Source organism: Rosa rugosa, chromosome 3 (assembly GCF_958449725.1).
Source record: "Rosa rugosa chromosome 3, drRosRugo1.1, whole genome shotgun sequence".
In the NCBI taxonomy this organism is placed as follows: Eukaryota; Viridiplantae; Streptophyta; class Magnoliopsida; order Rosales; family Rosaceae; genus Rosa; species Rosa rugosa.
In genome coordinates, this window is record NC_084822.1 from 6,656,928 (window position 1) to 6,719,448 (window position 62,521).

General features: G+C 38.2%; 8 protein-coding genes across 13 annotated transcripts in view; 3 read left to right on the top strand and 5 right to left on the bottom strand.

Annotated features, from left to right (window-relative positions):
• Window positions 1-812, bottom strand: part of LOC133736526 (BTB/POZ domain-containing protein NPY2) — a 5,776-nt gene extending 4,964 nt beyond the window's left edge. Inside the window, exon 1 of one of the 4 annotated variants that reach the window (XM_062164048.1) lies at window positions 501-812. The gene's annotated coding sequence lies outside the window, so the exon portion shown is untranslated. Of the gene's footprint in view, window positions 270-315; window positions 473-500 lie in introns of those variants that run through there. The other 3 variants (XM_062164047.1, XM_062164050.1, XM_062164049.1) reach the window with 3 other exon arrangements.
• A 13,933-nt stretch (window positions 813-14,745) lies between these two features.
• LOC133739791 (zinc finger protein ZAT10-like) lies at window positions 14,746-15,738 on the bottom strand. Its single transcript, XM_062167597.1, has one exon. It carries the CDS (start codon window positions 15,637-15,639, stop codon window positions 14,890-14,892), a length of 750 nt encoding a protein of 249 aa, XP_062023581.1. The 5' UTR covers window positions 15,640-15,738; the 3' UTR covers window positions 14,746-14,889.
• A 9,770-nt stretch (window positions 15,739-25,508) lies between these two features.
• Window positions 25,509-26,645, top strand: LOC133737105 (uncharacterized). Its single transcript, XM_062164727.1, has 4 exons — window positions 25,509-25,723; window positions 25,785-25,971; window positions 26,108-26,335; window positions 26,406-26,645. Exons 1-4 carry the CDS (start codon window positions 25,509-25,511, stop codon window positions 26,643-26,645), a joined length of 870 nt encoding a protein of 289 aa, XP_062020711.1.
• A 1,061-nt stretch (window positions 26,646-27,706) lies between these two features.
• LOC133740469 (uncharacterized) lies at window positions 27,707-29,246 on the bottom strand. The gene is made up of 2 exons (XM_062168425.1): window positions 29,215-29,246; window positions 27,707-28,910 (listed from the first exon to the last, which is right to left on the bottom strand). Exon 2 carries the CDS (start codon window positions 28,822-28,824, stop codon window positions 27,871-27,873), a length of 954 nt encoding a protein of 317 aa, XP_062024409.1. The 5' UTR covers window positions 28,825-28,910; window positions 29,215-29,246; the 3' UTR covers window positions 27,707-27,870.
• Window positions 29,247-31,978: 2,732 nt separating this feature from the next.
• Window positions 31,979-34,854, top strand: LOC133737014 (ATP-dependent Clp protease proteolytic subunit-related protein 1, chloroplastic). Its single transcript, XM_062164645.1, has 9 exons — window positions 31,979-32,289; window positions 32,578-32,693; window positions 32,839-33,042; window positions 33,163-33,267; window positions 33,402-33,464; window positions 33,770-33,881; window positions 34,069-34,130; window positions 34,208-34,390; window positions 34,476-34,854. Exons 1-9 carry the CDS (start codon window positions 32,127-32,129, stop codon window positions 34,557-34,559), a joined length of 1,092 nt encoding a protein of 363 aa, XP_062020629.1. The 5' UTR covers window positions 31,979-32,126; the 3' UTR covers window positions 34,560-34,854.
• Window positions 34,855-35,002: 148 nt separating this feature from the next.
• On the bottom strand, window positions 35,003-38,643 carry LOC133737015 (mitotic checkpoint protein BUB3.2). The gene is made up of 9 exons (XM_062164646.1): window positions 38,282-38,643; window positions 38,071-38,201; window positions 37,899-37,981; window positions 37,342-37,608; window positions 37,038-37,113; window positions 36,382-36,462; window positions 35,702-35,780; window positions 35,505-35,605; window positions 35,003-35,409 (listed from the first exon to the last, which is right to left on the bottom strand). Exons 1-9 carry the CDS (start codon window positions 38,399-38,401, stop codon window positions 35,322-35,324), a joined length of 1,026 nt encoding a protein of 341 aa, XP_062020630.1. The 5' UTR covers window positions 38,402-38,643; the 3' UTR covers window positions 35,003-35,321.
• Window positions 38,644-50,224: 11,581 nt separating this feature from the next.
• LOC133739308 (uncharacterized) lies at window positions 50,225-56,727 on the top strand. Of its 3 annotated transcripts, none has more exons than XR_009860531.1 (10): window positions 50,225-50,438; window positions 50,671-50,751; window positions 51,280-51,400; window positions 51,526-51,620; window positions 52,251-52,322; window positions 53,446-53,682; window positions 53,857-53,965; window positions 54,915-55,101; window positions 55,244-55,421; window positions 56,341-56,727. XR_009860531.1 is itself a non-coding variant. In XM_062167057.1 (9 exons), the coding sequence occupies exons 1-9, from the start codon at window positions 50,415-50,417 to the stop codon at window positions 55,329-55,331; spliced, it is 1,014 nt and encodes a 337-aa protein (XP_062023041.1). In that variant the 5' UTR covers window positions 50,226-50,414; the 3' UTR covers window positions 55,332-55,731. The 3 variants fall into 3 exon arrangements, 1 of the variants encoding a protein (XP_062023041.1); XR_009860532.1 differs by lacking the exon at window positions 56,341-56,727 and adding an exon at window positions 55,582-55,731; XM_062167057.1 differs by lacking the exon at window positions 56,341-56,727 and having other exon boundaries at window positions 50,226-50,438; window positions 55,244-55,731.
• A 624-nt stretch (window positions 56,728-57,351) lies between these two features.
• LOC133737106 (F-box protein At5g65850-like) lies at window positions 57,352-58,632 on the bottom strand. Its single transcript, XM_062164728.1, has one exon. It carries the CDS (start codon window positions 58,630-58,632, stop codon window positions 57,352-57,354), a length of 1,281 nt encoding a protein of 426 aa, XP_062020712.1.
• Between the last annotated feature and the right edge of the window lie 3,889 nt (window positions 58,633-62,521).

Here is a 62,521-nt window from a genome sequence, read left to right on the forward strand (position 1 = left end):
GCAAAGATCATATTGTGCTATTCACCCCAAGAGAATCACACATATTGTGCTGCAAAAGTGAAAAAAATTCTAAAACCCAAATAATGCCCTTCATATATAGACAAACCCCAAAAGCCACTCTCCGTGTAAACCCCACAAAACCCAAAGACCACCATTCATCAAATCTACAGAGCTATGCAACTATATCACACACTTGCAACTTGAAATAAAAGAAACCCAGTTCCAGACTGAGAGCAATCAGCCAAAACCAAAACCCAAATAGTATAACTGAGCAAAGAGACCAATAAAGACACAAACTTGCCAAGCACAACTCACCAAAGTTTGAAGCTTTAAGCTTGGAACAATCAGAAAAGGAACAGAGCAAAACAGTATCAAAAACCAAAAGAGCGAGGCTTTATACACGCATTGACTCCTTGAGAACCAAACCCACCACCACCACAAGACAAAAGGAAACCCAAAACCCAAAAACACCCATCAGAAAAAAATGAGCTGTAGCTTACCCAGTTCAGAACTGAAAAGGACCAAATTGCTACGAAATGTATGTTTCAGTCATTGACAGAAGTAGTAGTACGCACAGTAGTTACTACTTTTCCTTTTGGTTTTTCATTTCTGATTTTCTTTCCTTTTCCTTTTTTGCTTGCTTGCCTACTTTAATGTGGGAGGTGAGAGAAGAAAGTAGAATGTAGAAGAGAGGGTTTTATTCAGATTTTGGGGGAGCAAGCATTAAGAGACACTGCTTGACCACTCACCACCATGACCACCTTGCACAGTAAAGCACGCCAAAACTGACACACTGCTTTCTTTGCTGGGATGATGCCCCCATAACGCGGAGTCCTCTTTATTAAATCATCCACACCCTCCTGGTTTTAACCCACAAAGCCCATGACCCGGATGCTCTTTTCATGGAAAAGAATACCATAAGGAAATGAAATTTAAATTTATATTAGCATATATGCTGTTTTGTATCCTTTTTTTGGATAAGATGCTGTTTTGTATCCTTTGATAATTGTATGTTACATCCTTTTTCAGTATACTGATTTTGCAACTTTCTGAAATTGGGAGTATTTATAACCTCACCATCTAAGGTAATGAAAATAACATTTTACCTAAAGCATTAAGTGAGATTCACAAATGAACAATTTCAAAAGAAAACATCCTGTGTCCTTCTAAGTTTGATTAAGTTCTAAATTTCATTAAAAAATTTAAATTTAAATCAACAAAAAAAAAATGTCTAAAGTAAAAAGTGAAAAACTTCATATCCCACAATCTCATTAAGATTTACTTTTTGTTTAAGGTGAAATTGAAACTTTTTAACGACCGAAATGAACATTAAAAAACTCTACTTCAAATAGTGTAATTTCGAGACGTTCTCTTGATGTTTATTGTGATATGGGATGAGGCTCAATATGCTCTCTTGTCTTCTACAGTTTCATTAATCAAGATTTGAGGCTAGCTACACCAGTCTTTTTTAAGAAAACAAGCCCTTTCATCTATATCATAACATGTGATTTAGAAGTGTTGGTCACTAGGACATGACGAATGAGATTAAAGTTTACAATTGTCTATTTAATCTCAGTAGTTGATATTTAAGTAAGTTTGAGCGACCATGAATATCATGTGACCAAAAATATTTTTAACAAATTATTAGTGTTTTTGTACCATTTTATGATTGTTGAGATAAAAGATTGGATCAGTTAAGAAAAAAAATACAATTATAAAAATCAAAGCATATCAGCGTGATTTAATTATTAAAAAGATCGGAAGGAGCGAGATTACACCAAGTGTCTTTTGAGTATGCAAGGTTACACTTTACTCATAAGCACAAGGAGATGAAAGAGATATCTGAGGCTAAAGAATTACCTTCTTAGTTCATCAGTTTTCACTCATGTGATATGAAATAGATGATTGACTACTCTCGTCTCTCGCTTTTTATACATGAGTGATGATCACATCACTATATCACTATAGGAGGTAGGTGTGGACATTGAATTGTTGCAAAGAATTAGATATTGCCTTATAGTTTTCTGGATACTCTAGAGATATCATGTCATAATTAATTACATAATCTTTGTACAGAACAAAAGATTTGTGTTTCTAAAGTATAAGTATCACTAAATAATTATTCATTTCACCCACCATAAGAATACTCATTTTTAATGATAGGCGATTAGACGTTACATTTTTATTTAAAAAGATGATAAGATTTGAACTTGACATATTTAACATTTTGATTGGTTGGTTCAAGCCTCAATTTGTATTACACCAAAATTATTACTTTAGTTACTTGTAAGTTCATCATTTGAACTCCCTAGATTCAACATTTGAACATAAAAGCCAATATGCAAGAATTATTTCTACAGAGAAATGTTGTATTTTCTTAGAATTGAAAGAAGAACTAAATCTGATATATATTTTTTTGAAGAATAAATATATGTGATAATTGAAGCCTTGAAGGCATATCGAACTTCCATCTTTTGAGGACTTGTTCTGTTCATCCTAGCCACTTGTATTTAGTAGTTCCTTTCCTCTACCTTGAATACTGTGTTTCAATTTGTATAATTGTCCCCGCAGGTGCTCCCAAAGTTTATAAACTATTTAAATGGTTCCATGTGAGCTAAGCCTAAAGGAATCATCTCACTGCTGCTACGTTTCGAGCCAAATGGCATGTTCATTGAAACTAGGAGAATGAGCATAAACAACTAGATCTGTAATAACAAAGAAAAGACTAGTTGAAGCACAAGGTCAAACTCTTGCAATAAGAGACCCACTAAGTCTAGGAAAAGGGGTAATTAAATAATACAGGATGATGTAAGGAAAAGAACACACACATAATATATATGTATATTTAATTTGTTTAAGAGGAGATATGATGTTCTCAAACTTTAAGTATTTTTGAAAGACATCTACTCATCTAATAGATAGATTTTGAGACTCTGAGAATAAGTGAATTAGATATTCAATGTTTTCAGATTGTATTAGACATGATTTTCATGTAACTTTTATTCTCAAAATTTTGATTGTGTGTTCTTCCGATATATATATCTTAAAATAAAAAGATTGAGTCTCTAGTTGAATTCTGGAATTCATCTTCAACATAAATGAATACTCTTTTTTTTTTTTTTTAGGTATCATATCAAAGTCATGCATTTCAATTTATACCTCATTTTTCAACAATAATTAATTAATCATCTGATATCATAATAGTTAAACTAAATTTTTGGAAAAGAGAGATGTCAATATCCTATGTCAATGCTTACTTAATGGAAGCCACACTTGACTGGTTGACAACGGTATATTTTCTCCTCCGAAGTCAAAAATATTGTGCCTCTCTGCCTCGTGAAAGCACCAAAACATGAGCATGCATGATAATATTCATTATAATACAAGCTAAGCTTAGGATACATCAAATTCCCATCGACTCAACACTTCCCTATGATAGTGCTAGATTTCTTTAGATTTTAGAAACACCTCCTCACTCTCACGTACTGCACCACATTTTGAGGTCCTCATCTTGCTCTTACTTAATATACCCTCTATTATCTATATAATACACATGGTGCTGACTGTTGTATCTTTAAAATTAATACTACTATTTGATTATGAACAATCTTTCATAAATAATATTATAGATAAACAATAGGACTAAATTCAGTTTGCTCCCGCAAATTTTGGGGCAAACATCAGTTTGTTCCCTTATCTTTTTTTTTTTAATCATGATGGTCCTTACACTTCTATTTTTCATCACGCACGTCCAAAATTCAAATTTGTCTCCAAAAATGACGTCAGATGCTGAGCTGGACCCGACAACATGACCCACTTTTCAGACTTCGAAAGGCATAATGGACATTTGAACCCAATAATCTCAAAAAATAAAATTAATAAATAATAAACCCCATAATTCTTTCAAAAAAAAAAAAAACCCATAATATATGGGGCTTGGCTCAAATCGACATTTTCTGTCCCTTGGATCAAATCCAGTTCCTATATCCCCGCTTGTCTTCTCCCCCGCCGACGACGCCTCTTCTCTTCTCTCCTACACTTGAAAATTGCAGAAATCTTGTTCTCTTATTCCGGAGAAGGACCGTCCAATCTGGGTGGTTGGAGTCGTTGTCGACGGAGATGAAGCGGTGGAGCTAGGTTCCGGCGAGTTAGGCCTAGGCCAGGCCCTGTTCGGTGAGTGGAATTTTGTTGTCCGGAGTGGTGGTGTAGGCGGCCATGGTTGTAAAGAACAAGAAGACGAAGATGAAGAATATGAAGGTCTCCCACCTCCTATGCATCTTTCTAATCTGATCGGGTTCCTCACTTCCTTGAATTTCACTATCAGTGTGCAAATGTGAAATGTGTAGCGGTGGTGCTCTGTTTGTTTTGGTAACCCAAATTTCACAGATCCATCATCGTCTTCCTCTCCGCCAATCTCGTCGACTTAATTCTTCATCCTAAAAAAAACTCAAATTCGAGCAGCTCTAATTGACACCCACCTCAAAAATCTCAAAAACTCCCCCAATCGATTTTCGAAGGTAACCCATTTCTAAAGCTTTCATCTTTCTCTTATGGGTTTCTTTCATTTTGGCTAAAGTTTCAATCTTTGGTTCTGGGTTTTTTTTTTTTTTTTTTTTTTTTTTTTTTTTTTTTTATGCAGGTTAGCTCAGTTATGGAATCTAGGTTCTGGACCTTTGTGGACTTTGCCAGTGGCTGAGTTGACTTTCAAGCGGGTTACTTTTTGGAGGTAGAGGAGAAATATGGTTTTAATGGTGAAGGCAAATTGAATTTTGGGTTTGATGATTTGGGTGGCGTAGGTGAAGTGAAATTTGGTTTTGATGGTTTGGATGGTGGTGGGGATGCCTCTGGAGAGTACAGAGATAGTGGGTTTGGGGAGATTCAGAGATGAGGGAGAGGAGAGAGTGTGTAGTCGACGGAGACTAGTTTTGCTGGTGAAGAGGATTGAGAGTGGGAAGTGAAGTACGAGAGGAGGGTTGGGTTGCACTCATGGCGGGGGTTGGGCGGAGCTGTGAAGGAATCTCAGTTTTTGGGGTTAGAGAGAGGGTTATGGGATTTAGGAGAGGAGGAGAGATGAGAGGAGAGTAGTTTGGACATTTCCTCTAAAATTAGGGGACAAGTCTAAAAAGTGGGTCATGCTGTCGGGTCCAGCTTAGCATCTGACGTCATTTTTGGAGACAAATTTGAATTTTGGATTTGCGTGATGAAAAATAAAAGTGTAAGGACCATCATGATTAAAAAAAAAAAGATTAGGAATCAAATTGATGTTTGCCACAAAATTTGAGGGGGCTAACTGAATTTAGTCCTAAACAATAATCGGTTACTTGTGAAACACTTGATACCTTCTGCTTTATAAGGTTGTGAATATAACTAACGAGGGCTTTGAAGTTGCTCAAAGTTATCGAGTGGTGGGGGCAAAGTTATCGAGTGGTGGGGGTTCATTGAGATACTACTAGATTAGTCAACAGTTTCATTATTGAACCCGTAATCTCAATTTGTAAAACAAAAGCATATCTAATCGAAACAGAGCCTCTAATCACAATATTAATCACTAGTTCATCTCTTATGACGAAACCAATCGCAGCCAATCTAGATTATTTGAAGAAGCCATCAAACTTTCGGGCATATCCGATAAAAAGGTTGTGGATGTAGCTATGGTTTTTGAAGTGTTGCTCAAAGTCTATCGTGTGGTTGGGGTTTCTTCTTCTGCTTGCTCGATGAGAGATCACTAGATTGGCCAACAGCTTATCGCCATCCGAATGGTTAAGAAACAGCTTATCGTCATCCGATTGGTTAAGATAATAATGGTCCTACTTGCCTAATTTTAATATGATACTGTATACTCAGAATCATAATAGTATATATGTACATGTCACGTACGTATCAAATCACAACTTTGTGGTCATAACTCATATGCACTAAATGGTTGTGAAAAAGAAGGTCCCCTCCCTTTTGCCAACTTTGACCTACTATAACATGAATTGGATATACTTGTTTGATATGCTTGTCCCTCATTTTGCATATGCATGCCTTGATTGATATGTATCTCCTCCGATTTGTGTGGACATTGGAGATCCCTACCACTATTGAACAGATCGAATCTTAGCAATAATAACAAGAGGGTGGAGTCCAAAGGCTCTCTCTCAACAATGACGGGTCTCAAACTTTTTGTCCCCTAACAGAAATTATGTGACAATTAAGTACTCACTAGCTCATGAACTATTATTTTCGGTGACACAAGTTCAAATTCTTCGTCTAAGATGCTAACTTGATGTCATGTGGTACACACGTAGTGCCTCTCGTCCATCTTCTTGACTTCTTTCATGTGCCATGCATGTAGTGTCATTTTAATTAGCATCTCTATCAGAATAAATAATGAAGAATATGGCATGACAAAGAAAATAATCGAAGTTAAGATTTATGTACAAGTAGACAATTAATCAACCGCTATCAGTCACTTTTGCATTATTAGACACTCATATAAGTATTGGTGCGACTTACTTGGTAAATAATCTCGCTGTTAATAATTATAAAATTTACTATGAGGAGGATATTAAGCAACGGCTGTTAGTCGCTTTCCAACCTACACAGACATATTTGCTAAAAGATTGCCGTTGGAGAAATCCCAATATCAAAGCCAGTCGTGGGGGACAATGTCTATAGCAACATTAAAGTCGAAAGATTTTGATATTTATGCCTAATGTAGAAGATATATATGTGCTAATTGAAAGATTGCAATCTCAGTTTAATTAGCTATCAACTTGTACTTCTGTCCTTAGACCTAATTAAAATGGATGATCCATGCAACTCACCAGTGTGACATTGTGGTACATTTGCATATTATGTTATCGATAATCCAACAAAATGCACATGACCACCACCAATGCTTGCTCTCCCTCTAATTAGCATATAATATATACCGTATCTAAATTAAGAACAATATCCCAATCATGACAACCATTACAGAATCACATGAACCCGTGAATATCGAAACCCAGCAAATTGGCAATGGCATGCGTCAAAGAACCAGAAGCTTAAGTCATTGCTTATGCAAGTTATGCTCTGCAAATTATGATCAACATGGTCTGGCATGGACCACCCCCATAGTAGCTTAAGCATCTTCTCCATGTTTCCGGTTAGATTTACCAATAAGAAACTGGCATTTAAAAAGTGGGAAAGAGTACAAAAGCACACGTAAATTAATCTTGATTTGGGATGAGTAATTGTATGTTATTTAAGTTTGATTTAATTATATGCAGTAGTACTACTGTAGTCGGTGGAAAGCTAAATTAGGCAGCTAGTAAATAAAGGAAGAGGACGCAACATAGTTGGGAATTAGTTCAAGTTGTTGACAGTGCTTTCCTGCAGTAGAGTGGGGAAGAAAGTTTTAGAGGTTGATTAGTATAATCTGCATCTTTTGAGCTTTGCTTTGAATGTTTTCAATATGTAGCACAACTATTTGGTGCGCAAATCCTGCAAACCGGCCTACTCCTTTATTGAGGTGATATAGACAGAGGTTTTTCATACATTATAGGATGATTTTCTCATAATAGTACTCAAAGTTCAACACTTCAACGCATTAATTAACACATTGATATCTAATATTGACACTAAAAAGCAACCCAACTAAATTAAAGGTTTTTTTTTTTTTTTTTTTTTTTTTTTTTTTGCAATGTAACTAAATTAAAGTTGCATCATGCACTTAAATTTTTTTTTTGATGGTAATCAATTCGCCTGCTCATGCTGTGGCTCAAACTGCTGCATACTTTGTCATCACTCACCTAAATTTGGGCCTAGCCTCTTAGGAAGGCTGCCACCAAGATTTCTCGTCTGGTGCCCGAGCTTTTCCAAAAGACTTCACCTTCCTTCTTGCCCTCTCCTCTTCACTGTCGGAGTCATTTCCTTTTTCCCTGTCTGCATGGCTTGCTTCCCTCTCTTGACTCTTCCCATGTCTTTCCTTCTTCCTCCTTGATTGACAGTTAAAATTACGGGCATTTTCATCCCATGACTAGTATTTTCTCACTACAATAATAATAATAAAAGGATTCCCTTATGTAAAACTCAGTCCATTTAGGAATCTATCAATATTACTGGTTACCCTAGTTTGAGGCCCTAATTAAAAAGAAAAAGAAAAGGTAAAAATTAGAGGGATATATTAAGTTAATAAGGTCTGGCCATGGAGATGCCCAAGGGAAGTTGGCAAAGAGGATCATGATACTTTTAGGAGAATATTCAAACGTCCATGACATGCATTGCCCAACTCAAATAGAAGAATCACAAATAGTACAACTAGAGCAATGATCGATATTGGTTTTGATATTTTCATGCCAATTACTTCTGTGGATTGAGGAATAGTTCTGCATGCGCGCTCAACTCAAAAATATATATATAGAAGAACCAGAAATAGTGCAGCCAGCAATTATAGTGGTTTTGACATTTCCATGCCGGCCAATTAGTTTCTGTGGATTGAGGAAATGATGGTTTGAGATTCAAAGCCTCAAACCATGCAAATCTAACCTAACACTTGGTGTGTAATTTATACTCCATGCCACAAAAGTTTGTGGCCCAAGTGCATGAATATATTCAAGTGCTTCGTACAGATATGGGAAATCATTATTAGGCCCTTTACCACCCCCATAAGACTCTCTCTCTCTCTCTCTCTCTCTCGCAATAGTGATGCTGTGGGTGACAAGGATTTGGCAACAAAGAAATAGACATGATGATAATAATGAAGAGTGACACAGAAAGGTCGGAGAGATATATGCATCAGCCAAAGGCAGGTCACTAAGGCCAGGCAAAGGTACACGTACAGTGAGAACTTCACTATTCTGCTCGCTTTTCTTTTCCTTCTTCTTCTTCTTCTTTGTGATTTCTGCTTTTCTTTTTTCTCATTTTCTTCGCGTCTCTTTCCTCTGAAAGTGGTTCACGTGCCTGTCCCTTGTTAAATTATGAACTAGCCATCATTATGCAGATAGTGAATGTGCAGAAAGAGATTAGCAATCATAGCATTGATATTCTACAACTACGTACTACCTTGATATTTTCTGTATTAACAAGTGCATGCCCAAAATTATGAGGGTCGAATGATCAGTTTATAGATTGTAAAGAACCACTTAAGCTAAGCTCAATAACGAACTCTAGTTACATAACTAGCGGACTCAAAAAGAGAGTCAATGAAGCTATGAAGGTAATCGCCCATCTCAAATTCAACCGAGTTGTTACAAAAAAAAAAAATGCATCAAAGTTGACTTGTAGGATTCATCTCACTCCGATCCTTGGAAGAAATTAATATTCCCAACTTTAATATTGCCAGGCCAAACCCAAAGCACATTGCTTATTGCTAGTTGAATATTTGAGTTAGGTAAGATAGCAATAGTGTGGGTTGGTCTCCAAATTCCCATTTGGGTCCTTTATTTAGATTTGGGCTGCACCTAGATTGAAACATCTACCAAACCCAAAGTAGCCCAAGCCCAACTGATTGCCTCAAGACTTGGGCAACAGTGTTCTGGGATTTCTGTTTTTCCTTTTGTTGATGTGAATGTGACACACTTTTCATTAACCAGAAACCACAAGCAGCAGAACAAAGAAAGTAAAGAAACTGCAGACAATGACTTGAATAAGATCATTGGAATCTAGAGAAAACAAAAATCATGATGTAATAAGATAAAAGGAGTAGTATACGTGCAAGCTGGGAGAGTTCAATGGAAAACAATCTTCCCTAACTGCAGCAGTCATACTTGAACCAAATATAAGTCAATTTTGGATTTAATAGTTCATGTGCCTAATTAATATCTTGGCTGGACCAAGTGCAACGTTTTAAACTTGCTTACTAGCTCACCCAATACTCAACTGCTTTGCCACCTGCAAATATTTTACACCAAATTGCAATGCAACTTTGAACCCAAATAAAATCAACTTTGATGGATTTTCAGTCATTGCCAAGATGCTTCTCATATGGTTAGACCACCAAACATGAATCATCATTAGCAATCTCACATTGTTTAGACTTTAGATCATAAACTAATGAAGATTTAATTATTACAAATAGGGAAAAATGAACTCACTTTTGGTCATTAAAGAAAGATGTTAAAAGGCAGACCTTTTTCACATACATTTTTAAACAACTGCGCAGTCTACATGAACTAATTTTGGATCAAAAGGTGTTTGTGGTAAGTGGTAACCACCATATAGCAGTTGTGAGAGGTTTATGTTTGGTATAGAGGTGTCTATGAATGGAAAGTCAACTACCCTTTTTTATTCTTGTATTTGAGCTTTAAAATATCCTCATCTCCTTTTTATATATCAATCACTGCATCTCCCTCTCACCACAACATTGCACTATTCATTGAGTCCAAGATAACAATTGGGACCTGAAGAAAGATATAGAATGTTGCAGTACTAGTTAAATGGAACTGAAAGTTTCAAGGCAAGAAAAATGAGATCTTGATCCAACCATCCCATACATCCCCTTAACAAACTATTGACTGCTGAAAGATACTCTAGCTTTGTGTTTACTTCAGCATTATTGTTCTTAGTCTAACCATATTAAAGAACACTAAATCCTAGTGGTACCCTTCATTCCTCCTCCCTTCTTCTTCCTTTTTTCTATGGCAAGTGGAACCCTTCATTCTTAACAAACTATTCAAAAAGAATAAAACTCCAATGGATAATCAGAGTTGATGACAAACTCATGAATCACTAAAAATATTAGTGGGCTAGATTTTCATTGCCTAACTATTCCATGCCCTTGTTTGATTTGGTCATCTATTGCCTGATGTCACTAGCCTGCAAAATATGCAGACAGATAAAACCAAGAGAAGCAAAACACTGAAAATACTAGTTATATTTAGCTGATGATGCAGATTTTCCAGTTCAATCTTGTGGGTAGACTGCAGAGGCATCAAAATTGAACATTAAAAAAGAAAAAAAGCATGAAAGTGAAGTTCTAATTAGTAGTTTAAATGGGAAATTGTGGGAGTCTAATTAGACTATTCAAGTTGTGAAAAGGAATCATGTGCGCCAAAACATGATGGCTTCCAGTCTTCTCATTTCTTCCAAGTTTCTATTGACTTTCCTTTCTTGAACGTCCACTCTGCACTCATTAAGCAGTCAACTTATTATTAAATAATTATTAATGAGTTAATCCTGCATACGATTAATACCTTCTAGTATTCTGAAAACGGTAATCTAAAGGAAGAAGAAATGAAGCCAATTCAAAGACTAATCCTAGCCTCCTGGTCTTTTAGTGATTTTCCATTTAATACTTGAACACTACGTGTCAATATTTTTCAAAGATATAGTACTTTTCAACTTATCCTTAAGTGAAGTTATCTAAATAATAAAAAAAGACCAAGCTCTGCCAGGGTTTGTGAGCCGTCGTCCCTAGTGGACGTAGCTCTATACCTTCTCCTCTCCATGGATAAATCTGCAGGTCTTGGCCTGCTTTTCTTCTCTCTGTTTCCTCTTGTTGGGGCTGGTGTTTTGCTGTGCTCGTGGATGGTGTGGACAGGTTTGTTTGCCGGTTCTGATCTGGTGGATGAACTGGTGTCTGTCGGCTGCTGGTGTCGATGTGAGGCTGATCGTGGTGGGGTTGTGATTGGCGGTAGCGGCGTTAGTCGGGGGGCGCCAGATCTGCGGTTCTGGAAGGCTGGGAACGAGGTCCTTCATTTGGATCTCAACTGCCTGGGTGTGCCTTGGTTGAGGCATAGTGGTCGTGGTGCAGAAGGGACTGAGGCTGTTGTGGTGCCGGGTTTGTCTTGCCGGCAATGGATTTGGGTGGTGCACCTCACGTATCGGGTCTGGGACCGGGGCAAGAGTGTCCGGATTTGGGATCCGGGCGGGTCGGGGGCTTGGGCTCTGACCCACTCTTTTCGTTGGGATTTTGTTCAACAGTTGGAATGGCTTGGGGCCCCTACTCGCTACTGGTACTGGATTTGGGACCCAATGCTATGGTATTTGTTCGTGAAAGATCGTCTGCCAACATGGCCATGTTCTGACACCCTTGGCCGGCTTCGATCTTTAGGTGGGAGAGTGCCTTCATTCCGACGCCGAGTTGATTTTTGTCAAGTTGATTTTTGTCAATTTGTGCGTTGGGGTTCGATGGGTAGTCAAACCACCGACTACTCAATTCACTACACGGCTGCAATCCGTAGTGTAAAATTAGCTGGCGTTTCGACGTTGCTACCATTGCGATTTTCATATTTCTTTGTATTTCAGATGCAATTATTGCATCTTTTCCTTTCGTGTTGTTTATTTTCATTGTTGATGCATCTTTGCATCGTATCGTTGTAATCTTTCAATTTCAATAAAGGGCTGACCTCATTTTACTCAAAAAAAAAAAAAAAAAAGTTATCTAAATAATGCATGTACATATTTTCTCATTACATGTCCGGTATTTTACTAACTACGCACACCTCTTTCTTACTAATTTATTATGCAAAGGCAGTTCCCTTTCAAAAAAAAATATGCAAAGGCAGTTAAATGTGAATGACCAAATACAAGAGTCTTGAAGTATCTTCCAAGCAAGTACCTCAACAGAAAATGTTAATCAATTAGCATCTCTCTAAGCTGTAAGTTAGTTAGTTTGGCACCGTAAGTTTGTACCATTAACTAACTTAATTAACATAATTAGTTTGCATGTTGTACGTGTAAGACAGGCGCGCACCTAAGCATTTGTATACACATAACCGCACGCAATGAACACAAAACATCTTCTTGAACTTGTCTTCTTTAATTCATTTGCTTCACAGCATCTCTCTCCTTACTTCATCTTAAAAGTTAAAACATTGCAAAGGAGGCAATCGAGCTCGGCCATGAAAGTCTATTTTGCGTGTATTATATCACACCACATGATAAGTCTAAGCCTATAACCTTGCTACTGAGACAGCTGAAAAGTGATGAGCATATCCTATTTTTAATACTATAACAACTTGTAGACAACGAGAATCGAACTTATAAACTCTCACTCTGAAAAATATGAGACTTATGCCTGTGAAATGATAAACAAATAAGACTAGTGTATGTCTCCACTATCCTTGAGGCTTGGATGTACGGGAAACAGAAAGCGAGCTCTCAAGTCTCAACTCTCTGAATCAAATTCTTTGGGTGGTGATCGACCATGCAGGAGGTCCGTGAATTGACGGCGGCGGCCTAAATGTCTAATGCATGTTGGCGTCAACGCAATAACACCCCGAGCGAAGTTGCAAGGGAGGCAAGAACCCTAACTGTGGTAATAGGGGAAAGCGTGTTCCCCAAACTTCACATTAGTGCAATTATGCAATCCTTGTTTTTTTTATTCTCCTTAATTACTCTACGGTCTGTACCACCATTTCTTATATAACCTATTGTAAATATAAACTATTAGCTTATTATTGTTGAATTGGATGTCTTCACATAGTTGTCATACAACAAAGAGGGCCATAGGTACTCTAGTGACTCCGCAAAACGTTTAATTTTGAGTAATTAAGGGAATGATACTGCCAAATGGAAACCCCGCATTCATCTCATTAAGATGAGAAAGAATCCACAAAATAATATGGGCGTTTGATAAAATAATTTAAATAAATATTTCATAAATTGAGAACAAGTTGAGACACGCATCGATCTACTCATATTCAGTATCGTTAATCTTTTCATCATCCCAAAAACGTGAAATTGTGCATAACTTGATTGTATATCCATAAAAGAGAATTATTGGCGAAAGGAAGAACCAAAAGAACTAAACTTTATCTCTAAGATAAGATTGATATTGATTTAATACCCACTGTCAAAGCTAGCTAGCTTATTCGATCTGCACTCTTACCTGTAAACTTAATCTCAGAGACAGATTAATTAAGGCACAAGGGAAAGGGGACTTTTTCTTGATTGATTAGTGAAGGGAAAGAACATCTCACTTAAATTAAGAACCAAAGTATAATTGTCAAGCTTAGGCCGCGTTTGGAGGAAGCACCTTGAGCCACACGGCACACTTAGGCTATTGAGCATTCACACTTGAACAAAGAGTGGACTACCACTACAAAATCAAAATAATTTATCTCTTAATTAAAAAAAACCATTAATTCAGCTACGCATCTTTTCACTACGTACGCACGCTATGTATATGTACGGACGTCTTCAAATATACGTATGCTCCATATATAACTAAGAAAACCACTCACGCTACTCAAAGAGATCGAGAGCTAGCTAGCTAGCTAAGATAGGTTTTCATTTTTGGATCTACCTCTCGTTTCTGTTTTGCAAAACTTTATCAAAACCATATAAAATCCATGTGATTTTATACTCTTTGACATGATAAAGTATATAAAATTAATACGCAGTGGGTACAAGTAACCAAATTTATTAGATTAAACGACGAAGTGTTCTAAGCCACGCAAAGGCCTATTGAAATATGGCTGTGGTGCAGTGTATTATGATTGCTAACATGTGCATTAAAGGCATGAACCACATGGGAGGCGAGAGGCGGCTTCTCTGTTTCATCGGCAGCTCTATAATGCACCACTCGCTCAAACCCTACACTACCATGGTCTCCCTGCGTACTTCACGCATCAAGCGTAAATCCGTACATCACACCCCTTTGGCCCTTTAGATGTTGATCGATAAACAACTACGAAAGTCAAATTCCGATCAGAATCTAACGAACTAATGCAACTAGACCAAATGATCATGGTCGTCCTTCAAATGACCTTGAGTCAAGTGAATTGGTAATGGGGTGTAGAGCGACAATGAACAAATTTGAACCCATACCCAAAATCGAATCAAAGAACCAACACGATGATTTTCACAAGAACGAAACGAACCAATGAAATTAAATTCTATGTACACCACCCCCAATTGATAGAACACGCTAGCTACTACAAACATTTCTGTAATTCACCACATACATATAGTCCAAATTCACTCAGGCCCCAATGTCAGACGTGGCTTCTTCTCCGGCATCGGACTCTGCACCTCCTCCTGCTCGGCGGAGGCTTGAGTACTCTTCTTCTTGTCGAACCCGGTCCACACTTGTAGCACTTCCGGCTCAGCAGGCAAGTTCAGGTCCAGTACGAACCCACGCTGGCTCTGAGTCTGGCTCTGGCCGTGGCTGGAGGATCCGCCGCCGCCTTCGGAAACCGTCGTGACGGCGCTGTTGGCGGTGCTGCTGCCACCGTCGTAGTGGCAGCGCTTGTGTCCTCCCAAGGCCTGCCCGGTCGGGAAGCACTTGTGGCAGATGGAGCACTCGTGGGTCCTCCCACCACTCGCGGCGGTGACAGCCGGGATTTCAGTCTTGACGGTGGCGGCTACGGCGGCGGAGGTGGCGTCAGACTTACGGTGGCTAGCCTTGTGGCCCCCAAGAGCCTGGTAGGAGCCGAAAGTCTTGCTGCAGACAACACACCTGTAAGAAGCAGCAGGGGGATGCGGCGGCAGTTGGGCGGCTGTAGCGGTAGCGGTAGCGGTGGTGTCGGTGGCGTTGGTGGTGCCGCCACGAGCGAGCAAGAGAAGACAGAAAGCCATGTACTCCTCTTCGGAAAGCGAGTCCTCGAAGCGAGGCCTCTTGGAGCGCTTACGTTTCGCGGCGAGGTGGTGGTTCATGTTGCGGTTAGGCTCGTCTTCGAAGCCGCCGAGAGAGGCGGTGTTTGGGGAGTTGAGAGCCTGCAAGGCCATGACAGATTAAAATAAAGCTTTGAAAAGTTGATTGATGAAATGGAGTTGTTACCCAAATGGGTTGTTGTTGTTGTTGTGAGATGGAATGGGTTGGAGGAGAGAGAGGGGGTAGGGTTATATATAGGGAGAGATAGAGAGAGGAGGAGTGAGGTCGGTCAACTAAGCAAAAGAAAGGAGGTGTGGAGTGGGAGTGGTGGGAGGGATAGAGAGGCGGTGACTGAAAGGGAGGGGGGGTTTTAGTTTAATTTCGAGGACTTTTTCCAGGTCAAAACAATGGTACGCCTGCTCTTTCACAACTCACTCACAGTAATATACTGCTCTGCTTTGCGTGTAAAGCACGCTTCCAGCTTCAGCTACTGGTTTTCTCTGCTATTTTTTACTTTGTACGGAAGCCAAAGTACTGCCCTTACTGTCACGGTTTTGACCGTGCCTTGCCTAAAGTGGACGGTTCAGAGTTCTCCATGTACTTGGAAAGCTCTTACTTGGAAAGCAAGTAATTGCCTGAAATTTTAACCTTTTCTTTGCTTTGCTATTAAGAGTGTTGTTGCTACTTTGGTAAATGTTCGCTACATGGTGGTTTTGATTTGTGGATAGTTTTGTTTTGGATGGTTTTTGATGCTATCTGGGTTTCGGAAAATCCCTGATTCGCTCGTGCTTTTGATAGATTCAAGCAAAGCCATCCGCAAGAAATCGCTTTTATTCGGTCAGTTAAAGCGAGAGATGGATTCTATTTGAACGAGCGGAGGATAGGGAATTCTTTATGGATAAGATTATTTATCATCGGATCCGAAACTTGGTTTACGCTTCTCTTTTGCTAAGAAAGTATGGCTACTATTTTGCCTTCGAAAGATAGTGAGTCAGACGCTTTTACATAATGATTTTTGATTTATGAATATTTTTTGATATTATCCCATATCCGGAAAGTCTCGAATTTGCTCTTATTTTTTAGTGAGCACAAGCAAAGGGAATCGCTTTTGGTCTATTAGTTAAAGCTAAAAATGAATTCTATTTTGATGAGTAGAGGAGATGAGATCCATTACTAATAATAAAAACATTATTTATCATCAAATCTGGGTTACGGTTTTGTTTACAATTATCCAAAAAAAAAAAAAAATTTCTATCGGTTAAAGCTAAAATTGTTATGTCATTTGGATGAGGAATCTCTATTAAATTCATTACAGCTAGCAAAATCCTCATCCGATCAGAAATTGGGGTTCTACTTATATTTACAATCAATTCAAGTAAATTTTTGTTTTTGAAATAAGTAGCTTTAGTTATTTTGATTAAAGAAAAAACTGATTTCCTAAAATCGGGACAATGAGTAATATTAAATCCCTTACAATTGAGAATCTTCTAATCAAATCTTAACATCATAATTATGGTTCCGCCGCTGTTTATAGTAGATTTGGATGAGGGGGTGATATTAGATCAACAATGGATCTTCCTCATCAAAGCTCGAATCATGTTTCCGTTGAGGTTTAGTATTTAGGAGAAATCAAGTGGAAAGAACAATAAACGTTTTTTTGTTCGATCAGGGGTAAGGTCACGTACGTTTTCTTTAGTATGATTTGGATTAATAGAAGATATTGAATCCATTACACATGCATAAAAAAAAAAAAAAAAAAAAAATCTATTACACATAAATACTTTCTCATCTTGAATTGTCCGGCCGGTGTTTACAATAATCTAGCCATTTTCATTTTGTTTTGGAAATACCTAATTAACTTTAGTTTAGTCAATTAAATAGACAAGATAATCACATTCAATTCATTCATGGTTCCACTCCTATTTACCAAAAATCTAACCAAAAATATTATGAAGGAATATCTTTAGCTGTGTCATCAGATCTCAAAACCATGCATGTTTCGTCCATGCTTACAATAAATCCAAGTAGAAAGAAACTCAAAGAAAACACCTTTAATTTTGTCATTTATATTAGAATCTCCTAGTTACGATTCTTGTGAACCATTGTTCCGCCGAGGTTTACAAGAATCCCAAGCAATAAAAACCAATACAAAAATGATAAAACTTAACCAAAGAAAACAATCTCTAGGCTCTTACGTCTTAGTTTATGGGGCGATAACCATGTTAAATAAAATTCTAAACAAACCATGCATTTCTAGTTGGTAACACGTTTGATCCACTACGTCGTGAGGAGTTTACGCTCATTCTTGTGCTCGAGTCCATATTCTCTCTAGACATTGCCACATTAGTCCCCATTGTTAAACCTTCTTGACTTTCCAGGTCGTGATTCGTGAATTTTCTTTATGCTCGTTTTGGTGGTTTATGTTAGGTTGGCCTTCCCTTCTGGAAAGCCAGCGAAATCTTACGAGCAAATCTGCATTATTAGCCACGTGTGTCATATCATTCCCCATGATTAAAGACTAATCAACCTCGTCATTTTCCAGAAAAAACCAACCTCCTTCGTCCCAACACCAAGTTTACCAATTTGCCCCTCCCTCCCAGATTCCACTCGCAAGACTTGGACCGAGACTCTGGATTCAAAGTTCAACAAAGTAAACGCTTCCCACCACGGCGGCGTCGAGGGCATTTTTGGTAAAATCGCCTTCGAGTGAGCTGAGCACAGTCAGTGGACTAAAAAGTTGGGTAAACACCGACGCGCGACTAAGCAAACCGTCAAGCGCACGACACGCAACGCGCTTATCTCCTCGTGAAGAGGACACGTGGCATGCTGTTTAGCGTTAAGTTCACATGCTTAAAGATGCTAATTGACAAGCCATTATGCGATAACTCACATCAAGCCGTCCATTTATTTTGGGGTTTAGGCTGAGAAGACGCCATGTGGAGGCTACTCGTGGTTCCCACTGTGTGGCGCCACGTAGTGCTTACTTCTCGTAGCTGAGCTTCCCACTCTTCAAGTGGTTCATGAGAGATGGAGTGGCCAAATTCTTGAGGGTTTGTGGACGTGAAACACAATGAGACACAATGAGGTACGCTGTTAGGTGAAAGGCTAAAAGATCTTCCCCAAGTTCAAATTCATTACTTCTCTTAGTTTTAAGTACTTGTTTTTTTATTTATTTAATAATTATATATACGAGACAGCGGCGGATTCAAGAATTTTTCTTTTTAAAAGCAAGATGAAAAAGATTATAACACGACGTATTTTCTTTGCTCAAATCCATTTATCTTGATTTTTCTAAAGCAACTCATCGAACATCATGTTTTATTATATTCTCATGCTTATAATTTGCAAATCCGCAAAATGTTTTAATTTACAATTCATATGCATTTAAGTTTTCAATAACTAATTAAACATTATGTTTGGACTTTGGATCATGAATAATCGCCTTTAATGACACCTCTTCAACCATCAACTACTAGTGGGTGAAGAGATCGACGTATTACAGACAGTTTTAAGTAGGTAGGCGTTTAGAGAGATAACTAAACTAGTGGTGTTAATTAAGTCAATAGAATCACCAACAAACACAGAGAAATGGAGGCATAACAGATTCAAAAGGGGCATGGAGGCATACGTAACTTGGTGGTCCAAAGTCGTACGTAGACAGTGTGGCGTCAAACTTTGGCTCACTGAATAACACACTAGCTTACAAGTTTGGACTAGTAGCCGATAGTTTGATACACTTGTTATTATTCTTTGTATGTGATCAAATTAAGTGAAGGAAGGCAAAAGTAAATACGGCTGCTGCTGATGAGGTCATGCCTCACATAATCACTCCCATTGGCGTATCATCCCTTACTATTCTATCTACGAGTTTTTTACTTCTATCAATTTTCAACTAGTTTCAAAATTTGTTGTGGAAATGATCAATTGAGACACTTCATGCAAGAAACTAGAACATATTGACTTTGGTGTGTCCTTGTAGAAAGTGAGATATTACAGATTGGATGAAGGGTGGGAGATAGAGTTGGAGTAGTTTTAGCATCATATACTTTTCTTATAGGTATTATTTTTGCAGTTTTTTCCATTAAGATTTTCCAATGTTTACATTTCAGTCGAACCACTTGTTCAGTTGTATATAGATTATGAACTGCCGACATATTCAATTTTTTGGGCATTATATATTGGTTACTTGCCGAGTTTCATAAGCACAACTATACCCCTAAGAAGTCCACCCGTTGAGGTTGGCTGGTCAAGACTATTCACTGATGCCTTTTTGCCTTTCATTTCCACCTTTTTTCTTGACCAGTCAGATACTGTTCACAAAAAGTCACTCTGAGTCACTTTCTGGGTTAATTTCTTGACCTGCCAACCGACATTTGGTGACTTTTTGTGAACAGTATCTGACTAGTCAAGAAAAATAGTGAAAATGAAAGGCAAAAAGTAGTGAATAATAGTCTTGTAGTCTTGATTAGCCAACTTCAACGGGTGGACTTGCTCTAAGCCTTCACGTTCTAAATAAACCGCGTATGTACAACTAGCTGGTGTAATCCTTCTTCATATATACGTGAAGGTGCTAGTGTCGGTGCCGGAGCTGGTATTGTGGTCCGAGTTCCGATTAGAGCATTCGGAGGCATTGCCGGCGCTAGAAGCCTAGAACGGGTGGCAATGTATGCATGCATGGCTGTTGAGAATTTGCTGCTGCTGTGAAGCCTACATTTCGTTCTATTTTCAGCTTGGGTTTGAAGAGCAGAAGAAGCCTGCTGCTGTGAAGGGAGTTTCGGAGGGGGTAGGACTTTGAAGAGCAAGTGAATTGGGGTTCGATAGGTCTAGCCAGGTTACCCAGATACTTGTACAATTTGCGGTTGAAGCATTGTGGAATTTCACATGTTTCTTCAAAGTTCAAACTACTCAGCCGAGACGGTAACAGCCATGTAGAGCAGTCAAATATAGAGTAGAAGAGAAGATGTAGTTATATTCTTTCGGTACTAGTATTGCATGGTGCATTCAATACAAAGTAAAGGTAGATACGAATTTGGACTCCCCCTATGTTTTGGAAACCTTATTCATATTTGATGCGTACGGTAAAGTACCAATAAATACAGAGCCTCCTGTATCTCTCAAATCTCTTAAACCCTAGATAGGCTTTCTATATAAAAAGCAGCTCGATATCTCGACCAATTTCTTAATAGTAGCTAGCTAGACGTACAACAATGGCAGATCAGATTCAGAAGAAATAGAAGAAAACCAGCCTCATCAAACTCGTCTATTTAGATTTTATCCTCCTCGTAATTGAGAGGCTTGCACTGGAGAGTCTGCTATCCTATGATTCCTATCCCTTGATTTTTACTCAACTATATATCCCCATCAAGGTGGTGCTCACTCTGATGAGATTCTTAGGCTTCTTCTGCGGATCTCGTCTATCTAGATCAATCATCACCCGAGGTAAGTATATATACACTGTTCTACTTCTCTCTTCAATTTTTTATCTCGATATCAACTAATTAATTTTTATTGCGCAGGAGCGGCAAGAATATTACGGTACATTGTTCCTTAATCGATTGGAGACCTTGGTGTGTATATATGTGTTCTGGCCTACAAACTTTTGGTATAAACAGCTGGTGATCGGTGCCTTCGCCATATCCACCGTATGCAGTACCGTCGGTGCTTTCAACCTACACTTAATGTCTTCAAGATATCCAGATTAACCTTGTTATTTTAGATCTTTCTCCAAGTAAAAGGCTAGCTTTAGATCTTTCTCTAAGTGATATCGATTGATCCTCTTTTGTTTAACCTCGTTGTTTTACAATTAATTTTACAATTATGTTTGTAGAGATAGTATGGCGAATTCAAAGATTTTGTCTTCTTAAAAGTAAGATGAAGATTTGTAATTCTTTTTTTCAAAGTGCAATTTCTAGTCGACTTGGCTTTGATTAATTTATATATATATATATATCTTTACAGATCCTATCCAGAGCGAAGCTCCGCTTTGAAAATTAACGTGTGAAGTTCGAGTTTAGGGTCACTTTTCGGTCGCATATCCACATCTCGACCGTTCAGTTTTTAGGTACTAGTGTATAGATCGTCTCTGCAAATTTTCAGCCAAAATGATGATCGTTAAGACATTGATAATTGCCTTAAAGCTAGTACGGTTCAGGTTGACAGATTCAGTCCGTCCATTGGTTTAAGTGAGTTAGATACCTTAACGATCATCAATTTGGCTGAAAATTTGCAAAGATGATCTATACACTAGTACCTAAAAACTGAACGGTCGAGATGTGGATATGCGACCGAAAAGTGACCCAAAACTCAAACTTCACACGTTAATTTCAAAGTGGAGCTCCGCTCTGGATAAAATCTGTATATATATATAGGCTGGTGCTATTCACACACTCTTTTTATCTATTCACATACCCCTTTTTAATTTTCTATTACTTTAATTCAATCTTTTTTTATAAATTACCCTAACTACCCTCTCTTGTAAATCTTTTTTTTCATCATCCCTTGACATTCCTAGTTCCATTGCTGCGGAGGTTATGGCAGTGATCAAGGCAATCGAGCTTGCATGGGTTCGAGATTGGAAGCATATTTGGCTTGAAGTTGACTCGTCCCTAATTCTAAATTTTCTCCACTCTCCCCATATGGTACCTTGGCAATTACAGGTGGCATGGAAGAATTGTGTGCATCACATTTCAATGATGCAATTTCGTTGCTCACATATATTTCGTGAAGGTAACAAGGTGGCTGATGCATTGGCCAATTTTGGCGCTTCTGGTACGGGCTTTACTTGGTTTGATTCATCTCCTAGTTTCATTAATCAATTTTGTTTAAGAGATAAGTTGGGTCTCCCTAATTTTCGTTTTAGATGATTTCTTTTGTTTTGGAAGGCAGGATGATGTCTGTCATTCCTCATCAGTAGTACTTTACTTCTGGAAGGTGCAGGATATGTCCTCTCCTCTTACTTATATTTTCCTTTATTTTTAATAAATATTTTTCCTCGCATTTGCGAGGTTTGATTAAAAAAATATATATATGTTTCTTTTTCAATTTTTTTTTCTATTGGCAATTCAATCATGAATCAAACATAATTATACAATAAATCAATTTTTTTTACCTATAAATGAAGGAAAAATAATACGTTTATTAAGTGGAATGACATGTATTATTAGAGAAAGAATATGCTTCTCAGGTAATCACCTTCATCCAACTGAATCCAAATTGTAAAGTTTGTCCTTATACTTTGCAAAGTACCAAACTCAATGATTGTTGGTTTATGATTCTTAATCCAGGTACATCATCCTGAAACAAAAAAAAAAAAAATAGAATCGACGTTCTATCCACTTCAGCCACATGCTTCCACACTACAGCTGATGACGTGCACAAAATTTAGATATGCTCTACATAATATTGAATGCAATGAGTTGCAATCTTTGTGTAGGGACAAAATTATGTTCTACTAGCATAATATAGTAGAACAAATCATGTTTATAATCATAAGGCCATCATTATTAGGTTATTGTAAAGATCTATAATTGCTCAATGGATTCAAATACACCAAATAATTTAAGTTAGAATCTTACTAGGAATAATAGATTTAAAAGGGCTCGAATGATCATTGAACTCATATTTTTTTTTTCATGCAAAATTTTTTCAAAAGATGGATCTAAAGTTTCTTATTCTACCATGATTAAACTTCAAAGCATCATATTAGATAGATAGAATGACTATGCTAGAGAAGTTTTTGATGAAAAAGAAAAGAGGGAATGGAAAAGAGTTGCGGGAAAAGAAGGGTTTAGGATTTGAAGATGATTGACTTGCCAAATAAAAAATAAAAAAAGAAACATAATTATAAAGAAGGGTAATTAGGATAATTTTTAAAAGAAAATTGAATTAAAGTAATAGAAACATAGAGGGGGTGTGTGAATAGAGAAAAATGGTGAGTGAATAGCACCACCCTATATATATATATATATATATATATATATATATATATATATATATATGTTTTTTTTAACTCGAGCTTCGCATGACAAAGCTCAACTATGAAATAAGCTCGAGCTTAAGTTAGGTTTGACCATTCGATTTAACTCAAATTAAAGTCTGTTATGAAAGAGGAAAAATCACAAAATAATTATATTTTCATTTGTCCAAAAAGACAATTAACATATTTAAGTACTTGTATTGATTTTCAAAGATACATGATCCGATTGAACTAGAATTCAATTCGGCTAGTTTTTTTTTTGGGATAATGATAAAAAAGGTCATTTTGAAGTGCCTTATTATAATTTAAACAGCACAAATGTCCCGATGATAATTAAGGTCACATGTTCACGTTCTACCATTGTACTTCAATTTAATTACAAAACTGCCACCGTCAGTTTTCTCTGGCGGTTTGTGAGAGGTAGACTAAAACGACACTATTGTTTCGTCTTCTCCACATTACTTCGGAAATTCAAACCTCAAAAAACCGCTCAAACCTACTCCGAAATAGAGAAATATTAATCTCCGGCGGCCACATTCTTAGACACATACCTTCTCCGACGACTGTTTTGCTCAACGGTGAAGCAGCGCCGACTCTGAAAAGTACTTCACAGAAAAAGCCCCAAATTTTAGGGATTTGAAGAATTGCAGAACTCGAATCGTCTACCTCGACCGGGTAATCTTTCAGCCTCGATTCTCAGAAACTTCTCTTACTTAATTTCAAGTCATTGATATAGTATTTAGTTTTGGAATTATAAGTCGAATATGATATAATTATTTCTGCATTTGATTCTGAAACAAAACAATTCGATTCCAAGTTTTGGTTTGAGTGAAGATTTAAAGCTTTTTTGAGTGGAGATGATCAATGACTGTCTTCAAATTTTAGTTTGATGCTGTAACATAGCCAGTGACATAGGCTACTGACTGGGTATCATTTGATTTTGGAGGGGCTCTGTTTCCATTTTGGTGTGATTTGATACAGAGACATGGACAGTAACATAACAATTTATATGGAGATAATGACTGTGTGTCATGCTGTTTAGGCTTTAGGCTTTACTTGAATGGAAATTCTGCTGGTGCAAATACAAATTTTATAGGCTCAAATACAAATACATGTAACTGATCATGTAACTGGCCATGTAACTAGCCATGTAACTTACAATGACATGTAACTGATCATGTAACTGACGTTGTAACTTACAACATATGTAACTGGCCAAGTAACTGATCATGTAACTGATGTTGTCATTGACATGAGCTGTAACTGACCATGTAACTGATCATGTAACTTACAATATATGTATCTGGCCAAGTAACTGACTACGTAACTGATTATGTAACTGCAAACTCAATGCTAACCTTCTTATTTTTTTCAACAGAATTTAAACATCAGAAATGGCAAGAACAAAAAGAAAAGAAAGGGAACCAAGCGATGATGACGAAGACTACCAAGAGGTGGAATCAAAAGATGAAGAACACGATCGAACGATACACAGAAAGAAGAATTCGAAGAAGAGCTTGAAGAAATCAAAAAAAAAGGAGACAGGAAGAAACAGAAGAAGAAGAAGAAGAAGAAGAAGAAGAAGAAGAAGAAGAAGAAGAACCATCACTGAAGAAGATTCTCAAGAAGAGCTTGAAATAAAAAAAAAAAAAGACAGGAAGAAACAGAAGAAGAAGAAAAAGTAGAACAATCACCAAACAAGGGTTCCTCTTTGGTGCTATTTCAAAAAACTGAAGCAGCACCAAAGAGGAAGAGAAATGTGAAACCAGGACATGTGCAGTACAGGTGCACATTAATAAAGATAACAAGAAGAATCTCAGTGCAAGAACTTTAGATTTGCTCAGGCAGTCACCATTTGGAAATATTGTCGATGCATTCCATGGTGGCTACATAGAGGAGAAGTCAGCCAAGAAATCTGATGATTTCATTACACTCCTCCTGCAGGCCTACGACCATGAAAATGACCTCTTCTTCTTTGGAAAGAAGAAATTCAGGATCTCGACAAGAGATATTTCAAAGATCCTAGGAATGCCAGAAAAAGGTGACTTGGTCCCAAAGACTTTTGAGGGTGCATATCAGTCCGACTTTGTCCAGCAGTTTTTTTCAAACACAGCGAGAATTAACAAGAAAGCCGTGGAGAAAGCTCTGCAAGATGCGCTGAAAGACAATCCAACAACAGAGGATGGGATTGAGAAGAAGGACAAAAATGTGGCAAGATTAATCTTGCTGGACTTGTGCATCAAGTTTCTGTTCCCAAAAGTAACTGGCTAAGTCACAGGACTAACAACGTTCTATGTTATGCAGCGTATTATTCTGGGAGGGAAAAGAGCCTGGAAGCGAAATCACAAGGGCAGATGTCAAAATGTTCATAAGCGATCAATCAATAGCAAACAACTGGATTGATTGCTATGGGGAAATGTTGAAGGATGAACTGCAAAACGAAAGTTCACAAAGTTTGGGAAGATCTGCTTTTATGCATAGCATGTGTTGGGTAAGTATGACGAGCACTTTCTCATAAACATTGAATCCTTATCTCTCATTCTTTGTTTATTTATAACTCGTTCTATGTGTTTGGACCCAAAATGGGTCCAAACACTATGTATTTCTTTCTTTCTTTTTTTAAATAGTATTCGACAATACATTTAACTGTGAGAAACCTCCATCAATACTTGTGTGAGCCGCTGTTCCAAAACATGGGAAAATGCAGCGTGCTTTTCTTCCCAATTACCCATAATGAAGAATTTCACCACACGCTCTTGGTCTTTGACAAGGACATACCGCAATGGCTGCATTTTGATTCAATGAAACCAAGAAGAGCAGGAACAGGGGAGTGCTTTAAAAGTATAAAAAAATTGGTAAGAAACTTCTTACTGACCATGTAACTTACCATGTAACTATCACTCACTAATCTGTTAAAAACTACAGGTTGAAATGGTCGAGCTGTGGATGAGAGCAGTGAAAGATCAAGCAGATGATATGCTGCAGCAAGGCTGCCGAATGAAATTTGACAAGAGTCAAAGCACTCACACAAAATTAAAGGTGGTTGAAAGTATATTGAGCGATGACGAAATAAGAACAATAAGCTGGATAAAGGAAAATTATGATGGTGGAAGGATCCCTTTGAACCATGCCAGAATCTGCCCCCAACAAGACCAAGGATCGTAAGTCTATATTCAAAAATTTAAAATGATAATTTTACTGTTACTAAGTTGGTCAAAATCATTAACTTGAAATTTTTAATTGTCAACAGATTAGATTGCGGACCTTTTGTAATGTATTACATGGACAAAATGGCAAAAGAGGAGAAGCTGCCAAACAAAGTCACCAAAGCTCAGATGATGAAGTTCAAAGCTCAAATATTCAAAAAATTTGCAGAACATAAGCAGAGCTGGAACTCAGCAAATTAAGAATTTTAGAAATTTGTTTGTTTAGTTCAGAATTTTAGAAATTTGTTGTTTAGTTCAGACTATGACTTGTATGGATCTTTTTATTCAAGATTAATGCATCTTCTGAATTCATAGGGCAAGTCACTGACTATGTAAATATGAAGGCCGCATATAATTGAAAGTGTCATTGTTAAATTCACTACTGCCCATTATGTAACTGCTTAAGTCACTGGCCAAGTAAAAAGAAAACTGAATGTCATTGGCCAAGTCACTAGGCAAGTTACTGTAAAACTTAAGTAACTGACCAAGTCACTGATAATGTAGCTGACCATGTAACTGACCATGTAACTTACAATATATGTAACTGACCATGTAACTTACAATATATGTAACTGACCATGTAACTGAACATGTAACTAAGCATGTAGCTGAATATGTAACTGGACAAAAAACATTAAAACTATAAGTCACTAGAGAAGTCACAGCCAAAATGATATTCCTATTTCAGTTTGCAGCGTGCCGCTGCACCGCAACGGCAGCGTTCCGCTGCTAATTAATAAACCAAAGTTGTTGTAGCTACTTCATTTTTTAATTTTCATTAATATTTGCAGCGTGCCGCTGCACCGCAAAGGCAGCGTTCCGCTGCCAATGACCAAATCTATATGCAGTGATCCAACTACAAGTCATAGAACAAGTCACCGACAAGATAACTAAAAACTAATGTCAATGGACAAGTCAATTAGTTTACAAATGGTTATGTCACTGTACATGTAACTATTAAAAACCTATAGACACAAAGAATACTGAAGGATTTATAAAAGAAGAAAGCAGATACACTGTCTCATAGTCAAAAAAAAAAAATTCCAATGAGTAAGCACCTTACAAGCACTTCTTATCATTTATTGAAAAAAATGAAAAATCAAAACAAAAATTCAAACTGTATTGGAGTCACTTGCTATGTCACTTGCCATGTCACTGTTAAAGGCATGTAGGCAGAATTGAACCTATATCGGAGTTGTACAACTCTTTCTGTTGTGACCATCACATTTTCCACACCTACCACACTTGATCACCCTGGTTTTCTCGCTCCTTTTTCTGAACCTCTTCTTTCTAGGCCTTCCCGGTGGTCTTCTAGTCAAAGGCGGCTGCAAGATCACCGCATCTCTACAAAAATCATGCACTTGCTTCGAAATAGAGGGAAGAGGATTAATTGGGAAAGAATAAGTTTCTCGATATTTATCCACCTTGTACAGCTCATTGACATACAAATACGGGGAAGAACCATGTTGTTGGATCACTACAAGTGCATGGGAACATGGGAAGCCATACAGCTGCCATTCTCCACACGAACAAAACCGAGTTTCCAAATTTACCATGCTATTGTACTTCTGGCAGTGAACTTCATACACATAGGTATCAGACCTGCTCACTCTCCAATGCCTTCCGACTTCCAAATTGTCCTTCAGCTTCTTTTCAATCACTGGGCACAACTCAGACAACCATTCATGAGCATCCTGCTTCCGAGCAGCAATTGAAGCCATGGACTTCACTCTAATGCCATCATTAATATCAAGAATAGGAAGACTCTTCAAAGGCAACACCCAATTATTGAAAGACTCAGCCAAGTTATTTGTCATTTCACCAAATCTTTCACCATTAAAGTAAGCCATACACCAGTTCTCCTTGGGAAGATCCTCCAGAAATTGAGCAACTATGTCACCGCCTTCACTCCTCAAGATTTCCATGTTGAACTCATACATCTCCGGTGTGCGAGAATAAGCACAACACATAAACAAGTAAGGAATCCGATCCTTGAGGTAAGATCCAGCTGGAAATTTGTCAGAAAGGTTAGACATCAGGTGTCTAAAACAAAACCCATGTGGATTATTAGGAAACACTCTAGGGAAAGCACTAACAAGCCCAACATGACGATCAGAAATGAATGTCACCCTCCTCATAGGGTGTTTTGCAAACTCTTCAGCCAAAACCTCAAGAAAAAATCTCCAATTACTCTCATTTTCAGAATCCACAATAGCATAAGCAACTGATTACAAGCCTGAACAGAAAAACAAAATAATGTCACTGCCATGTAACTGTTAATGTCACTGACCATGTCGCTGACATAACTGCAAATTACTTGACAGTGACATGGCCAGAGACATGTCATTCAAATCACAGAACATTTAGGTCATTGGACATGTAACTGTCAATGAACATGTAAGTGACCATGTCAGTAGCTATGTAACTAACCATGTCACTTACATTACAAAAAAAAAAAAAAAACAAGACATGGCAGCAAATAGAAAACAAGAAAAATAAAAAACTACAAGTAATGAAGGAGATTCAACCTTGATTGGCATCCTTTGCCGATGCAGCAATAATCTGCCCTTGTACTTGTTGGTGATGAATGTAGCATCAATGAAAAGAATAGGTCTACAAGATTGAAAACCCTTCATCCATGCACCATAGCTCACAAACATACGCTGAAACCTGTGTGTTTCTCGATGAAACTCAACCACTATCCTAGAGTCGGGGTTTGACTTCATAACAGACTCACTAAACCAAAGTAGCTGAGCATAAGACTCAGCTTCATCACCATGTAGGGCTGTTTTTGCCAACTCCGTACCATACCAAACTGTACGATAAGCAACATCCAAACCATAATCACTCTTGATCTCATCAGCTATATCAATTGGCTTTTTGTTTGGATTGGCACGAATCTTATCAAGCACAATAGACTTGACAACCTTGGATCCCATCATCTTACTCTTCTGCAAACGAATCACACCATGACAAGTGTGAACATTAATCAACCTTTTAATCATAAAGAAACCATTAGCCCTACATAAATAAGCCTTCACCAGCCAATTGCAGCCTTGAGAATGTTTCTTAGAACACTGAGCAATAACACGAACCTTGTCATTTCTAACAAACTCATATGAAAAGCCAATTTCTATAGCATACTTACGCAGCTTATCCCTAAACTCAACAACCCCACCCTCAAACTTTTGGCCTTCAGAATGAATATAACTCTCCCAACCTTTCGTCATATAACTCTTCGGTGCCTCTGCCCTATAACACCCCAAATAATCATTCTCCTCAAGCATGGTACTAGAATCCTCACACACTGTATTACTCACCACACTTTCACTAATAGAAGGCAAATCAGTCACAAACACTTCAACAAAATCAAAATTGTAACGAACCAAATTCCTAAAAATCATTCTCATATCAACTTCACTCTCTAGAAAACATGAAGTAGAATCCAGAGGAATAATGTACCTCAACATGAAATTGCCTTGAATCAAATCCGGAAAACGAGAGCGTATGGAATTGCATAGGTCAACAAACGACCAATTATGCAACAATGGAACTGTCGCTGCTTCACCAGAATAAATAAACTTGACAACATAGCTAGTATCCATAACAACTGCACAAGAATAAAACAAATCACTATCCATGTCACTACTAAGGAAATCAACAGAATCAACACAAACAAGTCACTGCCAAAGTAACTGTTAATGCCTGAACAGAAGAACAACATCATACTCGCAAAATAAATGATAATTCCTGAACAAAACAGCAGTATTAAAAATGTAACTGGCCATGTCACTGATAAAAAAATCACAGTATAGAACAAATATAGTACAGCAATAGCACAAAACATCATCAACAATTCAACATAGCACTGAGTTCGACGAAGGAGAAGAAAACAGTAATCCAAAACGAACAATTCAACAATTTAACACAAACAACAAAAATACACTGCAAAATCCAAAACGAACAAATTCACAGAGAGATGGCTTACCGATCAAATCAGAGAAAACCAGAGAGAGGAAGAAATAGAGAGACTGTAACTAAGCACTGAGTCAACGAAGAAGAAGAACACAATAACGTGATCAAGACAAACACCGACGAAGCCAGAGATCCAGAAAAAGAGAAAAGACCTGAGGAAGCTCCAAAACCACTTTCAGATCGTCGCAGAGGCACAAAGAGAAATCGGAAGCTTCCGACGGAGAGGGCAGCGAAGAAAGAATCTCGGAAAGAGATCTCCGATCAAATCGAATCGGAAGCTTTCTGATCAAAGGAGAGAGAAAATTTGAGCTCCACGATATTGAAATGGAATGTTATAAAAGTTTATTACCTTAGGAGCAGAATCGGAATGATAAAAATTAAAAACTGACATTTTTTAACATGACCTCATTATTCATAAGGACTAAACTAATATTAATAACAATTTACAATGGACCTTCTTATCAAGTGGGAAACTAGGTGACCTTATTATCATTTCACTCTCTAAAGTGACATTTTCCATCATTTCCCTTTTTTTTTTTGTAGAAACTGAACATTTTTTTTTTTTTTGAAGGCAAAGGAACTGAGCTTTATTAGATTAAGTAGGAGTGGGAGTCTCCTTTTGAATTAAATCCCGAATACAATCTGGGGTTGAGTTGTACCAAACCCGACATTGCTCAGACTCAAAGGCTAAGGCTAGCTAATCTATGAGCTATCCTGTTACACGTACGGGGAGCATAGCAAATTTGCACTTGTTGCAAACTCTTCAAAACTGAACATTGAGTTCAAACTCTACTAATCTATACTATCCAAAACTGAAAATTTTTACCAATTTAACCTTTATATATTAAAAAACTATGAAATATAATTAATTAATATGGATAATATAGTAGATTGTAAAATAGAAAATAAATGAATAAAATTAAAAACAATAATAAAAAACAGTTTTTTTTTTTTTTTTTTTTAGAAAACGGGTTAGTTATATAAAGTTTTTCCACTACATTTAACTTCTCTCCACACACAGAGTGAGTGAGCCCTGCTACTCTGCTAGTTATTTATTATACAAACATGAATCGAGCCTAATTCAAACTGTATTGAGTTGACTTACAACCCTACTTCAAAATGGCTAACTTGCCCTTAGTTGTTTAGGCTACTCTAGCAACTCAAAATGATTTTAACCCCTCTTGGGCAGCAAATCTTATGAAACTATATATGGATGCAAATGAAAAGCCCCAAATTCCAAATCTTGGGCAACCCGTATTCATTTACCCATGGATTTGGGGCCGGGCTCGGTGGAGCATCACCTATCCAACACGTACGCCCCGAAACCTCAACCTTCTCCCTACCTCTCTTCTTGGACCCCCTTTTGCTTCAAAACTTCAAATTCCTAGTTACCCAAAAAACCACCATCTCTGAGCTCCGGCGAAATCAGTAGCCTGAACCCAGAAACCTCTCTCTTTGGTTCTCCATGGCCACTTCTCTACTTTGTCCAAACACCTTCCTTCATGGCACCAAGATCTTCTCTGCTCCCCCAAGAAGGGTCTCACCTCCGAGAAGCTTCAAACCCGTAGCTTCCATGGCTTCGGACCACGTTCCCAAGCAGTTCAGGGAAGAGAACCTCAAAGATGGATGTGAGTCTTCGCTTTTTATGATTCTCTCTTTCATTTCCGGAGATACCAATTTCGTAGTTTTGTTCTAAGTGGGTGTTTGTCATTTTTTTTCATTGATTGAATCAGATATGCTATGTGGGTTTTGTTTAGAATTCGTTTCTGCCTTTTGGGGTGTGGGGTTTTCAATTGGGTTGGGTTTGGTTGCTGTGGAAATGGATTGAGATGAGAAGAAATTTGAAAACTTGAACCTTTAGTATGATGTTTCTGTGTAAAGTACTCAACTTTATTCAATTCTCTTCACCATTGTAGTGATGGATAATTATAAGAATGTGCCGCAATATCTGTATGGGCTTTCTCCTTCCCAAATGGACATGTTTATGACTGAAGATAACCCTGCAAGACGCCAGTCGGAAAGTGTTACAGAGGTTAGCTCACTGTGTTCAGACTCCATTCATTTCTAAGTAGCTCAATGATGATACTGAGTAGTAATTTGATTTCGATTGAATGTGAATTTAATGTTGAAATTGTAACTAAGCATACATGTCTCTTGATGTGAGAATGGTTTCGCAGAATAGCATTTCATCCGCCAACAATTATTTGAACAATGGAGGGATGTGGAGTATGTCAGGCATGGATGAAAAGGGCCCTGCAAAATATAGTATGAGTGTGAGCATGTATCGTGGTGGTGCAACAGGATACGGGAGACCCCGAACTGCTCCTCCGGATTTGCCTTCTTTACTATTGGATGCTCGGATTTGCTACTTGGGAATGCCGGTAAGACTTTTGATTTATTTAGATTCCTTGCAGAACGACTAAACATTTTAACATGTCTCGATGTTCTACCCAGTTATTATGTACTGACTTGGTCTCTTTCCTTTTATCTGGTTTCTGTAGATTGTGCCAGCAGTAACTGAGCTTCTGGTTGCTCAGTTTATGTGGTTGGATTATGATAACCCCTCGAAGCCTATATATCTGTACATAAATTCATCTGGAACACAGGTTAGTTTTGGAAGTACTAGTAATTCTAATTCATTTTACTTAAGGAAGAGTCAGATACAATTTGAAGGTTGCCTGTATCATATTCATTATTTGAAGCACTGCCTATCTGTATTAATTTGGTTGATGCAATTCAGAATGAGAAGATGGAGAGCGTTGGATCTGAAACTGAGGCATATGCCATTGCTGACATGATGAAAGTAAGTATTATTAGTTCTATAAGGTATCCTATTGCATGTATTTATACTTTATGCAAGTAGATGAGGAAGCAAATCAAAATGGTAATTTTCTTTGTATATCGTATACTGCCACTATATGGGGCATATTTGAATAATGTACAATATTCAGTACATCTCTATTTAATCTGTATTGCATGATTAAGAATAACATCCATTGAAATGTACTGAATATTATATATTATTTCAAATGCATCACCGTATTAGTTTACCACTATAAGCCAGTCATCTGACCTGCTCTTGTTTTACCTGTGTATGTCTGCATGTAGTATGTCAAAGCAGATGTGTATACAGTGAATTGTGGCATGGCCTATGGTCAAGCAGCACTGCTCCTGTCACTTGGAGCAAAGGGTTATCGTGCTGTGCAGCCGAATTCCTCCAGTATGATCCCCTCTTGATATTTAACCTACTTTTGACAATTTATCATGCATCGAAAAAAGCTGTAAAGAGTGTTATCTTCTGGATTCCTTGTGCCTTATTAATTCAAATGCAGCTACTTGTTACACTGTACTCTAGAGCTAAGCATAGTTCTGCACTTTCTGATAACTGTTATGATATTCAATTGCAGCAAAGTTATATCTGCCTAAGGTCAGCAGGTCAAGTGGATCAGTCATTGACATGTGGATTAAGGTACTTTCTCATGTCACCCTGTCAACCCTTTCTCTCCCTCTCCCTCTCCCTCATACGTTGTGTGCAAACTTTGTTAGGCCAAGGAACTGGATGCAAACACCGAGTATTACATTGAGCTGCTTGCGAAAGGAACGGGGAAATCCAAGGAAGAAATTGCTAAAGACATCCGGCGCCCCAAGTATTTTCAAGGACAAGAAGCTATAGAATACGGGCTTGTTGACAAGATAATTGATTCACGTGATTCTGCATTTGAGAAACGGGTAACCTTTTTTCTTTACCATAGTTTCATCATTCTTTTTGTTGCATAAACACTGCTTGTTCTTAAAAGAGGTTTTCATTTATCAGAATTACGATGAGATGCTTACTCAATCAAGAGCTATGAGGAGAGCTGGCGCAGGGCCTCAAGCAGCTCCATCTGGATTTAGGTGATTGGATGAAGATAGCATTGCAAAGATGTAGAAAAAGAATGTCTGAGCTGGTCTTCTCTTCCCTTCCATATCTACTACCTTTTAGAAGCTGGCTGCATTTGGGGTTTTCGCCGAAGACAATGATATAATGTCCCACTTTATGACCAGGCAGCAGTTGTTTTGTATTTCCGAAGCTGTATATGTTGGTAGTTCGGATAAGTGTTATGTTAAATGACTTGTGAATTATTGTCGGAAAAAAAAAAAAGCACAAAAAACAAGAACTTATAGAACCCAAAGGCCTTCAGAAATTTCTTCAACTTTTCTTTTTGGCTCTTAAACATCCTGTTTCCTCTGTTTTTGACCATCCTAAAGATTTGTTGTCTCTACGTTCGATTTTAAACTTGAGGGAAAGAACAACCTACAGGGCTACCTTTGTAAGGGTTCTAGGGACTCACCACCAAGAGCTTTAATGAGAAAATGATGAATAGGATTTAGAGATGGATGACACATAGCAAAGAATTGCTTGGAAGAGATTCCAAGCCATTTGCTATGTAAATGAAAACATATAAATCACGATACATAGGTATCATCGTTTCTAAGTTCTAACAGTGTAAGAAGTCTCTGTATGCAGATGGCCCAAGTCTCAATATATCATCTGCACTTCAGCATTACATGATAAGAACATTACAGCGCCAAACCAACCTCTATATGTTCACAGTAACTAAAAGGAAAAGCACAATTCCACAATTTCTGCTTCTTCTTTCAAATGCTTCAACAACATCAGTTATGCTGGCGGATTAGGGTAGACTTTTGGCTTTGGCTTGACCTCTATCTCATTGACACTGCGAACAAAGATCGCGTCTGGCTCATGACTGCAAGAGGAACAAATGACGCATTTAGCTTGATAAATGAACTCATAAAATTGATATACTGATACTTAGATGGAGAAATAGAGACAGGTCCATACGGTTTTTCTCCCTCCTCAAATGTGTAACTTGAAGCCACAGCCAATAGGCGGCCGTCTCTGCTAAAAGAAAGAGCTGCAATGCTCGTTGGATACTTGGAGTACTGGAAGAAAAAAAAGGAGCATATTGACAGTTTATCATTTTCTAATTTCTCGAGGGGTGAGTCAAGATATCAGTGTTATTTAAGGCAAGTAGTTACCTGATATAGCCGCTTTTTGTTGTTCCCATCCCATACATTCACATAGCCATCACAACCTCCAGTAGCAAACGTACCGTATCTGCAGTTGAATTTCAGAAAATAACTGATAAACATGCACATGGAGTAGAAGAAAGTGCTACCACCACTACTTTAAAGCTCAAATTGTTAGCATAATATTCATACCGAGTTCAAGAACAATAATTTCAATCCAACTCAAAAGTGTAATGTCCAAGTAAAGACTGCTCGGCTATAAATATTGTAATTGTAACTCTGATACAAGCGAAATAATACTATAATGTCAAAGAATATGCCAGAATATTTGAACTTGTCACAATACGTTTCTACGTGTCAAATTTTAAAGCACAAGAATATCTTTCACTCTTAAGTTTTAATTAAAGCATCAACCTGACTACCAGCTAAATGAAGCTGATTGCTAACTGATGCTGATTTTTAACTCGACTCTCATATTCCGGAACAATTCTAACCCTTATGTATGGGATCCATACTTAAACCATATCACTAAAGAGGAAGCTCTGAACTAAATTGACTACTGTGACATCCACAAGGTAACTATTGCAACAGGAAACACAGAATCGGTCCATAATCTCATTATGGATTTCATAAATAAAAAAGAATCAAAAGTTCAACAACACAGTATTTTAAGGCGAAATGTAACTTACATTGGATGAAATGCAATTGCATTTACTGGATATACAATGTCCCTTCCAGCCTCTGATTTTCTATGACACTTGAATGCATATCTGCACCAAGGTTGTACCATTAATATAAGGATGAAAGACACAATTGGGAGCATATCACATTTCAGCATGACTATATTTCAAAATAAATATCCAACAGATCTTCAAACTAACATAAGGATGAAACATAATTGGCACCATATCACATTTCAGCATGGCTGTATTTCAAAATAAAAGTCACATGACAAGTCCCTATGCTCAAACCAGTTCACCACCCAAAAACCAGTGCACAGCATCAGAATGACAGGAATGATATAGTTATTTGACCAGAAAAGACTAAAAGCTAAGTAAGCACAGACAGCAGCCCAAGAATATAAAGTCTATGGTGAACTAACAAAATCACACTTTATGCTGATAGCAAACTAATTTATATAGAGACATTCACTAGTGATCACAGATAGGTTCTCTGGTACAGCTATCAAGAACTACTCTTCCCTTCTAGTATTTGGTGCCAATAGCATCTAAGGTGTTCTCAGCTTATTAAAAAAAGAAATATAAATGCCATGAAACTGGATAATTGAACAAATCTAAAGCATTGTTCTGAACTATTTTATATTGTCTAAGAGCTGAATGCATACTTTTTGGTTTGACTAGCCTCTGAGAGATCAAAGAATTCCATTGCAACCCGTCCTTCAACAGAACTAAGAGCATAACCTACAAAAAGTAATCACAGAATTAGACCTCAAACACCCCAACAGCGAATATGAAACATGCATGGCACTCACAAAACCAAAGCCTACAAATGTCGTATTTCAAAACTGAATTTAATATAACAGGCACAAAGCCATATGGTGATATTGTTTCAAAGACATTTGACAAACTTTACCAGGTGTAGGAAAAAAAATGTACTTCCAAAGCTGAAATGTTAAAAAGGAAATGTACCTGTTCCATTAGGATAACAGCGCACACATCGAGTTTGATACTTCAATGAAGATTCCCTTCGTTGCTCAGGCTGTGACATATTTCTCAGATCATAGACATTCACATGTCTTCCAGCAGTTGCAACCACTAAACGATTTCCGACCAGAGAAAGAGAATAAACACGCTCTGGCTGTTGATAAGTCCCAACAAGAGTACGCTCTTGTCCATTTGCCCCTCTAGGATCCCAACACTTGACTGTCTTATCCCAACTACCGGTGATCAGTTGCCCTGATAATATTAACACACATGAAAGTATGTTACAAATTCGGAAACTTCCAGTAAAACAAAACAAATCATCAGCTGTTGAACTTACATAAATGCGATTACTGTAAACTACCGATTATAGCACCAACATTGCAATAAATTTCAAATTCCATCCATATTACTAAATCAACCAACACAATAACTAACATTACGAAATCGGAGCATCTCAGAAACAAATCTCAACCAACAAATCGGCACCAAAATTTCACAGTAAAAACACAATGGAAGCTGAAAATGAAACTAAATTCACAGACCTGCTGCATACGAGTACTCAACGCAACGAACCGGTGCGTCGTGCTTTCCTATAATATCTTCCTTATTGGAGTTGAAAACGAATCTGCAACATTGATACGGATCATACACAGAAGCTTGAGATTTAAGAAATAGGTGAACAAAAACAGAAAAATTAGGGATTTTGAGGTGTACCGGCGGACGGTGTTGTCGGAGCTGGCGCTGAAGCCGGAGGAGTCGTCGTGGAAGCAGCAATCGAGGACGGGGCTGCCGTGCGTGAACTCTCCGCGGAGCACATTGGCGGTGGCGTCGTACAATCGGACGGTCTGAGATGAAGAGAGAGAGAGAGAAGGATTAGAGAGAGAGAGAGAGAGGTGGAGGGAGAAGAGGAGAGGCGAGGGCGTACCTTATCCCAAGAGGAGACGAGCAGGTGATCGCTGTGGTTGGAGAAGCGGAGGTTGGAGACGCCGTCGGCGGGGGGGTTGGAGAGCTCTCGGCCGGAGGACGGCGGAGGGACAGCTGTCATCGCGGTATTGGCGGAGGGAGGCAGTGACGGTTAGGGTTTTTGAAATTTGAAGAAGTGAGAGAGAGTGACGGGGTTATTGTTTTGTGTGTGGAAATCGGGAGGAGAGAGAAAGAGAGAGGGAAGGTGGTTTGAAAAGACGGGGATGAAGGTTTTGGAATGGTGATATCCCCCAATTTGTTTCAAATTCAAAATAATCTCTCAGACTTCGTTGCTCTTCCTTCACATACTTTTGTGGATTGGGCTGTTGGAAGAGGATTGTATGCACCGACAGTGCAAGTGCACTGTCAGTTATTTTAATCTCTAAAAAAATAACAGCCACTCATCTAATCCACTTATTTATATATTTTAATATCAAAAAAATTACATCCATTCATATTACAAGTACCCATGCACTAACGATGCATGGAATACACTCCCTGCTTTGTTTTGCCCAAACTCACTGGCCCAAATTGAAATAGTGAATTATCCTCGAACGTTGAACTGTAGGAATCCTCATGGATACATGTAATTGGTCTAATGCGGTAATAATAACATAGTGGTTGATCCATTTTACCTTTTGTTTTTACTTTGCCCACTGCATGCATGTGTCGCCGCTATATTTGACGGGGAGTTTTTCTATTGGAACCTCCAAATTTACTCACTTGACCTCCTTACTTTTTACACCTCCTATCAAATTTTCAAATACTAAATTTACTCACTAAACCTCACTCAAGTTCCTGAAATAACCTCACTCATATAATTTGCAAACAAACTATTAATTACATATTCATTCCTATCTCCTAGCCCGTCCTTTGGCAACCAAACCTGCAGCTCTGACTGATCCGAAACACTTTTTTAAGCGTGTATGGGTGCTTGACAAAGATTTCAAGATCCAAGAGAGAGCGCCCAACCTCTTTGTTCTGAGTTTTGATCTCCTTCGTGACAGAAACAAGGTATTAAAGGGAGGACCTTGGTGTTTCCACCATGCTCCTATCGTGCTTCGTGAGTATGACGGGGTGACGCCAATCCGAACAGTGAACCTGAATTCTCTCTATTTCTGGGTTCGTATCACGGACATCCCACCATTATACAAGGTACGTCATACTATCAAGAACATTGCCTCTGTGGCCGGGAAATATATTGAACTGGATGAGAAACTCTTTGATAATTTAGGGAAGGTTAGGGTTCGGGTTTTGCATGGCATAAACAAACCCTTTTTCCTTAAAAAGACTTTGAAATTGGATATTGGTGTGGAAGCTGAAATTTCCTTTTTCTTTGAAAATCTTATGGGCAAATGCAAAGCGTGTGACCTAATTTTCCATGAGAATGGTCGCTACCCTGCATCTGATGGTCGGGCAGTGCCATGGGTCGAACATGGCGGTCAGGAAAAAAGGCCGGAAATCCCTAGCCCTTCCTTGGGTTTTACTACCTGCAGATTCACAAATGGAACTTTCAAATTCCAGGGCCTCCAAACCCCAATTCTGCCTCCTGTAAGTAGGGCTCTATTTGGCTCTAAAGACGTATCTACTGGACGCAAAACAATTTTGTTGCGTGCTCAGGACACCAGGTCTTCTTCTAGAGGGGATAACATTCTTGCTTTGGTTCCTGTGGAGAATGGGTCAGTTGAGAAGTTAGTGCTCACCAAAAGGGATAGGTCGGCCTCCCAGTACTCATCCCCGAAGAAACTGAAGGTACTTCTACCTGATTTGTTTACAACTCCAACATGTTTGGACATGCCTACCAAGAAGCTGAAAATGTCGGAGTTTACTACCAAGTTCTCTGCCAAATCACTTGGGATGGTTGAGGCTCCAGGTAGTATTTTGGTCCCTAAGGAAGCAAAGCAGGAGGTGAAATCTGAACCTAAGAAGAAAAGAGGAAGGCCTCTCGGCTCCAAAAACCAGAAGCCGTCCACATCAAAGAAAGTTGAAGAAGCACAAGCACTCTGCTTCGCCTATCTTACCAAGCCTCCAAGCCCTAGTGGGTAAGGAGAAAGTTTAGTCCTTTGTTTTAGAACTTGCCTATTTACTATGCTTGTTTCATAGTTGATAGGCTTACTTTAATAAGTGAGCATGAAATGTCCGTAGTGAGTGGTGCTATCCTGTATACCACTGTTTCTTATCTGCCCTCTGTATCAAGGCAGTGGAAAGGTATATAATGTATAGTTCTAGCATGAGTTAATGAAATTGTTTTGATTTTATTCAAAAAAAAAAACAAACAAAAATTACATATTCATTCCTTAACCAGATTACATAAATCTCTTATCTAATAAAAAAGAAACTCAAACACAAGGTATTGGGCTTTAAAAATTAATTTCTAATAAAAAAGAAATTTTTTTTTTTTTACTTTTTTTTTCTCTTGTAGATGCATGTGCAAAAAAAAAAATGAAGAGTAATTTTTCTTAATGTTGAATTATTTTCTCTATTTTCTGTACCTCATGATTAATTATTTAATAGTTTTTTAGATTTTTTTTACTGCTAGCTCTTTTTTTTTTGTAAATATAATGAATAGACTGGGATTTAGGTCATAAAATGATTTCTTTTGTTATCCCTCACCAATATGCGTTCAACATAGAAATCTAAAGGAGAGCAAAACCCTAATCTCGGCGGCGGCTGCCATTTGAAAAACCATTCTCGTCCGGTGGCAGCCCTGGCTTCTCGGCTAGCCTTGGCCTCAATGACGCCACGCGGTTTTGCTGTCGAATGGGGACTGATTGCGACAGCTTCATGTGTTCCCTTGTGTTTGGTGTTGCTCAAGCTTCTAGAGGGAGGTGTTTGGTTTTGGGTGTGGATGCGACATATCTGGGAGGTGGTTGTTCTTGTTTTGATGGTGGCTCGGATTGACGGCGCGACTCGAAATCGGAGGTGATGTGGATTGGAGTCACCGAAAACGGAGCAGGTTTGTGGTAAGGTTGCTTGTGGCGGCGAGGTCGTCATGATTTGGGTTGTGGGGGCGGAGTTTCGTCGCTATTTAAGTTGTGGCGGTCTTGGCTTGGGGCGGCGAAATTATGGCAGTACTGTCACGGTGGCGAAGCGGCGCTGGGATGGTCGGTGGTCTGGAGGTGGAGGCTGCATCTTGGGCCAAGCTGGGCCTGCCGATCCTTGAGTGGGCCTTCTATTGGGCTCCCTTGGACTACACAAGCTTTGGGTTGGGGTTTTCTTGGCCCATACAATTTCTCTTTGTTTTAGGGATACTATGTTAGTAGTTTTTACTTTCAATAATTCCCTGAGTTTTCAGGGATCTATGCACTTGATGTGTCTATAGTGCCTCCGGAGTAGTACTGAAGGAGGATTTACGCTAGTCTCTACGAATTTAATGTATAATGAGTGGACCTATTTCTATGTACCACCGTGGGTACTACCACACATTCTTGATCTGTCTAGTTGAAGGCAGCATAAGGGTATGTAATGGTCATTCTGGCATGCGATGAATACTATTGACACCCGTTTTGGGTTTGATTCAAAAAAAAAAAAAAAAAAATATGCGTTCAACATATATGATGATAGGAATTTTTATGTCAATGATCTTGATTATAGTTTTAATTCTTATTAAATATATATAAATGCTTTAATGAGTATGTAGTGAAATTGACAAATGAAAATAGATAAGGAAAATAATAAAGAATGCAATATAATATTATTGAATTGGAAAGTCTAGAGAAATTAAATATAATATTTTTTTGGGTATAATTATTGTCCTTAATAGTAATTTTATAAGAGGTTATATATGTCATTTAATAATTCATAATAGAGTGAGGTCAACTGAGCAGATTTGGAGGTCCCAATAGAACCACTTTTGACGGGACTACAGACATGTGACAATCTTAAACACACGATAATTACTCAAACATTAGACTATGTGGATTTTCTTTATACATATCAATGTTTTAAAATAACGCAAGGCGTAAAATTTACCTTTAAATCAGTTTTGATACTAAGGTGATGAGGTACAAAAAACGCAAAACAAGGTATAAAAAGCACATAAAGCGCTGCCTAAGAAGCACGTCTAGCAATTTTTTTTTTTTTTTTTCAAAACTCAAAACGATGTCATTTGAAATTTCAACTTTAAATCTTTGATAATTTTGTTGAATCAATGATTCTAGTACTTTACTTATTATGAATGAATGAAAATTAACAATGTTTTTTGTTTACTATTACGAATTATAATTACACAAGTATAAATCGTTTATACCGTAAGGCTTACGTCTTATTGAGACTTTCCCAAAAATGCCTCCCGAAAATGCCTAGGGTTATGCCTCAGCGTTTTAAAACATTGATACATACATGACTTATACTAGCGACATTTCTCGTGTTTTGAGTTTTCTCAAATTCCAAGCCAAAGTACCTCGTGAAGGAATGGATGGATTTCAAAACTTTTTAATTAGTGCGGAATTAGTTTAACAATTAAACTACTAACTAAACATAAAATCTATTCCTTTAACCCATGATCTTGGCTTATTGTGATATGTATATAAACATAGCATGCATAGTAAGGAAGAACAAAGAGGGAGTTTATGTTCTACTCACCCTTGGAGCGTGATTTTAATCCGATCCAAGTGAACCACCAAAGTTCCTCTCCTTGATCTCTCCTTGTGTGTGTTTCCTCCACCTTGAAGCACCTTGAATTAAGAACTCCTTCTTGTACTCCTTCTTGTGCTTGTAATCTCCTCCTTGATGTAACAAGTAAAGCCACAAAAATATATGGCCTCTAAGGATCTTCACCAAGTGAATCAAGAGATGAAGAAAGATGAAAGAAAAGAAGAAATTATGCAAGTGTTCTTCTTTCCTTTAATTTCTGAAAAATGGACCAAGAGAGAACTCTCTTTCTCTCTCTCTAATCTGAAAATAATGGTGTAGAGATGCTACCATTATTATGTCCATGCTTTCACTTTTATATAATAGGAAATAACTCCAATTACTAAAAGAAAATATTGACTTTCATAAAGCCAATATTTTGGCTGGTCCATACAGGTTATTGGGCACTAAAAATGTGTCTTGGGCTTTCATTTAAATCTCATTTAGTGAAGCCCAAGTCCACACCAAAAACCCGACAATCGTTTAGGCCCAATAGGTTCGGTTTTACCCGAAAATTCTAATTATGTTCAAATAATAAATCTAATTAATTATTTGCTCATAACCAACTCTTGTTTAATCTTCTTCATATACAATCTCAAGGATCCACTTATATGGTGTGCGATCTCTTAGGTTCTAATTAACAAGGCAGTGAAGTTTATAGAAACCATTCTATTTTGTTTACGAATCAAAAACTCCATTTTTGATTCTCCCTTGTTATTAGGATAATAAATGTTTATTAATCCTCGGGGACTTCACAAGTCATGAGTGACGTCTTGCAACATATCATGACTACCCTAGTTAATGTAGAATGACAAAGAACCTATTCAATTGGAATTACAATACAATACGGTCATTCTCTAACACGATGTTCTAAATCACATCATCGGGGTATGGAATTGATATGTCAATCCCCTAATGTGATTTTCATTCTTATGTGATTCTTAGAATGTGATTAAAAAACTCCTTTTTAAATCTCATTCAATGCTTTGGCCAAAGACTCATTGAATCACATCTTTGAACATACACCTTATTTACTTAAGGATAGAGATTCCTTGTTGTACACTCACATGTCTCCATGACGGAATTGATTATACCAATGAATGCATCTATTATATCCATTAAGGGACACAATATTATTGCATCATCAAGAGATAATCCATTCACTCATAAGACAACTATGGTGTCTCAGGTCAAAGGACTAATTTGTATTATTGCAATTTAGAGTTCAAGTTTGACATGTAAGTAAGACTCCATACAAGAACTCTAATGATCGCGTTCAGTGTACTCTTTAAGTTAAGAGCACCCACATACTTGTATTAGTGTCTCTACACAAATGACAAGAGACATATCATCCTCCATATTGAGCATACATAGTATGTGCTAGTCTTTCCGGATTATCAATGTCCAAGTGATAATCCTATGACTAGGAACCTTTTAGGATATGAGTGTGAAAGAGCAAAGGTCTCACACATCTAACTCTTTAGATTACTTTCTCTTTAACTCATATTCCTTGGACCTTGTTCAATCAAATATTAAATATAAGCAATGAACAATAAACTTGCCCTTTTGATTAATAATAATTACAATAATAATTACATCAAAATGATTGTTTTAGGACACAATTCCTTCACCTCGAACCCGAAGTTCCACTTAATTATGACAGTGCCACTCGCCCTCCATTAGCTCCGAGCTCGCCCTTGGGTCTCCAAGGCTTACCCCTATTGGTATCTCCTTCACAAAGTGTCACAATAGCACTACTCTTAAGTGCAACTTGTGACACCTTCAAAACACCAAAACAAATCCAAAGAGTTACTGCTTTCTTACTAACTGTTTGAGCCCAAAAGTAATTTTGGCAAGATCCTTTAGTGGATTTAGCATAGCGGGCCTATACCTGCGGCCTAAAAAATAAGTCTACTTGGGTTTGGGTTACAGCTTCATCCATTCCAAGATCCATAAGGAAAACGAGCCCTTATTGGAGTCAAGTAGCGGAGATTGAATAGGAAACTTCAATCAATAATCTTTCTATGGCAAGGAACAGTCGAAACCCTAGGCATAAATACCAGGTTTCAAGGACGAATTAAGGACAACTCTCAAATCAACTAATCTCACAGATTATCAAAGCCTCTCCGGAGCAAACCTACCTGCAACCAGTTACAAACCAGCGAAGCAAGGGTAACTCCCTCGCAACCCAGCGAAGCTAAAGATACGCTTTAGCAAACCCGTGCTTTCTCCAAACTTCCCAGTGATTGCTCTGCTCAACCTACAATGTTGAGTATCAATTCGGTGACGCGAAGAGATCACAACCAAAGCCCTTACCCGTAAGGCAAGAAGTCTTTTTCCGGAAGGCAGAGAAAAGAACCTTGTGACGAGGTTGGTGCTATCCTCGTTCACATCGTTTGGTCAAGAAGTCAGGTCAAGGGACACCCGGACGACTGCACCCCACGGTGCTGGCACGCCTGTTCACACGCTCAAAAGAGATAGTTTGTACGCCAACTGATTTTGGAGCCAAACACTAATAGAACAACACAACTCAAACTTCCGATCAATCAAGTTCTCCACTTTCTGGGATTCAAGCATTTCAATTAACCAATTCATGTTCAGTATACAACCAAAGTCAGAAAGCATCTCCGACAACCACCACCGCCGTGGTGCAGAGTACCTACACAGTGGCCAACAACTGCCTAATATCTCAGATTCTTCAAAACTCTACCAAATTCAATTTCAAGTATGAAGATACACACTACACATTCCAGAGTAACAACTAGAGTCAAGAACAAAGAAGGAAAGCCAGCGCCACCACCATACACAGTGATTTCGCCGAAATCACCCAAAATACCAAATCTCTTAAATCTTAACTAAAATCAAAACCATGTATACAGACATGTATAGCTCGACGACTGACCAACTTTCATACTTGAGTTGAAACCAAACGTCGCCGGAAAACTTAGTAAATGGCCGGAAAACTTAGAAACTTCGAATCCTTAATTCTCTCTCCCAAGTTGACGGATGAACGAGAAGATACAACAGGCTTCTTCACCTCGCCAAGACGAAGCTACCACCACTGGTCTCGCTTGCAGTCGTGGTCGGAATCGAAAAAACCAGATCGGAATCCCCAAAAGCTTTCGGCCTTCGATACTCTGTCACCGTTGGTTGTTTGGAGCATAGAGAGCCAGGCTTCGCTTCGCCCTGTCGAGAGAAAGCTAACGCAGCTGGTCCGACGTCCAGGCGTGGCCAGAAAGTCGAGAAGAAATTGGGTCACCTCCGCTGCAAAACGGGTCGAGAGAACAAGTCGGTCTGGGTTTGCAATCTGGTGCTTCTCAAGTTGATTCAACATATATATAATCAAATCCAACGGTCCACATCTTGCGGTGATTAAAATGGACGCTCTAGATTAAACCGCCTCTAAAATCTACTTTTAATTCATTCTTAGATAATACCAACTCCCAAAAATATTAAAAATAGCTTGGGTGTCCGAAAAATTATCCAAAAAATGCTGCGAACTCGTGGCGACTTCTACTTTCCATTTCCAAGCTCAAAAATCAAATTTGAGCAATTTCAAAATTCGGGATCTTACAAGTCCTGGTTGCTATGTGTCGATGGTTCAAGACAATCTAATTGATTCTTGTGGTCTTAATAAGATAGTAATTGATTAATTTTTCTTCCTTTTGTTTTTGCCATTTATGCACGTATCAACACTATATTTGATGAGACTACGGACACGTGATAATCTTAGAATACACAATAATTAACTCAACATTAGAACTATGTACATTTTCTTTATATGTCTCAGTAGCTATGATTGAACTAATTGTCAAATATGTAATAGTTGTCATATGAGTTATTCTTAGTGAAAATTTGAATAGATGTAGATGTCTTTTTAAGAGGTAAGGTTTTAAGTAGGGCAGTCTGGCCATTAGACTAGCTAATAAAAATTTGGCATGTAAGTAAGTGATGTCCAAGCTGGAGAAGAAGTCAAATCCAATTTTGCTTTATACATAGACTCCTTGTTCAAAAAAAATTGGTAGAAAATTTTGATTTTTCTTCTCCAAGTTGGTTAGAGAAAACTTCTCCTTAACAAACTAGAAAACAGTTTTTCGTCTTCCCAGGTTAGTCGACTTTGTATTGCTACCATTCATAACTCATGTGGAACTAGTGTTAGACCATAATTTACATATACATGCATTCCCATAAATATTGAATATAACTTGTTTTTGAGTCTATTTTAGCTTTCACTAAATCATTTTCTTATTTATCTACGAATATTGCAAAAGTAAAGGAAACATCCATTTTAGGTTTTGAAGTGGAGAATCAGAGCTAGAAATAATGACGGTCAAATGTGGAGTAAAAATTAAAATTCTAAATTTTGGTGAACCACCACAAATGGTGACACATATGGAGGAGCAAGGAGGAGGAGTAACATTGTACCTATTCCATTACATCCATTCATCACCATTCTATCACAACCAAATCTCACACTTTTTGGTTCAAAATCAACTCCATCTAGGAATGCGGCATATATGAGATCCTTGCATCACATACTCGGTTCTCAAGTATTGAGATTGGAGATGGGTTAGTGTTGAAATGGAGGTTTGAATATGGTTATGGAAAAAAAGGAATGCTAGAGTCAGTCGTCCAACGAGTGATAATGTTCCAGTGGACGAAGATGAGGAGGCGAGGGCGTACCTTGTCTCATGAGAAGATGAGCAAGTGATCACTATGGTTGAAGAAGTGGAGGTTTGAATATGGTTCTGGAAAAAAAGAATGCTAGAGTCAGTCATCCAACGAATGATAATGTTCCAGTGAACGGAGATGAGGAGGCGAGGGCGTACCTTGTCTCATGAGAAGACAAGCATGTGGTCGCTATGGTTGGAGAAATGGAGGTTGGAGGACCGTGGATGAACAGTCTTCACGGGATTGGCTGAGGCAGTGATGGTGTTTGGACCCAAAATGAACATTTTGGCCTGACAAGGCATGTGTTGGAGAAATTGAGCCAATGTCAGTGGCTCAAGCTATATATTGTCGACAAGTTCGAAATATATATTTAGAGGCTAAATAAAGCCTACTATGGAAGCATGGAAACATGAAAAGTCAACTTTAGCACATTTTCCTACTTCGGCTAGGAGAAACCGAGCTAAACAAGGAAGGAGGGGCGGCAGACTGACCAAATGAACTTGAAATGAGCTGAAACTCTGCAGATCCATTCTAGACAGACCAAGGATAATTTCTTATGAATAGTGCCAGAGCTTTTTTTGAGTGGAAGGCCTTCAAACAATCAGCCCAATTTTCTACAGAAGCAAAACTGGAAAAACTGGACCTGTAAGAGGTCCAGCAGCATTTTCGGCCCAACCACATGGAATAAAAATCTGAAAATTTGTCAGAATGATCTACACTCATAGTGGAACATTTCATATGAAGAAGTCGAAGGCATATAATGAAGTCTTGTTGGAGAAATAATTGAAGGAATAAAGGGGCAGAAACTGACCTAAAACCAGCTCAATATTCACATGTTCATGTTTCCTACCCACATGAAGAAAGCTAGATGCTTTTCTCTTTTTCCTTGGATATATTTTTCTTCTACAATCTATTTAATAGATCATCACCACTTCCATGTTGCTGCACCTTCATGCTTTGCTTTCATTTCATCTTTTCTCTATCTTTTCCATATTTTACAAGTGAACTTAGATCTACTTTCATTATTTTTCTTCCACTCATCATTTCACTCTTCTTTTTCTTCCCTATATAAACACCTTCTCCTCTCATTCTAACACCCATTCACATACAACAACAACATCTCTAAGATGATCTAAGTTCTCTCTAGAGCAAACCTCTCTAAGAGCAACTCCTCTCCTTCTCTTTCTCTTAGCGGTGATCACACTCCTAGTCCTAGTCTTCTCAGAAGCCGACTTTCAGTGCCACCAAACCCTCTGTCAACGTGCTTTGGTCCTAGTCTCCTCGGGAGCCGACGGTAGTGCCGCGACCACAACGGTTACAGAACCAGCCAAGCAAGGGTAACGCCCTAGCAACCCAGCCAAGCTAAAGTCACGCTTTAGCAAGATCTCAACATTTCCCGGTGATGTCGCTCTGCTCGATCTACAATATTGAGTGTCGATTGTGTTAACAAGAAGAAACTTCAGCAAAGTCCTCACCACGAGGCAGAAAGAATCCCCACGACGAGGTTGGTGCTCTCCTCGTCTACAATCGCTTGAAAAGAAGTCAGGTCAAGGGACATCCCCGACGACCGCACCCGAACGGTGCTGACATGCCCGCGCAGAAAAGAGACTGTTGACCAGCTGCAGCAAAATTGGAGCCAAACAGATGGGTTAGGGTTTTTGAAATTTGAAGAAGTGACGGGGTTATCGTTTGTGCAAATTAGGATGAGAGAGAAACAGAGAAGAAAGGTGGTTTGAAAAGACGTGATGAAGGTTTTGGAATGATGATCCCAATCATTTCAAATTCAAAATCTTGAACCAGTTCACCCTTGATATCCTTTCTGGGTTGGGCTGCCTTGTTTTGTCCACGATCAGCCCTAATTGCATATACCAGCCCATAGAAATAATAATTCATCCTTGAACGTTGAACATTGGAAAAAATTATTTAGTCCTGACTGCTATGTGTCGACGGTTTGGGACAATCTAATTGGTTCCTGTGGTTTTAATAAGATAATAATTGATTCATTTTTCTTCCTTCTGTTTTGACCACTACATGCATGTATCGACACTATATTTGACGGACACGTGATAATCTTAGAATACACAATAATTAACTCAAACATTAGAATTTTGTGCATTTTCTTTATACGTCTTAGTAGCTATGATTGAACTAATTGTCAAATATGTAATAGTTGTCATATGAGTTGATCACTAATTCTTAGTGAAAATTTGAATAGATGTAGATTGTCTTTTTAAGAAGCAAAGTTTTAAGTAGGACAATCTGGCCAGTAGACCAGCTATTAAAAATTTGGCACGTAAATAAGTGATATCCAATATTACAAATATCTCATATTTTAAACATGAAAATATCAAAACACGGCCATCGGAGTTAACCTAAATGATAAGAGAGATTCAGAATTGAGTTATGATTAAACTATGTTAAATTTTCAAGTCCTTTACACTTTAACTTTAAAAAAAAAAAAAAATATTTACACTCTTACTTTCTTAAAGTCGTACATTTGGCGAGTTGCTATTGGGAGAGTTATGCACTTATGCCATATCATATGGCTAAGGCAATGCAAATACCATAAAAACCTATAAAAACAAAAAAAAGAAAGTTACAATAGGGGAAAGGAAAAACAGAAAGAAAAAAGGAAAAAATAAAAAACGGATCTCTTATGAGTTGAGCCAAATTTTGCAAATCTGATGCGGGGGTTTTGTTAGAGCTGGCAACAACAAAAACAGAGTCGGAAGTAATCACTGAAAGCTTTTCCGATACGGTAAACTCCGGCGACTACCGACTCCGTTCATGCAATGGTGGTCTGCAAATGCAAGAAGGTAAGCTCTCTCTCTCTCTCTCTCCTCCCTCACCATCAAGATAGACGCGTGATTTCGTAGCTTAAGATTTAGATCGGATCGGATTGATTCGATTGGATCTCGGAAAAGTTTGTGAATTGGTGCCGGTATCGGCATTTTGACTTGTGGTTTAGATAATTGTTGAAGATTAAAGCTCCGATTCAATATGAAAAGCTTGTGGTTTGAATTCAATTGGGGATTTTTGATGTTTCAGGCTACCAAGCTGTATTGTTTCGTGCACAAGGTTCCGGTTTGTGGAGAATGCATTTGTGCTCCAGAGCATCAAATATGTGTGGTGAGTTTTTTTTTTTTTGGATGTTGATATATGTGGTCACATTGTGATGTCAATCTTTGCTGCCTGGTTTTGTAAATGTTCAGTTTGGGTTGTAGATTCAATTATATTCACAGTGAGGGTGTTCTCGACGTTTTTTATGAACATAGTCATGGCCGAATCAGAATGTTGATCATAAGTTTAGTTATAATCATGTGCATGTGCTCAGGGTTTACGTTTGTTCAGATACAGGGGTTTGTGCTTAGAAGAGAGAAAGAGTCGAACATAAATGTATATGCAAAGCAAGAGTTAACATGAAGATTTGAAACGTATAGGTTCGTACATATGAAGAGAATATGAAATTTGTTTGTCTAGTTAAAGTTCTTTGATATCATTTTAGGCCTGGGAAAGTCGAACTAGATATGACATAAAGGACCCCCCGGCCTTGGCTGAAGTGCTACCAGGATGGGGGTTGTCACAAGTATAGATGCATTCAGATTGATCTTTGGCTCTTTCAAGGCATGACCACTGTTTATCTCTCATTTCTTGTAGATTCGTACATACTCAGAATGGGTGATAGACGGAGAGTACGATTGGCCTCCTAAATGCTGTCAATGTCAGGTTGTGCTCGATGAGGGGACTGGCTCTCAAACGACACGGCTTGGTTGCTTACGTACGTGCTTTGCATATGTAGATGCCACCACTTGCATTTTTTATTTTAAGTGTTTTTTTTTTCCCTAATTTTTTTTCCCATTCGAAAGGTTTGTAACTTGTTGAACTTTATTTTGTTCAATGTAGATGTTATACATACAAGTTGCCTGGTGTCACATATCAAGAGTTTCCCTTCGCATACTGCCCCAGCTGGATATGTTTGTCCTGGATGTTCGACATCGGTACGATTTTCTTGGAAGTCCATGAATTTATGTTTACTTGTATTGTTGGATGGTGAAATTATATTTTTGTTTTTGTAATTTTATTTTAACTTTTTACGTCGGGAAGAACTAGTCTTTCTACAATATCTACTGTTCTTCATTTTCTCTTGATTGCTGTTAGGGTTCTCTGGAGTGTAGACTACCAAAATGTATACAAGGACATGATTATGGACATGGAAAGATAGAATTGCATTGTAGAAGTAACTTAAAGTTATAGAAACTAACAGAAATAATTATGAGTCACAGAAACCATGCATCAAGATGGAATTGCATCTTAGAAGTTAGAGGTGAAATTATTTTGGGGCTGTTCTTACCAAAATGTATTTAGCTTTAAACCCCTTTTATCTCTCTTGACCAGGTCGTAGACTTCAAATACGGCATAATAGTACTACGGTATATTTGTAAGCTGAGTTTGGTGTGGCTTAACTTACATCTCTATCTGTGGTTACTATAATTAGTTTTATAATCAGCCATCTTCTTGGGGTGTTGATCTACTAAAGTTAGAATATTTTTGTATGTGTATCTATAATTATGTGCTGGTTTGAACCTTCAAAGGTGTAGTTTGTTTTCACATGGTTCTTTGTAGTGCAGATATGGCCTCCCAAGAATGTGAAAGATTCAGCATCCCGCTTTCATTCAAAGTTGAAGGAAGCTATCATGCAGGCAAGGCTCAGTCTTGACTCTTAGATAATCATAGGAAGTAATTTAACGTAATTTAACGTCAATTTGATTACAATTGCTAATGTTGCTTCACTTGGTTGGTGTATGTTGCATAGTAGAACTTCCATGTCAGTGTAATTTTATCTCGGTGTTAATGGTAGCTATTTCTCTCTCTGAAATCTAACAAAAGTAATTGCAAACAATTATCATTTTGACCATATTGAAGAACTATTGTGAAAGCAAAAAGGTCAAGCAGTTGGCATTCGTTGAAGTCTCATATTGTTTGAAGCTACAGAGTCACTGGACTTTACATTTAATATTTTAATGCTCTTTCTTAGTACTAGCCAATTTTGATCTCTTGAAATTTTGGGGAACAAGTGATTATCCTTTGTACTTTTTTGTGTTGGATTGAATGGATAATTCAATCTGCTGTTGACTGAAACTTGCTGTTTTGCATTCCATATGCTTGGGAATTTGAACTTTGGCACGACTTTGCCTTTACTAGTTTTTCAATTTCCTTTTATCTGTGAGACTTGGGTTGCATGATTTTAGTTTATCCCCATGTTTTAGTGATTTGTTGAATTTTTATTGGATCCTATAACAAGCAGCTCCAAATCATTAGAGTTTCTTTTAAAACCAAAAATTCTGGCCTCTTCTCTTGCCACGTGGCAAGTAGGTCTCTCGAGCCTTTCTTAAAGGATAAGTACCCAGAGGTTCTGCAAGAACACTTCGAAAATGGGGCTGGAGGGTTACCCGAACCGCAGGCTTGTAAATCATTAGGTATTTTAATACCCAATGAATATTATATCACTAGTCTCTTGGCTAGGAAGCGGTTTGCCTGTTTGTGAATGCAACCGCATTTATGGTTTTGTTTATTCCATAGAAGAGCCTAGCAAAATATAATATTCATGACTGCAATACCGATTCTTATTTTGTGCTCCTCTGTTTCCTATCTATGTAAATCTGCTTCCTTGCACTTCATTAGAAGCTGATTATTAAGTTATATGTACATTTGTTCATTTTGATAAGTTGGAGGGATTCCTTACATCAGTGTGGATTGTCTCCTTTTGCTTCTCTCTCTTTAATTACAGTTGGATTTGAATAGATGTATCCTACTGTCATGCAGACTGGCTGGGAAAAGAACTTGTTTGGAAATCATCCAGTTTCATTGTCATCGACAGAGTCCCGTAGTCCGCCACCTGCATTTTCCTCAGATGCAGGGCAGGGGAATATTGCAACCTCATCTTCATTAGCAAAAGATGAAACTGGAGCAGGGTCTGCTATACTTCAAGTGACAGACATAGTGGAGATAGAAGGTCCTAGTTCAGCAGGGAGTTTTATAAAAAGCACAAGTCCAGTTGGTGTAAGAAGAGTTTTCTGTTATCCATTGAATTGAATCAATTGATTATATATTTAATGAGAACTCATATATATGCCCAGTTAGACTGCCTTGTATGCCTTGAAATATTTCCTTTTGGTGTTTTTTTATTGTCTCATTATTTCATTTTTTTTTTCTTTTCTGTTGCAATGACTCTAGCCTGGTGCTACAACACGAAAGGGTGCATTCCAGGTTGAGCGGCAAAATTCTGAAATCTCATATTATGCAGATGATGAAGATGGGAATCTTAAAAAGTATTCACGGAGGGGTAAGTAGCAAGCTCTTCTCTGTGTCTTTGTTATTTGATAAATCCTTGTCAATTGCTAAGTCACTATTTTCTTCTTATCTTTATTATGATACCGTTGATTAAATTTCTGTTAGGCAGTGGTTTAACGAGAAAATCCATCCCTGTTTTGAATTGATTAGAGCTGTTAAAGTTATGTCTAAGTGGGAAAGAAATACACTTTCGTTCATTCAAGTTGACAGTTATCAATCTTTTTTCTTCTTCTTGTTTTCCAACTCGTTAAATTCAATCTTCCTTTGAATTTTGTTGCCTGAAGCAATTAGGTCCTTTCTTCAACTGTATTTACATTTTTTTTTCTCAAATTTGTTGATTTGGCATGTTTTAGTCGTGTGGCACATTATCGGCATATATGATATCAGATGGAAGTCATAAAGCATATGCAATGTGGTTTTGTGGCTATATAAACATGTATCAAATTTATCTTATTGGTCATGTACGCCAAACAGTATTAAAATAGCTCATAGAAGCTCAGTCGAATGTAGGAGTGCTTGTGTTATTGGCAGATGAATGAACCACATATAATTTTTTTTTTATAATTGAAAGATATTGAAATGACTTAATGGCAACTGTAGAATAATAAAAACTTATCACTAACTTAGCCGAGTGAAGAATGATACTTGGTGTTATCTTACCTCCTATTCTTCTGCAACTTGAGTCAAATTTGAGGGAAGTATTACTTAGCCTAGATGAAATGATGGTATTGAAAAATACCTTTTCCCCTCCTTTTCTTTCTTTAGCTAAAGAATATAGCTGTCTCCCGTTATAAAGAGAAAGAATAAGAGAGAGATTTTTGTTTGACCCCTGTTTTGCTGCTCTTTTATCTGGTTGTAGTCGGTGCCTGCTCTGGTTTCATTTCTTAGAGCTTGTGTTAAGTTTTCATTCACGAATAAAACTCATGGGAATTTAATTGTAGGCCCATTCCGACACAAGTTTCTTAGAGCATTGCTTCCATTCTGGGGAAGTTCATTGCCAATTCTACCAGTGACCGCACCCCAGCGGAAAGATGGATCAATTGCAACAGATGCACCGGAAGGTCGTACCAGACATCAAAAATCATCGAGAATGGATCCAAGAAAAATACTTCTTGTTATAGCAATCATGTAATGTCAATGAAACCTCTTTTCCTATCTAGTTGATATCTTTGTCTGCATTATGCTTAATTCTTAACCTAGGCGTTGTCTGAATTACAGCATCTACAATAAATTGATATTTGCTAATGCAATGTATTACAATTTTTTGCAGGGCATGCATGGCAACTATGGGTATTTTGTATTATAGATTAGTGCAACGGGGTCTTGGCGAGGAGACTCCTGATGGCGAGCAGCAGTAATCATCGTATATGATGTATGGTGGAATTCAGGCGATGGTGTATCACCCTCTTAATTTAGACCTTCTTGCCCTTGTTCTTGTGCTTCTGCTGGTAAATGTTCCTTTTTCTTTTTCTTTTTTGTCTGGACCTGCTTCATGTTGTTAGTGAAACATACAAATGGACAGCAGAGTAGAAATTTACATTTCAGTGTTGATCACAGTGGAATGTTATAAAGATATCTTCATTGACCCCTTTCTCTCCTTTTCCATAGTTCTCTGCATCTATATGAAGTTGAATTGGAGAATCAGGTTGAGTTGTTTGAACTGGGGTTATTTTGTAATCTATTCATTCTATTTGATCAAGTAAACCTGCTAGAAGAAGCTGCCTGGAATGCAGTGACTTTCTTTTGTTTGAATTTCAATATCATGTGCAACTGAGGGTGTTATATGGAATTGCTACATGGATTCGTACATAACCGAACTTACATGCACCAAAATGGGACTGATTCACCGACAATTTGGATATGCTTATTTGTGAGGTGAATCACCTTTTTGGATACCATAACCGAACTTACAAACACAATAATGAAGCTGATTTACTGACAATTTGGATATGTCTATCTTGTGCATCAATGTTAAGTTGTGGAATCATGTACAGTATGTCTACCTATGACCTATCTTATACATTATCAGTAAATGTAGCAATGATAGTCGTATAAACTCCATACATTCATGAAACCCACTTTTTGATACCTTTTAGCTGCAATGGATGTAAACCCTAGTTATGCCTATGTTAGTGATCTTACATTGAAAAGAAAAGGAAAAAAAATCATATTAGTGTAGGTTCTGTTCAATTCTTCTGAAGTAACCGGATCATCTTTGTCACACACTCACATGAGAATGTCTTACCTTCATCCTCTTAGCTTTCATTGGTAAAGAATTTTGGCAAGGAGAATTAATCGGCTATTTCTACAAATGAACCTTCATCAGCGACTAATTCTCATTATATGATCAAAAACTTTCCTTTACAGATGTAACATGCGTTGGGAAAGATCATTCATTTGGAATTCCGGCCTACATTTTTGAATATACAGAACAGACGGTGAAGCACAAGTGAAAAACATTGAACTTAAGCGAGATTAGGGAATCTTTACTGGTAAGATTGAGCTTTTTTTTCAAAGAAATATTGAAGGAAACTTCTGAACTAACACCTCTGATAAAAAAGAAAAAGGAAAATTAGAAAACTTCCTAACATATCCAAAAGACGTCTTTCCGAATTAAATTAAGTTAATCCTAGTATTGTAGTACGCTGACCTTGCGAGACATCTTGCATATACAATATTGGAGAGGAATATAAACAGCGCATGTACAAACCGTAAAAATATGATGGGAAAAGAATTGAATATCAGATTTGTTCTTATTGCTTGCTTCTTGGTTTGAGAATCTGAATAATAGTATAACTACTACTTGCATATTTTTTTTGGATCAAAATCACATGGTATTCTCAAAAGCACAGAGACCGATCCGTGCTGGGAGGTCATGTCAAAATGCTTCCTCCTCCCTGGCCACCAAGATGTTTCCTCCTTCCTCCTCCCTGGCTACTTCGATATTTAGAGACACAGAAATCCGCAGTTGCTTGACAGCTAGTTCTGGCTATTCGAAAACGTTACAACACTAGCTAGTGGACTGGGAACTTGGATACAACATAGACTATAGTCAATTTTGTACTAGAATTATAAGAGGGATGCAGACCGTAATTAATCAAAAAGCTAAAATCATTTGTTTGTCCACATCAGAAACAATTCTTATATATGTTCTTAACACCTCACTAGCTACACTTGTATTCACGAGAAATTCTTCACTACAACATCCGTTGTATGTAGGGTACTGGATGGATCAGTATAGTTCTTAAAATCAATACATAGTAGGTATAAAATGTGTTGATTACCTGGATGGATCACTACGTACAGTCGCAAATGAACGTACCCCAAAAAGATAACAATAGCTATTAGCGCAGTTTCTTCCACAGTTCCACTTCTGCTCTAATCAATTAGCCATAATTTTTCAGAGAAACCAAGCTGCTTCCGGTACTCATCACATGCTTCCGCTTCAACCAAATTGCCGTAATGTTTTAGGGAAATTAGGCTCTCAGTATAACTGATGATAGTCCAGTTTTGCATTAATGTTATAGGACACTTCACCAGTTCCACTTGAACACTACTACCTCTTAGATCCAAAAACATTGCACAAGATCTGTTCTGAAACCCCCTGCTAATTGCATCTTTGAAAAATATACCATGTTCCCATTCACCAAAACTACCCGTAAAACAAGGAAACACAAATTTGGTTTCTGTGCAGTACTCTCGGACCCACTCTTTCACTTCATAATTTTTCAACACCCATATCTCGATGAACAAGCCATGGTTATGTAACCAAGCATCCAAAATTGCTAAGCGTCCTTTCAGATTAACCAAATTCAAGTCGGAGAACTGACTTCTTAATTTGGGATGAGAAGTCCAATAAAACTCCTCTTTCTTGAAGTCGAAGGAAACTATATTACTTTCTCCCCTTACTCTAGTTCTCGATTGTTTGTCAATCACCCAATGCATGTCTCCACATGCAGACGCATTTTTGTGGCTCAAATTACAAGGAGGAACTGCATGTATCTCTCGCCATGAATCTGTGCCCAATACAAGTACTTGGGCCACCAGGTAATTCTTGTACTGTGAATTACCGCAAACACGAAGAATCTTGTGCGTGCCGGTTGTGTCATCAAATCCCATAGCAAGCCAGTCAAAAAGCTCACGGCGACATCTAATAGAGGCTGGGATTGGCACCTTACTAGCCGGAAGCCGTAGAACTTCTCCCATTAGAGGATTCAACAAGAAGCTCGGACCTCCATAACTGACATCTTTAAAGCAAATCAAGTTGCCGAAAACACAACCTACCTCGTAGGTACACTTCTGGCTTACTATGATCTCTGAGCCATTTCCATGTTCTTTCATATTCAAGGTGTTGCCACCGTGGTATTGAAGTGGGTGGAAGGTCTTCGTTACTGTTTTGATTCCCTCGTGTGATCTAGCAAGAAGCATAAGTTGAGGTACTTCACCAGTAGGAAGAGTATTGTGTAGACGCCGAGTGTACTGTGCAACAAAAATTTTGTTGACTATGTTGTTCAACCTCTTAGAGGCACATCGGATGGAAGAAACTGATTTCAGGGGCAGTCTCAGAACTATATCGACAAGGATATCTCTGGGGAGGTCCAGAAGCTTTGTGTTGCTGCTGCTGTAAGGCCTCGATCTCTTGAGGACCCTCGGGATCATCATCAGATCTCCTTTCGTCCAGGGTCGTCTTGTTTATAGCTAGGTTTTAAGATTCTCTAAATTCAATTTAACGTATTAGATCTCCAAGTCACAATTTGGAAAAAGGAACGCAAATTCAACTCGAAGCCAAAACGAAATTGTTAACTGTATTACAGAAAGGCGCCTTTTATTATTCTACATGTAGGACATATATCCAGAGGATAATATAGGAAACCCAAGCCGGCCAGGACCTAGAAACATAATCAAACAAGGAATTTAGACTTTAGGGTTTTCTTGTCAAAAAAAAAAAAACGACTTTAGGGTTTAGGACTATCGATCTTTTCAACCCCTCAAAGTTGGAGCTCACGAAATTGTTTTCGTATAGAAGTTTAAATTTTTTTTTTTTTTTTTAAAGCAAATTTGGAGTGATAAAGTTTTTTTTTTTTTTAATCGAGATTACACGTACAGTTCCTCAAAGACTTTCTAGGCCTAGAGACTAATCCGTGCCAGGAGATCATGTCAGAACGCAGGGCCGGTCCTGACATTTTGAAGGCCTGAGGCAAATAATTAAAATGTGGCCTCACATAAAAAAACCATATAATCGAACAAATTTATATATATATATATATATATATATATAAATTAAACCCCTACATATTAAAAAAAAAAAAAAGATGTTCAATTCCAAAATAATTTTTCTCTTAGAAGTTGAAAAAATAAAAAAGAACAGAATACAATATATTCTTTACAAAAGAAACCAATGAAAAACAAGGGACACAATAAAATTGAAAAATATTGGTTTAAGCACGAGACGTGAAAAAATTAGAGTCCCATCCTATGAAAAACCCTAGCCGCATTGGTTCCGGTTTTTCACTAATGGTGGCCGGTGCCGGCCTCCTCTCTAAGTGGAATCCTTATATCCATGCGTTCCGATCTGCCCTCATCCCTCCGAGGCCTTTCAGTAAATCGAAGCCAATCTCTCTGTCGAAGGAGATCGATCGACCACAGCCCCTGGAATCCCGAGTGCTTGCCGGACTCCAACAGTGGCTGTTGGGTGGTGGCGTCCACTTTCGAAGCAGGGTGACAAGGGAGGATGTCACCTTTGAACCGGGGCGTGCCCGACCTCGCAGAGGGCGGCTCAAAGCAGTGGCTATGACAGCGTTTGTATCTGTGTCAGTCGGCCAGGCGGTGGTGCTTCGATGTGCAGAGGCGAAGGCCAATTGTTTCATGATCCGCTCAAGGGCTATGGCGGCGAGGGCGTGCTGGCTAGATCGTGTAGCAGCGGGTGATACTATGCCAGGTACGAGCGACATGGAGGTGGGACAGGGGCTCCGGCCGAAGGTCGCGGCGGCGACGGCGATGGCTCTGGAGGATGTGAGTCTGATTAGGATTGATGTGGAGCCGATGGTGGCAGAAAAGCATGCGGAAGTCGGCGTGGAAGCTACCGGAAAGCAGTCGACGGTGGCCGTCTCGGTGGTGACCAGAGCAGTGGGGAGGTCTAACTCTAATCGGGTGCCCCGCCCAAATCTGAGGCACACTTGGGTGTCCAGAACAATTCTGAGGCCCAAACCAATTCTCAGGCCCAATGGGGGGTTCAAAGTTTTCATGAATATTGCTTGGATTTGGGCCCATTCGTGGACCAAAATGATAAGTTCTAGTTCTCTAGGGTTTCGTATTTGGGATCCCGGCGGCTTGATCCAACAAACTACTGCTACTTTCGACTTTTGTGGTATTAGCAAATCTTCTGGAGTAGTACTAAAGGAGGATTCAAGCTATTTATTATTGGCGGAGCACTGGTAGTTCAATGAGTGGACCTATCTCTATGTACCACCGTGGGTACTACCACATCTTCTTGTCTTATCCTTAGATGATAGCGGAAGGGTATGTAATGGCCACTTTGGCTTGAGGCTAGCACAAATTTCAAATCATTTGTTAATACTCCTAGAACTTTTCTGGATGTATTACGTACAATACGATTGTAATCGACTCTTTGAGTCTTTCTATTATATGAAGATAATTCCCTTATTCAAAAATGAAAAACAAGGGACAAATACATTAGTATTCTTTCCATAGAAGCTGGAAAAGGAAGGAACAAAAAAATTTTAATTGCAAAGAAACTAATTAAGAAAAAGAAAAAGACAAAAAAGTGCAATTAAACTAATTAAGAAAAAAAAAAGACAAAAAAGATGCCACTGTGCTTCGAACCTTGGTGCTGCAAGCAACAGCAAATCTATGTTGCCGCTGCAGTAGCGCGGCCACAATGCAGTGTACATGCAAAAGAAGATTATATAATTATACAATGAATATATGTAAAATGGATTAAATACTTGTTACTCCCTGTACTTTGCTCCGCAAAACAGTTTAGTCCCTCACCTTTTAAATTAAACAATTTAGTCCTTATTCTCTCTAATTCTCACACAACAGGTCCCAGAGTGACCATTATACCCCTCACTTTTTTTTTTAATATATATATTTTTATTTTTCTCTCTTTTTTTATTTCAATTTTTTCTGCTTCTCTCTATCTCTCTCTCTCCCCAAATTCGTCTCTGACCTCGAGTTCATCCACATTAATGGCAACCCATTTTCTGGTCAAGGTTTAGGGTTGATCGGACCCCCACCTCTCTGACTTGAAATCTCTGATAGCAGAGCCCAAAAACATTGTCATAAAAGCAATTCGACGACTCCAAGCTTGGAGTCAAGGGCCTCATCAACTCAGGTCTCTCCTCCATCCCCCGAATCTTTATCCACCCACCCGTAACATCACACCAATTCCAGCCTACAACCTGACCCGACGCCCAACCAATCCCTACCATCAACCTCTCCGACCTCCACTCTAATCGCCGCTCCGCTGTCGTCGACCCATTTAATTTTAACCACCACAGAGTGTTAGATTTGAACAATTCAAGATCCAAGCGGGTTCAGACAACACCAGACATAACAAACGACGTCCCCGCCGCCTCCTTGCTCTTCACGACGTCGTTTAGGACGGGTGTGGAGAAACTCAACTAGATGACCAGAGTGGGAGGCCTATTGGGCGGATGCGATGTTAAGGTCGAGGGAGAGATATCCTCTGGTCAACGGTGTCAGGAAGTTGGTCTTGCCCTTGTTGCTGCGGAGAGACCTGGCGGCGCCGTCATAGGTGAGAGCTGCTTCCTCCGGCATGTCGAATGTGCCACACCTTCGTCTTCTTCCACGGTCCAGCCCATAGATTTGTTTTTTTTTTCTTTGAATTGTACTAATTGAATTGAGATGATGAATTGACTACCCAAAATATGAATTAGGGGTTTTGTTTTTAGAGAGAGAGAGAGAGAGAGAAGCAGGAAAAATTGAAATAAAAAAAGAGAGAAAAATAAAAAAATATAAAAAAAGGAAGTGAGGGGTATAATGGTCACTCTGGGACCTGTTGTGTGAGAATTAGAGAGAATAAGGACTAAATTGTTTAATTTAAAAGGTGAGGGATTGAACTGTTTTTCGGAGCAAAGTATAGGGAGTAACAAGTATTTAATCCATGTAAAATTAAAAATAAAAAAAACTTGGCGGAGGCCCGTCAGAGAGTGGTGGCCTGAGGCGGCTGCCTGACCCGCCTCAGGCAGCAGCCCTCAGGGCCGGCCCTGTCAGAACGCTTCCTCCCCCTTTGTCACCGAGAATAGATTGAGATTTAACTTCGATCAGAGTTGTAAAGTTATAAAGGTATAAATTTAAATTCTTCAAAGTCGAAATCTTCGTAATTTGACTTTATCATATTTCAGCTGTATTCTAAAAGCTTCTAGACTTTACAAGCAATATTATGATCTTAACTCTTAAGGACATGACATAATGTTTGTCGACTATTATTTATCGATATTTCAATACATAACTAAATTTTCAGTAAATCTTACCTAAATTTCCACCGAAGTAGAAGTTCAAACCC

Bases quoted from the DNA above. Each gene is read 5' to 3' on its own strand.
- LOC133739791 (XM_062167597.1), bottom strand. From the start codon at position 15,639: ATGGCCTTGCAGGCTCTCAACTCCCCAAACACCGCCTCTCTCGGCGGC.
- LOC133737105 (XM_062164727.1), top strand. From the start codon at position 25,509: ATGCCAGAAAAAGGTGACTTGGTCCCAAAGACTTTTGAGGGTGCATAT. The intron at 25,724-25,784 runs GTTTCTGTTCCC...TATGTTATGCAG, and splicing joins TTGCTGGACTTGTGCATCAA to CGTATTATTCTGGGAGGGAA. The intron at 26,336-26,405 runs GTAAGAAACTTC...TAAAAACTACAG, and splicing joins TTAAAAGTATAAAAAAATTG to GTTGAAATGGTCGAGCTGTG.
- LOC133740469 (XM_062168425.1), bottom strand. From the start codon at position 28,824: ATGAGGAGGGTGACATTCATTTCTGATCGTCATGTTGGGCTTGTTAGT.
- LOC133737014 (XM_062164645.1), top strand. From the start codon at position 32,127: ATGGCCACTTCTCTACTTTGTCCAAACACCTTCCTTCATGGCACCAAG. The intron at 33,043-33,162 runs GTAAGACTTTTG...TGGTTTCTGTAG, and splicing joins TTTGCTACTTGGGAATGCCG to ATTGTGCCAGCAGTAACTGA. The intron at 33,268-33,401 runs GTTAGTTTTGGA...GATGCAATTCAG, and splicing joins TAAATTCATCTGGAACACAG to AATGAGAAGATGGAGAGCGT.
- LOC133737015 (XM_062164646.1), bottom strand. From the start codon at position 38,401: ATGACAGCTGTCCCTCCGCCGTCCTCCGGCCGAGAGCTCTCCAACCCC. The intron at 37,982-38,070 runs GTACACCTCAAA...TCAATGTTGCAG, and splicing joins TCCGACAACACCGTCCGCCG to ATTCGTTTTCAACTCCAATA. The intron at 37,609-37,898 runs GTCTGTGAATTT...TAATATTATCAG, and splicing joins TGAGTACTCGTATGCAGCAG to GGCAACTGATCACCGGTAGT.
- LOC133739308 (XM_062167057.1), top strand. From the start codon at position 50,415: ATGGTGGTCTGCAAATGCAAGAAG. The intron at 51,401-51,525 runs GTACGTGCTTTG...TGTTCAATGTAG, and splicing joins GACACGGCTTGGTTGCTTAC to ATGTTATACATACAAGTTGC. The intron at 53,683-53,856 runs GTAAGAAGAGTT...CAATGACTCTAG, and splicing joins AAAGCACAAGTCCAGTTGGT to CCTGGTGCTACAACACGAAA.
- LOC133737106 (XM_062164728.1), bottom strand. From the start codon at position 58,632: ATGATCCCGAGGGTCCTCAAGAGATCGAGGCCTTACAGCAGCAGCAAC.